Genomic DNA, 59,028 nt, shown 5'->3' on the forward strand with positions numbered 1-59,028 from the left:
TCACTGCAATGTGTGACATACTTAGTTGAATAAAACAAGTGTTACCTTTTAGAAAAAAAATCTCTGAATATTGCTTGTAATATAGAATTCGAGAAATAAATTCTCGTAGGAAAAAAAGGACTCACTGCATAATTAATTCATAAAAGATATTGGAATCCTTAAAAATGAATCGTGCCCTTAAAGTGACCAGTTGAAAAAGTCACAATTTGCTATATCTGTACAGATTGTTTGATTGCAAATTAAAGGGACACTTCAATAGTTTGTACTTGTAATCCAACATGGACGTCGCACTTATTGTCAAATGTTACATGATTATCAATTTTTCCAAATTATAGATAAAAACCGATGCTGTAATGAAATGTATTGTTTTGAAAATGTGTGTCACCAAAAAAATAACCAAAAAAATTATGTATGAAAAGGTTGGTAACGGTTCCACAATTTCAAATAGATAACCAAAAAATCAGACTCGTGTTGGTATAGCAATAAAAAAAAACAGTAATGTAAAATTTGCTGTAAATGAAATTTAAACTGCTTACTTCCATGTAACACAAGGACAAAAAAAAATAAAATCAATTATGGATTTTACTTTCTGTGACGAACTGAAGCTACGCCAATTCAAACGATAGAGTTAAAATATATACACACAGATGTGTTTTTCTTCTTTAGAATTAAAAAAAAATTCTTCAGGTACATGAGTTATCATTCTATACAATCCAAAAAAAATCTTACCAGTCATCTATGAAAACGTTTACCGACAAAAAAACAGGGGGGGGGGGGGGTTTAAGAAAAAAAATAAACCAAGAAACAAAAAAAAAAAAAACCCAAAAAACCACCACACTCACTTGTGGAAACGGAAGACCTTAATGATTTAATATGGGGTTAACAGTTCTTTCTTAACAAGCGTTGCATGCAAAATCTATTCTGCACCATGAAGAAAAATATTGATTAAAACGGATTAAACAAAATCAAATCACGAATATGGAAATAATGTTTTCTCGATATACATTGTATACCAGTGGCCTTAATTAATTTCATGCGTAGAGAATTATTTTGAACAAAAATTAAAAGTAAAAGACAACCCAGCGAGGTAGAAAGAAAACTTTTACATTCTTCTAGAGATATAATGTAAAACAACTTTGCCAGCGACATAAAACTTCCATCCGTTCTTACTCTTTCTGACGGTGAAATTGCGTCTGATTCCAAATATGGCTATCTTATGGATGTCTCTGCTCTTATCATACATTTTTGTCTCAAGTGATGCTAGCTATTTCAATGGTCGACCAGGAAATGACGAATTTGCAATTTTTGCAGATATAGCACCTTCCGAATCTTGTTCTGCAATAGGACAAATTGACACCTTGCTACAGTGTTTTAAAGAATGTCTAGGGGCGTTTCGTACTTTTTACATGTTTTCTAGAGATTCCGTGACGCTATCGTGTTTATGTTGTAAGGACCCTCCAAGTTTTTCACTTCCGGGAAACGCATGGAACACCTATATACCACGTCAGTTAATACAGTGCTGTTTTCGTGAAAATTGACAAAACAATCCTACCCTCTCCTATATCCTGCATCTTATCCTGCAAAAAAAGTTATATCCTTCCCTACCCGATCCCATACCGTCATCATTTAGGAATAAGAATGAAATAAAACGAAATTTAAGAATACAATTATTTTCTTAACAAACTCTTGACTAAGTAATGATCTAACTATGTACTAGTTTAAACATAAAATCAACAATCTTTAGAATGAGGTATTTTATTTACCTGTCCATCGGTGATATTAACTTGCACGCGGAGTGTAGCCAATTACGTCAACAAACAGGTAAGGGAGCAAAGTTTTGTTTCTATTAGATAAATGCAAAACAATGGTTAAAAAGGAGATTAAGAACTTTTATCTAGTGTTTAACCGAACATTTTTATTTTTATTTTCATTCCATATAAATTTCATTTTTTAATATCTACGGAGATTATCGGTAATCGGCAAATTGGCTTGCAGATAATCTGAATGTAAACAAGGCTCTGGAAATAAATACCATGTCTTACAAATTATTAAAAAGTCATATTTCTTATCATATCATTTAAAACTATGACCTTTGATCTCTTTAGTTTATTTTCGGACATTATTCGTCTGTGTGATCGGAGATCTCTGAAATTATATAAAACATGAAAAGTACACACAAACAACGTCTGTTTTTTGTTTTTGTCAAATTGTTGGTCGATTAAATTCTTAGGTTTTTATACTGTTGAAGTTTGTAAATACAGCAGTAGAACTTTATCAATGCAGTAATTATACGCTGTAACCTAAAAGTGTACAGTACGCCATAAGTCTATATTCACGCTGTTTCCGAATCGACAAAAATGTAGCGTGCATCAATTTTCCTTACTGCTTTGCAAATATACAACAATTGTATTAATTCTTAAATGTCTTACTTTGGTTTACAAATAAAATTCTGTTGTAAATATATTTGTATCCTATCCTATCCTATTTTATCCTTGCCAACTTTCATAATAACAGCACTGTACATATGAATCAAATGCATAATATTAAATAATATTTTCATCTTTTAACACTCAGTGTAATAATATTCTTCTTGTGTCAAGAATAATTGCGTTAAATCTGAATAAAGGCGGCGTTTTGTTTTTTGTTTTTTGTTTTTGTTTTTGTTTTGGTTTTAATATCAATTTAAAGAAATCAAAGATAAAAAACAGGAATTTTTTTTTGGCTGCACAAATAAGATTATTTGTAAAATTGATAGGATTAACTTAATAATATTTCTGAAAATTTTTGTTATACATTTTTAGATATATATAATAAACGTAGATAACTTATTTCAGCACCGTGCCCACAAAGCTATTATGAGTACGTATACGGGCATTTGGACATTTGTCTCCGTTTTGTCTCGGATCCGCAGAAGTATCCAATGGCAACATCCACCTGCCAGCAAGACGGCGGGGATCTTATAAAAATTGATTCTCAGAGAAAGTTCGAAATTTTTCAGCAGTTTGTTGGTAGGTTCGCCAAGAATATGTTAAATATTTGTCTGTGCAACAAAATATTTCTTTTTTGATTTACATGCATCATTGTAAACATATGCTGTGTGTCTAAGAGACAAATTAGTAAAGACAAATATTTATGCTAAAGAAAATACAAAATATAGAGAAAACCATGACATACTTGTCAAACAATTATTTTAAAGATGTTTTATCGAATTACATGAAATAAATGTATTCAAAAATTTGTTTTCCATTCACATATTTTGTATTTACAGCCAATACAACAAATGCGACAATTGAGATTTGGGTGCAGGGTATCCGAATAAACTATGCTTGGTTCTATCATGACGGAACACCGATGAAGTTCACCTGTTTGGTGAGCGAGAGTAATCATACATCCGAAACAAGAATGCGCTCTGTGAGTGAGAAGAACTTCGGATGCTTTGATATTACTCCATGGGGGCCGAAAATGTTCGTTTGTGAAATATATAGAGTATTTAATGGGTTTTAGACTTTTCATCTTGGAAAAAAAACTCATGCTAAATGCTTTTAAAAAGTATTATTACGTCTTGTGCTTAAAAAAGGGACTGACAAATCTTTAGCTAATTGCAAATTTGCTGTGATAAGAACCTTGATTACTAGTGAGCATCCTTTTTAGGTAACCTGGGTAAAATCAGGTGACCTATTGCTTTCTGTTTTCGTCCGTGGTCGTAGTGCGTCGTGCTACGTGCATTAAAATTTTTACATTTTTTAATCAATCTTCTTGAAAACTGCTGGGCCAATTACCATTTTTAATGCGAGACATCTCTATGGTAAGAGGAAACTAAATTGTGAGATTCATGACTCTACCACCCCTGGAGCACCACATGCGGGGTCAAATATGCCCCCAAAAGCCAATTTTTTCAAAAATCTTCTACTATACTCCCACACATGTGAGGAAAAAACTAAATGCATGGCTACATGTATAATGTCCATGAAGTTCTCTACCTATATTGTGAAATTCAAGAGGGTCCGGGGCTTAGGCCCTATGGCTGGGCTAATATAGCCGTATAGTGAACATGTATTAAATCTTAGAAAATATTCCTCTTTTTCCCACACATGTGGGGAAAAACTGAATGCATAGTAAAAATGTCAACGGACTCTTCTACTTAAATACCCAGACAGGAAAGGGGGGGGGGGCAAGATGGCTATATAGTGTTAATGTATGTAATGTTAAAAACTATTCTTCTCTACTATCATACATCTATCAGAAAATTTGACCTTATTTATTATGTTAACCAGCAACTAAAAATAAAATTGCAAATTTTATGTCCCGTGGAGTATGGGTTTTGATTCTAGGGTAGGGCCAATATGGATGTTTATATATCATTTAAAGGAAGTGAACATGAAAAAAAAAATTGTTGCTTGATAAATTTTAAAAGCCTTTTGAAACTTAAAAAAAAGGTCTGTTACCTTTTTGTTTATTTCTATCAAGAGATTTTATCAATTTAACACTCTCAGTGAAAGGTTTATGGAGGTAATTCATTATTTCCCAGCATGCATCTGTTCTCTGACGTAGATAAGCCACATTGCTGCTGGTGACTGGGTCAATGTTAGAACTAGGCCAGTGTTTATGTACAGAGTTGATAAAAGTTACGAAGAAAAAATATGCCTTGATGTGAGGAAAAAATTTGTGTACTGTCATGAGATGACAAGGATTTAGTACATTTTTTTTATAAATGAACCTCAGATAACTATTTATGATTTGTACAAAAAAAGAATATAGATAATTTAATTTGTGAAATATAAAACCATCACATTCCAGATGTTTGTACGGAGATGCATGTGGCAGTCAGTGTTTACATAAATAAAATGCTGTTTTAGATTTCAATTTAAATTAAAATAAAATTGTAATTTCATTTTCTTTGTGGGGTTTCTTACCGTTACTTTTTACTTAAATGCCCTGGAAATTTTTCTGATTTGTTTTTTTTTTATACATAAGATCTTGATGATATGTACGCCGGTTCTGTTTATCCTGTCAGAAGAATGACAGGATTAAGACACTTTTTAAAAGTCAGGATGCTGTGCAATGCACCTTGTGTGCTCATTTATGTAGCACACATAATGTTCAAACTCATAAACAAGAAATTCCCGAGTGCAAGAAAAAATAGGTCACAATAACACTGATCCACGGACATTCCATTCTAGTTACATGTCACATTAACTGCTGGTGGGAATGCATCATTCTGAGATCCAAAATCTTCCTCCATATACACTGTTTAAAATGACAACTCTTTACATTCCTTTCAAGTTTCCATTCACATTTTGATGATGGCATTTTATCTCTGTTACTAAACGTGTGTAAAAATGCAATGTGTCTCACTGACGGCAGCATCAGTGCTGCCCTCTCTTAGATGCTTAGAGATAACCCAGCAGGGAGGTAATGATTTTAACAATATGGCAGCGCTCATGGATTGCAAGAATTAGTTATTCTAAGTGGTATATTTTTTTAATGAGGAAAGCTCTGTCTAAACGGTTTTCAGATATCCTTATACACATCAAGCAGACAAATTTGAGCCCTTGATAATTTTGTCATGTTCACTTCCTTTAACCGCTATATGATTATTCTATATAACTCGTGATATGATTGGTCTAGAGAGCTCGTGTCAGGGCGAACAATACGTCGTATCAACCGGGAAATAAATATCTGTTCCCATCTTTTCGGAAATCTCTGGATTTTTCATTCCAAAGGTACGAAAAAGCCAATATGACATGCGTTGTTGACAAATATGATTAAATCAAAATCATTTAAGCATTTAAATTTCCTTAATGCCAGAAAAACCAATTTTACTACATTTGATGAGAATTTATGAAACTAGAGAGAGACAATAAGAAAAAAATTCCAAGCAATCACGACGTTATTGCTTTTGAGAAGTCGAAAATTATTATAATTCGACGTATTTTGTATAATCACTTGCTGTTCAGTTTAATAAAACTTTTTCTGCATGAATGTTTGAGAAATATTAAGAAGATTTATTCCCCCAGAAAATCATAATTCTATAAATGAAAAAAATGACAATAAGAAACCGTCAATCATCTCAAAAATCAATAAAACGAAATACAAATTCAAAGCAGAGCAACATGGACCTCGAAACAGATAGAGGTAGGATCAGGTGCCAAGGATAATATGATTTTTCTTAAGGTAAAAAATCTTCATATTACCCTCACCACTATGCAAGAAATGTATCATGTTAATGCATGTAATGTTTAGAAAATTCTACTCACATACACCTGTTTGGAAAACTGAATTTTCATAATTTTTTAGAAGCCCTCACACAATACTATTAATCTCATGTCCCCGGAGGTAAAGGTCTGACTCTATGGAGGGACCAAAATAATCATATTGTGTTAATGCATTTAATGTTTTTAAAAAATTGTCTTTCTTTCGCTGATACTGAATAAAAACTGTCTCCAATTGTAGGGATTTGAATCTAGGGAGGGGCCAAAACACCCATATAGTCTATAGGATAGGGGTTCTTTCAGTGTGTCATATAGTGTTAATGTATATATTTTTAAATAATATCTACTGACACAGAATAAAAACTGATTACATTTAGAAAAAAAAACATAAGTTGTTTACCTACATGTAAGGTAAAGGGTATTACTAAGAGGGGTATAATACATTTGTCTAATTACTTTTTTCTGCTCAGCGATCTCAATGAGAGAAATGAGTATATTCACATAATTATTTTAAAAAAAGAGAAAGAATGAAGCTCTCTATCAAAGATAAGATATTGTGAAACCATTTGAAAAGAGTTCAAGGGGTAGTTAATTGAGTTATATACACTTGCTTGTTCATAAATTTGGTAATTAATCATTGAATATGTAATCAAGAAGTTCAGTTCAATTCAGTTTATTTATTCGCTCAAAAGCATTTCAAACATATGGTACATGAGGACAAAAATAACATCAAAATATACATATAAATTGGTCAGAGGTAAACATATATAAATATAAGGGTTATAGAGTTAGGAAAAGTTATACAAAATGAAACTCATGGAGGACAGACTACCTCGTATATCTTTGTTATAAGTATACACACTTATCTCAATAATTTCATGTTACCTGTTGTCATAAGATACGAAAATTTTAGCACATTTGGTCTAGCCAAAACTTTTTTGTCGATAAACTTGTGATACTGCATCACATTCTTAAATATAATGAAATTCATCGGCTATACGTTTTGTGTTACAGAGAGGACGAAGTCTTTCATTTAATGGGATACCCTCCCATCTTCCCAGTTCAACTGGTAGATGGTGATTTGAAGTAGGAAATTTACCAAGAATTTTTCTGAATTCTCAGGGGTAAAATATCTAAATATTGTTCATATCCAAAATTTGTTTTAAAAATTTTATATATAACTCCTGTTGATGAATTATTTATATCAGCACGCCACTTTTGAATAAATTGATCTTGTAATCTCTGCTTAACTGCCGTTGAAACACATTTTTGCTAAACAATATGTAAAAACTGACAATGCCAAACATTTGGATAAACCACATGAGTTAAAAATATGACAAATACAATCAATCCAAGGGTTAGTACTGGTTGTATTTTCAGTCTGATTTAACAAGTGCCAGTATAATATATTTGTAATGCTAGTATTAGTACTAGAAATTAATTTACACCAGCATGATACCATTCTAGTAAATACAACTATAAATAAAGAAAAACGACCTGTTTCTCCGTAAACCCTATAGTTTGGAGTACTGCTTTTTAAACATAAAATGTGCTTTAAAAACTTTAAGTGAACACGTTCAGTACTATCAAGTTTTTCAAAACCCCATACTTCGCAACCATATAACAATACAGGTACAACCAAGAAGCAGTACATGAACATGGTTTTGGTATAAATGCAAGATGGTGAAAAGTGAACATTAGATCTGGAATTGAATTTTTTTTTGTTTAAATGCCAACAGGGATAGTTTATGTCTGCCTTTAAGGATGGAAGATGGAGGTTGCTTTAAATAAAACATGTATACTAGCAACCTTGTATTAGGTTTACTATGAAAACATATATACATAAAACCTATCTTGAAAGTCAACATATATGGGAGAATTATTACTATATATATATATATATATATATATATATATATATATATATATATATATATATATATATATATATATATATATATATATATATATATATATATATATATTACTCCAGAATGAAACTTAATTATACATGTATGCATATATGAGACTCCTCGACATGTTTGTGTATGGTCAATGGTACCAAGTTGACCATTAAGGCTTATTGACCTCTTGTGAACTCTTCAGATCATTAGGCTGACACTAGACCTCCTCTCCGTTGCTGAAAAGATGTCAGGTTCAAGCATGATTAAGACAAAAGAACCATAATTTTATACTTAGTGCTATAAAAAAATATGTGTTTTCTGCGTTTTAGCACTTTGAATTTTTTTTAATTACTAAAATAAAAAAAAAAAAAACAACTATCTACAAGTGTTTTAAATATGGCTAAACAATCATTTCCATCAATATCGAAAGGATTGAAGACACCGTTTAGTTAAAGTATGAAAAATGACCATATTGGCTAAGAACGTGTTTGAATAACAGTTGAGTTAATCAAAGTTTTTTGATTTTAAGTTAAACATAAAATGATTGGAGAAAAGACAAATTAAACACTAAACTCGATATGTTTTGTACATAAAATGTATATTAACAACTTCATTATCGATAATAAATATAAGAATTGTTTTTTGATACAAACCCTTGCTTTTGATAACTTCATCATCATTATCTAATTTGATGTTGTTCATACTAGTAGTATAGTTTTTGGTTAAAAATCACATTAAGGATCACAATATTGTATTTAGAGTAACGTCACGTCCCTCCCCTTTTCTAAATGCTGAAATTGAGGTTGATTATTCTGAAGTAAATAATCTTACAACGTTACTCATACCAATAATATCGAGAACATAAAAATTATTATATATTATTATATCTTACCTTCTGCTAAATTGTAAAGAAATGGTTGGCTAAGGACAGTCAAGTAAAGATAATGCACATGTAACTGGGTCTTGATGCAGATGAAATAAAAACACAAAGTCGATTTTATAGGGTTCGATTTTTTATTTTTTTTTTTGGATAAATTGAAGGAAAATGGTAATTGCGGGAATCAACCTTGAACAACACATACATAAAACATATAAGCACACAACAAAGACAATGCATCCATACACAGTCCATATGAAATATGACTCCCTTTGAGATTTGTGGCGTCATTTATAGAGTATTACGACGGCACCATTTTGTACCAAACTTTGTAAACTTGTAACTTTGGTATAAATAGTTAATTTTGTATTGCAAAATTCATTATTTGTCATTTATACAAAGGCAGTCAGTAAAGTATGATTGCTCCGTTCTGGCCCTTAGGTCACCCACAAACCATGTTAATAATGATATACATGTACTTGCGTATGGTTTTAAAAAATGAAATATTGAGAAATGATTTGTTTTTGTTCTTTCGTCCCATTGATATTAAACATTGATCAAATTATTTCACTTAATTAGATCTTAGTTTAAGATAAATAAACACCAATCGTTCACATCTTGATATTAATGGTATGGCTTATTTATCGGTTTAAATCGATCTGAGAGAACTTGGTGAGGCGGAATAAGATCAACGACTCCACAATATGCTATACCAAGTAATCATATACAGAAAACCAAACAATTAGTTTGTTTACTAACAACAACTTAAGCAATTTGAGCTGCAAATTTTTGCTGATTTTTTTTTTTGTGTAACGAAAATGGTTTTTCAACTAAGATGACACAAATATTATGGCTTTTAAGTTCTCTTAGCCATTTTTTTTGTTGGAAAACCTTTAAAGAAGCCTTAATTGAAGCAATATTGAATTATTGTCGTCCTGTACAAAAATTAATCTGCTATATATTCCTTGGAAGAGAAATCTTATTTGTCATAAAAAATTAATTGCATGCAAACTTATCATAATAGCAGGTTTTTGCAGCAAAATAAAGTTCTAAATAAATACAGCTCATATTGCTTCAAACAGAGAACGTTTCATTTTTAACAATATGATATATAGACCAAATTTATCACAATTATAACAAACAAAACAAACAAAAACAACTTAAGAGATATTTTGATCACAGATAATCTTTCATATTTTAACAACATAATAAAAAAGAAAATATCACATTTAATGCTATTTTATTAGCTTAAGTTTTAAACCACCATTGTAGTTTTTAAGTACTTAAATTTTGCAAGCAGGTGCTATAATTTAGTATTGTCACACCTACGCGCAAAAGCGTGTGATGAAATTTTAATGAAAGTTTCACCGTGCGAGGGTTGCGTAGGATGCAGTGATCTTTAAGATGGTCTTATAGAATTTTATTGCTGAAAGTTTGCAAATCTGCATAACGGAATTTCAATATGTTTAAACGTAATGGACAAACATGGTGTTTCTCAGAGCACAATGGTATAGGTATTTTTTTCTGGTCATATAAGAGGATTTTAATGTGTTCTAAGCTGTTAGCTTTTCATACATTTCTGTTTGGTATTTATTCAAAATAGGAATACTAATTTGCAATATTAAAGGGCATTAGTTCATTCGCTGTTTTGTTACTGGTGCTAACTCCTCGACATACAACATTGACAGCCAATTTATCTGTTTTAATTTTTAACAGCCTTTTGTAATACTTCCTAGGTGAATTGTTTGGTCCTTGAGGATATTTAATGTCCAAACAAATAGACGATATGTCGAACAATAGTGAGGGCATTCAGCTTTTGATGAGTTTAGGTTCGGAGTTTGCGAAGGCGAAATTTAACTCTGACCGCGCATTGAAGGTCCAAGATATATATGGATCTTGGGGAATGACGTACTCCTTCCAAGTTGGGATATACTTATGGCCACTACCATTTCTGTTTACAGTACTTATGTTTGTCATTTTCAAACGAAAGAAACTTTTAGGAGTCACACAGAAGTTTATTCTGTCGATAATGATGCTGAATATGTGCTATGCGTTGACCTCGGCTGTTCGTGATACAGTTTTAAACCTATTTGAAATGAATTATGGGTTCCTGGATTATCGTGTATGTAATGGGGTTTTCATATCGTTACGTATACAAATGATTATCCATGCAACATCGTTGTGGATGAAGACGTTAATGTCTCTGCATCATATGTTGTTGATAGGGTTTCCATTCAAAGTTAGACAATGTAACCTATCCGTCCCCTTTTACAGTTTTCTGTTTTTTCACGTTAGTGGTTTGTCTGTGTTTTTACTTTCAACCATTCCTAGACTCGAACCGGTAGCCTTGATCCAAGACTTCCAACAGGGAAAACCTTTGAAAAGGATCGATGGTTGTGTAGGATACGCGACAGAAGTGATTGCTTATCTTGAAGGGTCAGATGATAGTATATATCAGTATGTTATTATTCTGTATACTCAGGTTATTCCTTTCTGTGTACATTTGGTTATAATCGTAGTTCTCATTGCACTCTTGGCTAAGAACGTTCGGTCCCTCTCGCTGTTAACCAATAAAAGCTCACTTAAGCAGGTTAAATACGTTGTGTTAATGAAGGTAAACATTGGTCTTGGGCTTTCCTTTGTACTACAGGAACTTCCACTAACTTTCATTTTCTTGTATCAGTTTGCATATCATTATACTGAATGGGGAAACTTTATAAAGTTCCAGAGTGTGGCTACTTCAGTGTTATCGATTTCTTACAGCATTGGAAAACCCGTAAATTTCCTCATATACTCTAGTTTAAGCTCCTCATTTCGGCAAGAGTTGAAACATCTTTTATCAGCCATTTTTAAAAACCACAAAATTAAAACCCAAAAGAGTTGAACCAGATTATCTTTGAACATTGGTATATAGCGCAAACATCTTCTTACTTTAACGCCATTGAATCATTAAATATGTTTAAATGTCAATGAAAATACCTCTGATCTTATATTTAGTCCGTCAGGCTTATTTTATTTTGGATTTCGTTTGTTTGGTCAGGTAATTGTGCTGTTTTTTATCGTTAATTTCGTAAGTAATCCCCATCACTTTATAGAATACGGTCGTTTTAGATTTTTTACACATATGCAAACAGAACATCCGACGAACTGAGGATCGGATAGCAACCCAAATAAGCAAATTTTGAGATTAAAAAGGTATATTGAGTTAACAAAAAACAAATTATTTGAGAATTTATTTTAATGCAATAGACTTTTAAAAATAGCAGTGAAAAACAAAGACATGTAAAAAGAAATTGAAAGAGACAACTTCACCAATAATGAAAATGAAGCCTCATAGTAATTTCAATTGAACAAGTTTTCAACAGGAGGGCTTACCTTTACTTAAAAAAAAATTGTATTGAACCTACATATGTGTTTTTAGTATATGCTGAATGATTAGTTTTTACATTTGTATACCATATTTCGTGTTGTATATTGAATGTATAATAAATGCAAAGATTTAAGCAAATGTTCTTCTTATAACTTATTGAAAAAAAATCCAATAAATCGATTATCACTAAATAAAAGCAGTCAGACCATGGCTACTCTAAATTTAAACGGCTGTGACTAGGTGAAGCTAGATTTACATATCTTTCTGTATGTCTTTCTGGTAGTCTGTCTTTCTGGCGTTCGCCTGGTCTATCTATCTATCTATCTATCTATCTATCTATCTATCTATCTATCTATCTATCTATCTATCTATCTATCTATCTATCTATCTATCTATCTATCTATCTATCTATCGTTATTGATTCGGCTCTCGTCTATTCATTCATCTATATTAGATATGTTTTTGTGTATATTACTCATATTCAATTTTTATTATACTAGCTGATAGCCCACACAAGCGCGGGAATTAACACTTTACACATTATGATATAATGGTCAATATCTTGAATCATTTTTTTGTTCATTTTTGTATATACTTTGTCCAATTTTTTCCTTAATCTTAAACATAGAAATAAAAACACTCGACCTTAAACTACGTTGTTTGATATTTAGAGGAGAGCGCAGGGATGAAAAATCTAAAATGAAATCGATAATATACACATGTACGTGGCCTTAATCCTGTTTGTTGCAGATGACTGAAACTTTTTATCGTTTATGTATTTATGTAAAACCAATGAATGGGTATTAAGTCTCTCTCTCTTTCTCTGTATATCTCCTTCTCCGTCTCTTTTTCTCTCTCTCTTTCGCTCTCTCTCTCTCTCTCTCTCTCTCTCTCTCTCTCTCTCTCTCTCTCTCTCTCTCTCTCTCTCTCTCTCTCTCAATTTGGTTCTTTAGGTCAATTTCTAAATATTATTTCTGTTACTGTCCCAAATAAGAATTTCAGACTTTTGGAAAAAAAAATTTAGAAGCGGCATTCCCATTAAATTTCCCCCTTGTACGCATGCATAATTCATTCACATAGACGTAGAATACAATTATCTTTTTACAAATACCAAAGGTTTATATCTAAGGTTTAGAACCAATCTGTCGTTGTAAAAAGCAGTATGAAATTAAAACACGCTAGGTTATGCATTATTATTCATTTGCATGTACATATTTTAAACCAAACTTGTCAGATTCGAAGTATCTGCCCGAAGGTAACTTGCCCTACACTTTCCGCCATGATGTCAATTGGTCAACCCGTTTCTGGGCACCCTATTCTAAAAAGTTCCTTCCAGTAATACTGTTACAATCTATCTATTAACTTTTTGAATTAATCAAATTCCGATCCAAGGTATCTGCCCCCAGTGCACGATGCACTCTTTGTACACTTTTCGTTCATTTGTCAATCCGCGTTCTTGGTTACCCCGTTCTGGAAAGTTCTATCTCACTTTTTCGCCAGGGAGCTAATGAGTATTAAAACTAAAATCACCTACTAAAGAAAGGAATTGACTCATTTTACATGCTTTTATTCAACATTTGTCAAATTTTAACTTTTATGTACTTTCTAAATAGGCCTGCAGTAAATATATTTATTCTTTACGTGTTTATTTAATATTATTTCATAGCAAATATATATTTTGAATGAGACTTTTCGTGACTTGGATCCACTACAGCGTGTCCACAACCTTACTCTTAGTTTTGCAATTTCGGGCTTGTTTATCGAAACTGAAAGAAGGTTTTTGATTACTTTCATGATAATAGCTAATGAGTTAAAATTCAATTATATCTTACGGACGTCATCACACGTTTGTTGAAATACCAAAAGTGTAAAATGTCCGATCAAAAGTGTCTGCCCGCCCGTTCTATACATCAAAACTAAAATCGCGTATTTAAGAAAAGAATTGACTTATTTCAATTATTCAATGTTTGTCAAATGTTAAGATCTATGTGCACTACAAGTAAGTTCCCAATAGATACATTCACTCTTAACGTAAACATTCAATATTATTTCATTGCAAGCGTATATTTTGAGGCAATCTCAGAGTGACTTGGATCCGCCAAAGCGCATTTATCACCTTACTCTTAATTTTGCTATTTCGGGATTGTTTATCGATCATGAAAATAGGTTTTTAATTAAATTTATCATAATTACTTATTGGATATAATTTAATTATAGCCTATAGTCCTCTTAACATGTGTCAAAATATCAAATGTAAAAGCAGTTACTCTCGTGCAAGCATTTTGTAATTTTTTTGTTTGCTTTTTTTGTTTTTGTTTTTGTTCTTTTTTTTTGCAAAATGCCTTAATTTATAATAAATTAGGATTTAGGATGAAAGTATTTATTCAGTGGCATCAAAGATGTTGAATAAAGTTATAATCATGATGACTTTTAGTTTTCCTAAAAGTTGTGAATTTCAATCCTAAAGTGAGGTTCAAAATCTTGCACTTTATAACAAATGTCGGTAAATCTTGTTCTTGTGCGATACAGATACAGCTATTCTAATATGATTAAGGGTTTATGTCGAGTTTTACCAAGCTTAAATTCTAAATCGTTATACATGTACATGTATAAGAATTGTTTAAATTTTATCTTACAAGTTCTCGTATTTAATACTCTCACTCTATTTATCACGTTATCAAACACGATATGTTTAATATGCGAAAACTTTTCACAGAAAGGTAGCTGCATTAATTTTACAACTCTTGGTATATAAGAATTAAAACAAATACGAAATGCAACAAACAAAGTGATTGCTAATTAGAAAAAAAGGTTTTTAAAGCAAAAAAGTTGAATATGTTTTTGTTTTTTTATCTGAATACTCGCAATATGAGGTAGTTTAAAAGCTTTGATCTATGCGATGCTGTCAATTTCTTCATGATCATTTTCTGATTTTAATCGTAAATTTAAATTGTTTACTTATTTAGACTTAAATTGTCTATCATTTAGATATATTTGCTTTTTATATTAGATGGATCTATACCCCACCGATTTTAGATAGTATATTTTGTATAACATAGTTTTTATTCGATGATTGTCATGAATTTGTTAAGAATCTTCATAAAATATATTTTACAAATACATTATTGGAATATATTCAGAGATCATAAGGCTAAGTGAACAACTTAATCATCAGATCTTCCGATAGCAATTGTTCAAATATAATGTATAATGCAATAAAGAACAATTCCATAAAATTTACCTTTAAAAGTTGGGTATTTTGTTTATTTTATTTGGAAATCTTCCAAAGGAGATTTGGGCAATCCACTGTCGGATCCTTTTATACAATTACACAAATACTACATCGATGGTTGTTAAGCTATATTTTAAGTATGTTAAGTAACATGCAACTTCTTATAACAAGTTTTCTGGCTTGTTTTGATATGTAACAATTATTTTTTTTTATTTCAAATTTTTTAATTTTTTCTAAAGTCAATAATTAGTCGTGAGATATGATGGGTATCGTTTAGATAGATATAATTAAAGGCCGAGGTTTTGAACCGATCGGCTTACCTTAGGTAAGTTTAGTTCAGGGTTGAAAACTCTCAAAAAAATGCGCAAATTCACATGGAGAAATATATCAATAATACGGCGGTGTGGAAGGGCCAGACAAAAAAAAATGTTATTTGTTCGGACGAATAAGGATTTGTTAGGACGATGAAGCTAATTGTTCGCAAAAATAACTTATTTGTTCGGACGAATTAGGATTTGTTCGACGAATTACGATTTGTTTGGACGAATTAGCGTTTTATTCGGACAAATAAGTTATTTGTTCGAACAAATTACGATTTGTTCGGACAAATTACGATTTATTCTGACGGATTAGCTATTTGTTCGGACGAATAAGCAATTTGTTCGGACGAATAAGCAATTTGTTCGGACGAATAAGCAATTTGTTCGGACCAGTTAGTAATACCGTATAACGGGTAATTTTTACTGCTGTGATTTTTTACGAATTTGTCATAAAATAGGGTAATTTGAAATTTTACGCGTAATTTTTTTTACGAATTGGACATGTCCGTGAAAATCAAAATCATCTGTGGTAAAAGGGGGAAAATTTCACCGTGACTTTGTTACAGTTAACACACATACAAATCAGAAAATCGTTTTTCTGTTAACGATTCCTTATATTTATGATTTGTTTATACATTTACCTTTATTTCATATGTGATATACACTTTACTTATTCCTATTTATCTGGGTATCATCATTGATGTACACCATGTGCTCGTCTCAGTTCGATTTACCGGGAAAAAAAGAAAGACAACTCCATTTCAATTATTTTCTCTCTCTTTTTCTTTCTTTCTCAACCAAAAAAGACATCTAGGTACTAACGTGGCATTATACGTAGTTTTAAAAAAATACTCAAGACTGAATAGACAGATCTGAACTGTTATCACCAAGTGACCAAAAACGCTCAAATATACGTACATGTACAGCCGTCAGGGACTGGGCTGAAGGTCATGAACATTACTCTCATACGTACGATGTAGAAAATTTACGTGCGGTGTATTTTTACTTCTGTGAAAATTTACGCGGTTTATTTTTACGGATTTGTAAAACTCGTAAAAATTAGTAAATTAGCAGCACGTAAAAAATACCCGTTATACGGTTTTTGCTGTCAGCAAAATCTTGGATTTTGGTGATGATTATATTAAGAAAATTTTACCAAAGACAACCAATAATTTCTGGGTTGATGATTTAAAATCACGGTTGTAACTTCTGGCATCATATATTGGTAACTTGCAATATTCTTACAAGGTTACTTTATCTCCTGTAAGATACAATGCTAAGATAACGGTTGGTAAGAACAGTTTTGTTTAATAAAATACTGGTAGGAAAAGGGTGTAAAAACTGCTGATGATTTCCCAGATCATAATGGGAATTTTCTACAAAAGATATGTTTGAAAATGAATCTAACATTAAGCATGAATGTGCAATGCAATATAATAGCACCATAAGTGCCATTGCAAAGTTTTTAAGACTTTCTTGTTTCACTAAAGAGCTGATCTGTTATACTATTATTCCAATTATACTGATGTATTATGAGCCATTGTTCCTTTATAAAAATGTACCAATATTAATTATAAAAATATTAACATTAAAGAACTTCTATTGTCAAAGAGGACTCTGAAATGTCACTTAATGCACTTGGTTATTAAAGGGAAAAAACCTAAGAAAGATGTTTTTAAACTACGTTTTCATTTGGCCAAAGATGCTGCTGCTCAATGGTTCCAGTATAGGATTTTACTCAGAGTTCTCCTAGTTAAACTTTATCTGAAGAAGATAAAAGCTATTGATAATGATGATTGCACATTCTGTGGGAATTCTGCTGAAACTATTAAGCATATTCTCATTTTTTGTTCCCAATCATTAGCTATGTGGAATCAGTATAGTACTCAAATGTATAATACTACTTTAGAAAGAATCGGTTTAAAAATATCAAATGCTATTTTTGGAGATTGTCCTCTTCTAGACACAAACAGTGTTGTGAATTTCCTTATTTTTTATGGAAAATTATACATTTTTTACTGTTCTAAACAAAACAAACTTCCATTTTTATCTGGTTAAAAAGGGAAATATGATTTTAAAAAATGTTTTTCTTTTAAATTCTGAAATGAATATATTTGACAAAAAATGGTGTTTGTGGAAAAATATTTGTATACTTTTTTTTCCCTGTATGCCTGTATGCTGTTTGAATCAACTATATTCCTCATGTTATTTATTGTATATTCCTGAGATTGTTTAAGTGTGTGTATGAATGTCTATGTGAAAAATTATAAATTGCAAATAAAAAAAATAGTTATGATTGTATATATAACTGATTTTTTGATGCGTAATTTACAATACTATCTGATCTAGCAATAATAAGATCATGGTAAAAGGGGAGAGGGTGTGTGATGAAGCCATCCTCCTCTTCCTTGAATGTGGTTTTTCCTTCAAAAGATTGCACCTAAATGTTATACTGTACATGTACTTGTAATGATATAACAAAGATGTTGAAACAGGGGCGGCAGAGGCGGTACCCGCCCCGATAATTTTGCCACAAAATGAATTCGAAAAATTAAGACTAAATTGAAATCTTATAACGGCGATCTGCATTCAATGGAGCGGCGAGGATAACAGCAAATTTTGTTCAATGGGGTAGCAAAGTGTTAACTTTATTGTTTACACGGTCAAACGTGGGGTAAATATGCGCGTTTCTGGCGTGTTTTGACAATCGGCAGTGCGTTAATTATATTAGGTTTGACATTAAAAAAAAACTGTTCTTCAGCTTTGATGATCAATTTAAAGTTGTAAGCTAGAAACAACCAATCTCATATATTTTATGAACTATAAAAAATATATATTTGAGCACCCAATTCACGGAAATCCATTTAAAGATTTTTGAACGTCTTTGAAGTTCAACAGAGATTAATAAGTTGAATCAAATTTACATGGACCTAATTGGTACTTTGATGCTATACATGCAACACTGTAAGCCAATAAAACAAGTTCGCTGATAAAAAATAGTTGATGTCTTTGATAATGTATATATTTTATTTTTAACAGTATGTTTGGTTTTAAGCGAATGAATACACTTGCTCAGAGGAACATGCGATAGTTAATGTTAGGCCTAAATACTCAATTGGTGTATGAAATATACATTTCATTTTTTTGCGTGAAATCAACACATTTACACATTGCAATTGAATAAAATTCAATTTCTCCAAAGCAGCTTTATTAAAAAAATCCCCAAAAAACTACAGCGTTCAGAATTGTCATATACAAAATCAATGCTTTTAACGAAAAAGTAATTGCTTAGATATTTTAAGACTTAACATGTTCGATATTTCAGCAACTTCAACTATGTTGGAAATAAGCGTTATGTAATTATGTTTTGAGTTTTAGGATTTTATGTTAAAATATTGTTCAAATGATGTAAACTGTTATTTTTATCTGTTTAAATTAATGAGATTGATATTGTAATCAACTGCAATTTGTTTTATATATCTACCAAAATTTTTTAAAATTTATCTAAATTTTTTTAATGATTATAAGTTTTGAGCATAACAATCCACCCCACTTGGCTTTGTTTGATAAATGGCTTTCATACAAACATCACCTTAAATATAAAGATATCAAGGGTCTTTCCTTTTTTCCTCCAAATGTAATAGCGGAATTTATGGTCATTGGGCTAGAATGAGAAAGGAACACAAAGAATGGTTTACAGTGGCAGTATAAAAATTTAATATCTTATGTTAATATCACAATCTTTACACTTAAATATTGAGATATCATTAGTTTTTACAGATTAACTTGATTGATTAGTCTCTTTTTTTCGCAAGTTGTATTTCAAAACGGTCAAAACCGATTCTGATCAATAGCTTCAAAATAGACAGTTATAAAACCAACAAGAACCAGTTCGTTCCATTTTGATGATCATTTGAAGCCTCCAGCAACCTAAAAAAAATCACAAACTGCTCGACATGTTAATGTTAAACTCAAATTCGAGTAAGAAACAACTTGGCTATTTCATTTATCTAGCGTACTATGGTACATTTTCAATAGTTTTTTTTTTACATTTACCTTCATTAAATCTTCTGTTATGATTAATTAAATAAAATGGTTTGTAGAAAGATGTTAATATAAACAAATAATCTAATTCTGGTTGTAACGCGCTTTCTGATTGGCTAAAAAATAATTCTATATCGTATAAAGAATGTTGCCTACGTCATAGTAAGACTAACGTCAAAAACGTATGAATTTTGTATAATTTTACGTCATTTTAAGGGTCAACAAACCGTTTTTATCTACAATGAAGAGCAAAAAAAATTATATTTTAAGCAATGAGTTCAATATTTATTAGTTGTATATGATATAAAATGGTTTGAAACAGTTTACGCTTTTTTATAAACCGCGTCTTAGTTTATAAAGCGTAAACTGCCCAAAACCATTTTATATCGTATAAAACAAATAAATATTGAATTCATTCCTTTAATAAATGTTTTATTTGCATGATTATTAAGGGCTTTTAATGTAGCAATCTTTGCAGAAAAAAGATACCTAATATACATACACGGATTATGTTGATTTTTATTTTCATTTTGCAATGCTCCTACCATTATTACCCGCAGGAATTGTTAAAGAAAGCATTTGTTAACATAAACTATGCATTTTTTGTGAGCATACAAAACTTAAGCTAAATCTTGTAAGTAACGCAGCTCCGCACTTTCATAATATTTCGTTAACTACCCTCAAACTTCATTACATGTAATAATTTTACAAAATGTACACTATCTGAATACATTAACCACCCCTTCTTTGCGCTACAAATTATAATTATATGATTTCACATTTAAATGATAGCAGTGTTTTTTGAACAACAAATTGCGTTGACCCTTCATTTTTGGTACAGGTGCAGAATTATATAAATTTTTGCGTCTGCTTGTTATACTGAAGTTGATCGATTAAACAACTGGGTTATTGGTTGAGGGCGGCTAAAAATTCATATAAGTGACGAAACAGCGAGTTTATTTTTGTCACAACATACAGTACAAACATAGTGATGTATAGAATTTACAATGTTCATAAATGTATATAAAAAACAAAAACCACATCTTTAATTCTTTTGAATAAAATATGTATAATGCACGTATAATGTATTACTTGATGCATCGACAAAAATACCAATAAAGATTAATTAATGACATATCTTGATACAAAACATTTTGTTTCTTTTTAACTTTACAAAGTTTGCTTTCCCTAACTACATATAGCGGTTTGTAATAATTTATTCTTTTATTTATATCATAACAATGTGATGGAAGATCGAAATGAAAAATAAAAAAAGTAATTTTGCTCAATATGAAATTTGTTACAAACATGCAAATATAAGTCTTAATTTTGGTACATCCAAGATGTTCTTGTTGTAATGGTAGTGCAAATGTTGACGAAATATGTCTTTTAAACAGTCCCTGATATCATTGTTATAAGTGTTCATACAATTGCGAGCAAATGATCTATACAAATACAAAAAAGTATGTAAGCAGAAATGATTGTCTCTATGATAGATACTGAAATTTTTCTGAAAGCAAAATACGGAAACAAAATCAACAACAAAAGACAAACCGTTTACATAACAGCATAAATGGGCTCATAACTGATAAGTTACTGTAACATTTGCCGCTCCCTATGTTTTTCTTCATTTCTTCTGACTTTGCGTCTGGATGTTCTTGACACAACTTCACACCTAAACAAGCTTTTAAATTTCATCAAAATACTTCCCATTTCCTGCTTAAATGACGAACTGAGACTTGAATAAATCAGGAGATTAACAGGTTTACCAACGCTGTATGAAATGGAAAGTATAGAAGTGACCACTCCATGGAATACTGAAAGGTTTTCAATATTAGTGTTTTCCCCCTCATGATATGCGAACTGAAGAAAAAGCAGTATATTGAAAGGAAGTTCCTGTAGTACGAATGAGAAACAAACACCGATGTTGATTTTCATAAGCATAACGTATTTGATACGTTTGACCGTAGCGTTATTTGTCAAAACCGAGAGAGACCGAATGTTTTTATGTAACATGATAACCAGCCCTACTGATATCATCAGATGTAAGCAAAAAGGGATGATCTGGCTGTATAGTATTATGACAAACGTGATTATCAGTGATTCAGAGTAAAGCGAATAATCTCCAAATATTTCCTTTGTATGTACAATGCATCCTTCTATCTTCTTGAGAGGATAGCCTGCTCTAAACTCCTGTACCAATGTGATAGGCTGGAAATCTGGAGCGATGAGGAACAGGACAAGAGTACAGCAAATTAATATATGAGCAAAAATAAATGAGTAAAAGTAGGGGGATAAATTGCACATTCTGACCTTTAGCGGATAGGATATAAGTAGTAGATGGTGAAATGCCATTAGGGTGTTTAGCCAGACCGACGTCGCATGTAATATCATTTGCAGACGCAAAGAATAGATGACCCAGGAGCAAACGTGGAATTCCAAAAAACCATAATTCAAATGCTTAACTTTTAATATCGTATCTCTTATAACGGACGTCGATGAAAAGCAAATGTCCAACATCATAATTGATATGATGAATTTTTGGGTGACACCCAAAAGTTTCCTCCGTTTGAAAATGACAAACATGATAAGTGTGACCAGAAGAGGCATAGGCAACAGATAAACGCTAACCTCAAAAACGAATGCCATCCCCCATTTCCCATAGATGTCTTCGACTTTTAGCGCACGGTCACTGTCGAAATTCCCCTGGAGCAAATCCAAAAAAATATTTCTCAGAAGTTGTTCACTCACATTTCTGTTCTGCATATCGAGTTTTTTTTAAATGTTAGAGGTATGTATGCGATATCTCGTACGCAGTTTTTCCTTACTTAACTAGTAGTTGTTATATAATTTGAAACCCAAATCACTGCTTTCTTCTTTTTTTCTTGTTTCAGAGATGAGAGACGTTATAAACACATGAGTCAGTTATAAAATATATATAGTATGCTTTTGCATTAAATGTGTTATAAATACATGCAGTTATAAACAAAACAAATATCTTATTGTAAGCTGTAACATACATACATTCAAGTTTCATTTTATCGCTAGTTCTTCAAAAATTCTCACAATCATTGGCACTAATCTGTTCAAACTAGTGTTTAAAGTCTAATTGTATAAGCTTGAATGCAGATAGAAACAAGCGTATAAATGCAAACCTCATTCTAATGACGTACATGATGTTTACGAAAATATAAAGATTTTATGCATATCTAAATCCATCAGCGTGAAATGGTTTTCAAATGTAAATAGTTAGACTCATTTATTTTATTTTGCAATATTCGTGACAGAAGAAGTAAAGCTCGTGCGCATTCAACGTACAAATTTGATAAAAATTGGAGTCTAAGATACACTATAAAGCAAACTCTACTGTTGCTTTGACAGCTCTTTGACTAAGTAGATGGATGTAACACAGAATCCAAGAATATATAAAATTTAATCCGATTGCTTTTTATTCTGCTGAAATGAATTTGTGTAAAATGCGTCTTATTAACAAATGAGAAGGCAGTTTAAACACTCTGAAAATAAAATCTAAGGGTAAACGTACGCTGATTTCAAAAGAGTTTAGCAAAGTTCACATGGGTTTTATATTATTGGTGTTGTTTTTTGCCGGAAATAATCTTGATCTGACGAATCTACAACGAGTCTTGTTAGTTCTACCTCCACACAGGTACTCGCCGTAGAAGCTTTACTTTCTAGCTATAGGAAAGTATAATTTTTTGCATTATTATCAAGCATGAATTGAGAACACATGTTTTTCTTTGGTAAGTCGCATTTACTCCTGCATTAATATTAGCCAATGTCTGATAATTTGAATATTATCAAACTCGTGGTTAAGGTTGGCCTATTATAAAACATAGATCTGTTTATTCCTACATTGAGGTCATACAAATAATTGTGTTAAACAAGTGTCAATGTTCAGACTGTTAATACTATATCGATTATATTACTTAATGAGTTATGTTATAAAGAAACACGCCATGGTTTGGGTAACATTTTGTGATTTTTTTTTTATTTTTTTTTTTTTTGCAATTTATTTGAAAATGGCAAATGTAAAATGTAGAATGCTAATGCATGTGTGTTTTTCTATTGTTTAAATATTGTGACAGTGTTTTCACACTCTACGAGGAGGTAATAAACAACATCTTCTTTTGTTTGTTACTACACATTTTCGTAACTGTTTCCTAGGTTAAATATAATACATTCCTACTTGGATGCTAATTGAAAGCCATTTTTCAACTGTATGCAATTTGACACCTTTTTAAATACGTAAATACCATGGCAAACAATTGACAATGTTTAAAACTTAGATGTTTTCAATGTGTTTAAAAAAATGATTCAAATTATTTAAAATCAAAAATTAAAAAGTTATTTCATTTTTTGTAACGTGGAAATAACGTCTTATAATAATATAATAAAAGGTCGTGATGGTCTTGCAATGTTAAAAACTGGTGTTTTTTCTTGATTATTGCATGGTTATACTTTAGGAGGGATCGTTTAGAATGATATGTTAAACATTTACCTGTAATAAAACTTAAACAGGTTGAAGTTTTGCCATTAGGGTAACTGAATTGTGACTAAATGATAACAAAAGGATGCCTAATAGTAATGCTCTTCCATTCAGTAAAGTGTCCGGCTGTTTCCTTTCAGTTGACTGAATGGAAGAACTTAATTGCGTGTAAAAATATCACTGTTTTACATTGATAAAAAGACTGATATTGTAAAAGTAAATTCCACTTTAATCAATTTAAGCTTTAAAAAATCAATATATAACAATGAAAAATATCTCAAAGGATTTTTTTTTCTAAACTTAATCGTGCAACTCCAAACTAAAAATACAATATAATACTTGGCTTGAATTAGGATAATATAGAGACCAAACACAGTCAAAATCAGTTGAAAACCGAGGGTTTTCTTGAACCATTCACTTTTTTCTGACATGTGAGTGGTAACGTCATCTTGCTGGAATTTGACTTCATTGTCATGAGTATACCACTTGCTCAGAGAATAAAAAAAAATAAACATTGTGCTTCTTCTTTTATATGTAAGATCTATCGGTAAACAAAACACTGAATGCAATATCAATGGTATTGAATAGAATGTCTTTAGATCCAGGTTTGAAAAAAAGAAAAAGAATAGATAGACGACAGTTTATTACGTGTTAAAACATGCAAGTTACGTTGCAGAAGCATTTTTGCTAGATTTGAACTGTTTTTTTTTATTTCCAAATAAATTTTCCACACAGATTTGATTTTAAAAACTACAACATTTAACTACAGATATCTTAACTTTACTTACCTTGGATTATCCTTTACAAACAATTATCAGCCTCATAAAATTGTACAGGCTGTTAACGTGTAAAAATTGAAACTATCATTCTGCAAGTAAATATACCATAGTATTACTTAATTTTCTGAGATCGTTAAGCGTGTTTTAAGAAAATGTTTAAGACAGTTTAAGCTACAATATTAGTAGTGCATTGCCTGAAAAATTTAATGGTCATATTTAATCTTATCGGGTGAACATAAGGTTATTATGTCCAAGAATAGCGAAAGTTTTTAATTCGCTGAAAATTGGAACTTCTTAACACTTATAGAACTTAAGGTTTCAGGTTGTCCATCAATATTGGGTTTTTTTTCAGACCAGGAGCTACACATGTTATTTGCATTTTACATTCTTCGAAAATAACCCAGTTTTAAAAAAATAAATTTTTCAGTCATGACAATTACATTTAAATTTTGATTTTTTTTTTTAAGTTTTCTTTTTTCTATATTTAAAAGGCTACTACTACAAAAAATGATGTAAACAAAATAGTCAATCATGAAATAAAGCAAGCAACAATTACGTGCCTTGTCTGTTTTTTTAATTTGATAAAGTTGTTTACAATTAAAAAATGGTTGTATTTGAGACTATTGATATTACTTAAAACAATGTGTCAGCAATAATCAATTGTCGTTAAATGTTACTAATTAGATACAACACAGATAAAAACCAATGAAGTTATGGTGTGCATAGAATGCAATAAAGGCAAGGATACATATTTAGAATTTATATCAAAGGTTGACTAGGTGTATTACTAATTGAATACATTAGTCAAGATAGAGATCTATGTCAAAAGAAATACCGTTAAGTTTGTAAAACGCCCAAAACAAAGGTAATTGCCATCAACATCTTTTTAATATATACACAAATGTTTCAAACTGACTTGCTTACTGCTATGAGTCACGTATTTATATTTAACTAAAACAGGCTTCAGGTCGGTCGCGGGTTTAATATTTTGCGCCATCTGCGCAGGATATTGTGCAATACTCTAGCAAAACGCAAATGTAAGGTAAAATGTTCAAATAAACAGGCTATCATGTAAAGTTTGTATTAAAAAATACCTATCATAAAATTATTCTTAATAGAATGAATCAATATGATAATGTTAAGATGTATTTAATTATTCCTCCGCTTATTCAAAATCGAGGTTATCCCTATCGAAGTCAACGCCTTACGATGACGTCAATTGACTAACAATTGACAAAAAATAAACGTCGTGCATTTTTTATTGCAGCGGCAATAATTAAAATCAAAAATATAATTTGCGAAATAGAAACATATGCGCGATACTTACATGTTATGTGTGAGTGGATATTTTTGAATCTTTTACAAATAAAATGAAAAATCATCGTTAAAATAGTTTTATTCTATACAATTATCTATGCAAGATGGCTGGACATCACGTTTATATGAACAAACTATGAGGGGATATAGCTTAAAAGTACAGTCAATTTTGTTTTAATTTGACAAAATGTTAACTGATACGTTATCCCTGGGTCGCTGAATATTAAAAGAAATAGCATGTTTGTTTTTTTTTTCATATGAAATTGAAAATGAAAACCCACTTTTTCTATATAATCCTATTCAAAATGTCGGGGATGATTCGGATATAGGACCAAATTTGAGAGCGGCAAACAGATAAACTATCCGGTCAATTTACTTTATATTTTGCACATAGTTTACACAGAAGTTGACCTTTCACTGAAACAAGAATAAGAATAAATCTTTCATGTATGTTTAAAACATTCTGCCCCGACCCCTTAATTTGATAATCTGTACATCCATAAAAAACTCATTTTGATCTATAGTCTACCTGGTTTTATATTCCCGCATGTATATCGTATAACGAATCCCTTTGTTTGTGTTTATATTTAGGATTATGGGACCAAAATACAATGATTGTTACGTATTTCCCCTGCACATATGGTCTAAAATGAAATTGAAAACCAAATGTGTAATTTATAGTTGTGTTCATTGAAGTCATTCATTCGGTGAAACCCCGTCGTTTAAAGAGGTTGTCTAATAAAAAGTTACTAAAGAGTTACTTAAAAGATAAGCATAAGTAGCCTTAATACATTATAATATCACATAACATATTCATAGTGCAACGATATCAGCATATTATTACGAAGGCTGGGTGGTCAACTGATTAACCATTAGATCCATCTAAAATAAAAGGCATGATTTGTTAAATCATAAGATCTGCCCTACTTTTAAGGAATGATTTGCTAAATCATAAGATCTGCCCTACTTTTAACGAATGATTTGTTAAATCATAAGATCTGCCCTAGTTTTAAGGAATGATTTGTTAAATCATAAGATCCGCCCTACTTTTTAGGCATGGTTTGTATCAGCTATAATTTTGTAACGACAAAAAGTCAATATATTTTAGTGTAAACTCGTTTGTTTTAAGGAAATTAACATTGTCTAAAAATGGCAATTCATATCTGAAGCAGGTAATATGAGTTTAAGAATTTATTGGTGAACAAACTAGGCAAAGGTGATGAAAATTTTACGAGGACTGACAAGATACTCAAAATATCCAAAATTAGAATTATTTTCACAAATAAACCGATTTTATCAAAGATTTCAAACTTTTGTCTTTAGTATAAATTTAGTCAAAAGCAGAATATTTCGCACAACAAGAGAACATTTAAACTACAACATTTTTTTCATTTTATCAATTCTATTTATTTATAATTACGAGGGTCAATCAAAAAATACGAAGACTTTTGTAATAGCTATGTTACTTAACGTCATATCATTACTAAATTTGGTAGACATAATTTAACAACAGTTTCAAACAATTTGCAAGAAAAAAAGTTAATAAATACCTTTATTTCTAAGAATTATTTAGAATCTAATCCTGCAAAAATGAGGTCACGGCGCACGGTCAAAATTTGTGTTATGTCAACAATAAACCATATAATGTTGAAAGTAATATCTCTATAAATTGGGCTTAAAATCAAATAATATTGAAACCTTAAATTAAGTTTTGTCTCGGTATTCTATGTTCCAAATAAAGACGGGATATATTATTTTGTCGAACAAATATTAGTAACTAATGACAGATAGTCCTCTTTAGAATTGACTAAAAACATCGACGTCGCCGGACGTCACGGCGCAACGAGAGGTACAAACAAAATGGATTTAACCCAGGAAAAAGCCGACACAAGCTGTGAAAATGCTCAATGGTGCAAAAAAATAAGTCAACAATTATTTGCAAGTTTGTGTTTAACTGTAAAAAAATTTATGGGAGTCGTGGTAATTGTATTTTGAATATAAAACAGTCCGAAAGAGAGTAGAATATCTGTAATATTTGTTAAAAAAATAAGTAACGTCAACCGACGTTCAGGATTATCGTTACAGTAAACCAAGAGATAGACTGTTAGAAAATGAAAACTTTGAAGAACTAACTTATGATTCTCGAACAAATGTGTGCAAATAAGATGTTAAGTGGTTCAGTGCAATTTTAAATTGTAAGAAGAGAGGCACAAGAGACTAAGCGTGATATAAAGATGGGGTTTACCTACAAACTGTGTGTGTTTAATATTGACGTCATGTTTTGAACGTTACCGTGCGCCGTGGTGACAAAACATGTTGTTTTTAAAAAGGGGTATCAAAAATACTGTTTCATCAAATGGACTAAAACTTCGCACATCAATAACATAAGTGTTGGTGCACAGATTAATCTGATAGTGTTGACTTTAATGAAAAATATATGATGGACAGCCACATTGTCTTCGTATTTTTTGATTGACCCTCGTATTATTATCTTTATTATTAATATTTTAATTTATTTGCTTTTCAGATGAAGCTCGTTTGCGTTATATTTCTCTGCTTTATCTCGCTTAGCGCTGGATCAATAGAATAAAAGTGAGATGTTTTTAAAATTAGTATATTCAGTAATTGACACAACTGATGTTTCCTAAATAACCTTTATTTAGGGCCCCATTCTGTGTTTTTGAGACGTTTGATGTTTGATGTAATATGTTTTATTATATTCATGTATATTGTAAACTCAAAAACACGAAAAAGTAGACTTTGTTCTAATGGAGAACGTCATAGTCTTACCGCAAAAACAGAAAGTAATCCAGTAATTTTTTTTTTTTAAATATTGACTACTTTTTAATCGTTGTATTAACTGTGCTTCGATAAAATATCTAAATGATAAAACAGAACTTAAAGATGCAATATTCAATACAAACATATCAGAATATCATTATACCATTAAGAGATATTTATAATGATATCAATGAAGAATTTTTTTTTCTACTCAGATGAGAATAGGAGGAATCCCAGGTGCTGGCTTTTGGGAGGAACCAGTACCTAATTCTATGAACTTCCATAAACCTCTTTTATGGTAAGTAATTTCAATAAACGTAGTCCTTTAATATTACCCCTCGATTTCAACTTATGTTTATTCTTAATCTTTCAATTTATAAATTTCATTGTCTTTTCACGAACTACATATTAGAAAGTAATGTTGTGGTTCTGTTAACACTGTAAAGTACGGTTATACGTTTTCATATTTTCTTTTTGTTTTATAACAGGCGACTGCCATTCTCAAAAAAGCGTATAATTTGAAAGACCTGGATCACCAGCGTCAATGAAATAATGGTGACTATAGATAGAAATTAAAAAAAAGTTAGCTTTCACTGCTCACGCACAACTGAAAAAATACGTGTCTTATATGTGCCAAAGATCAGAATGATTAAACAAAATGCAATGATATAACAGTTTTACCGCAGGGTAATATGTAAATCACGATGTAAAAAAAAAATCAAAAACAATATAATGCTGTCATAAGATTTTAATCCCCCACCAGAGTGTTTGGCCCTAAATAGCAGTCTATTGGACCTATTTCAAATAAAGAGAAGCCTACGTATAATTTCAGGCACAATTAAAAAACTATATATAACATAGTGAAATCCCTCCACATCGAATCCAGACAAGATTGTTAAGTACAATTTTGTTGAAGTTGATTTCATCATCGATCTTGACAAAAATGATCTTACAAAAAGCACGTGTAATTTAAGTAATAGAAAAGAGTTTATTTTATATTTACTGTAAATTCCTTATATTACGCGAGTACTTAATTCCGCGATCCTGCTGGTTTCTACCAAATCGCGAGAATATAAAATCGCGAACGTTGAACTTTTCTCCTTATTTCTTATAGTTTTCAACTCTCAGAAAATAATGGCGAGATTTTAAAATCCGCGAAGGATGCTTCTCGCGATTTTACGCGGATATTAATTCCTCGCGTTTATTAGGAATTTACAGTATTTTATGAGTATGTCATGGAACATAATGGTTGAATTTTTACAAACGTTTTCTTTTGAACATCGCATAATTTGAAATGTACATGATACAGGGCTAAAGGCTGACTCAATAAACAGCATAGAACAATGTAAAAAAAAAAATAAGCAAAGTAACTGAGAGAATAAACAAAACAATTAAATTTAAACTTTAACTTTTAATGCAAATTTCAACAATGTAAGATTAGCAGGATTTTTGGCATGTAAAATAATTACTGATAGTTATTTTCAGAAATGCATCAATCATAAATCAATAGATCGTTTGCAGTTACATATACCAGAAGTTTATGTATAGTTAAACATTTGTTTACACAAGAGACACAATCAACTGAATCAGTTTGTCACTAGATTATCAAATAAACAATGATGCTTATATACCTGTTACCTGATTATACTTGTTTATTACATTAGCAGAGAGATAACTCTATGATAGGAATAACACTTTGTATCTAATTTACGCAGATTTATTTTCCACAAGTTGGAAATCGTCACGAACAAAGCCGAATTAAGGCAGACGCGGAAAAAAGGATATACTCTACAGAAATGATTTTTCCGAACACAATGAAAATCTGGTATTGTTTCACTTTAGCAGTGAATATATCCCGACGATCTTTGCACAATTATTTAGTAAATCCATCCTTGCACAATGCATTGCAATTATCATCATTCATATGGTTAAGATAATATAACGAATAAAAGTAACTCTATACAAGTAACTTTTTTTCTGGAGACCCTTTAAATGATTCTCTGAGCCCGCCTTCAGCTGTCCGCGAGAGTGAATCAAATTCAATTTCAAGACGTCAAATGTGGTCAAAAGAAGCTATCATAAAATTGATAGAATTGCACACTAAATATGAGAAGCTTTTTGTCAAACCTAGTATATGTATTGAAAAGAAATTCCTATGGAAAGATATGGCTAAACATATCAAAACTTGATGCATTTTTCTCTGTCAGTGGTGACCGACGTGAGCAGAAATGGAAGAACATCACTAAAGAATATACAGATACTACTGATCATCACAATAAATCAGGAAATGGTCATAAGGAATTCCCATTTTACAATTAACTTAACGAAGCATACGGGAATCGCCCGAACGTTAAACATTTGTGTCTCAGAATTTATCATAGTACAAAGTATTTACCAAAATGATATTTCGAAAGACAACGATTTCGTTAATGCAAGCAGTGGGGGTTATCGTTTACAATCTATAACTGGCAAACGAAAAAAAATTAAGTGGGTGAGGGAGAAAGAGAAAAAAAACTGCATCATTCATAGGAAACATATTCATGTTCTCGGAAAATATGCACACAGATATATAGGAAGAAGGTCAAAAAAGAAGTTTTAGGTCAACTGAAGCTGCAATACGTACAACAAATGAAAACTTGGGATACCAAAATCATGTTAATGACGAGGCTAATGGACAGATTGACAGAGAAGAAATAATTCTGATATATAAGATGTGCATTATTTGACAAATTATTACGAATTCAATTGAACAAGAAAAATTAAATATGAGTAACAAAAACCCATTTATGTTTCAAAATGGGGGTTAAATACATTTTTTAATTACTAAAAAATGTATTGCCACCTTGAGTCATTTTTATTCGTTTATGATAACCCGTTCCAGAAGAGAGAATGTATGCTGTTTTACCATTGTGTAGCTTTTTGTGTGCTTGTCTATAAAACAATATGCCTGGCACTATGTATGGCAAGTGGTTGAAATTTTAACGCACTGTTTATCTAAACAATCCCATATGAGAGGATTCATATTCGAAAAAAATTCAATGTCAACTTACCTAGTGATTAATTGACTGTATATTTTGTACATTTATATAAGAGTTCCTAAAAGTTACTACTCCTGAGCATTGCACTGATATTTTATGCCTAATCATAAATGGTTTTTATTTAAATTGTACATTTTTTAGGAATTCATTTATAAGTTTGATGCAATTCTTCCTTATAGAAAAATGGAAGAAGTTTGTGAAGATATATCCTTATTAAATACAATATATGTAACAAAACTGTAGAAATGACCAATACGACATATTCCATTATAATTGTCAGTTTTTGTCATTGCTTTGTGTTGTGAATTCATTGAGAGATCTGCACTAAACATTTTATTCTAATACAAATTGTAATGACAAGTTCACACCTTTATTATTTTCATTCATTTAGAAAAGCAGAAAATTAATGGTTTCTCTCTAACAATAAACTGAAAGTCGTTTATTTCTTCTTCATCCCTTTCACCTTCTGGAATGTATATATATAGAGGTAGGATCAAGTGCCTAGGAGGAGTGAGCATCCTCTGCTGTCCGGTTTCTCTATTGACATACGAGTAGACCTATGGATATAATTATTTTTCTCAGCTGCATTCAAATTCTCATAATCTTCATATGTTGTTAACAGCCATTATTGCAACGCAGAATATCTAAGTATATGGATATTGCCAGGGACATAATTTGAATTTCCAAGCACCTGGTCTGGCAAAATAAACAATAAGAAAATGCATTTGTGCATACTACATAATATAATTTAGTGGAATCCTTGACAATATACGTAAATTCCATGAGCTTCTGTTAGAGAGCGAACTAGAATGTTAGACCTATCAATATGGCACCCAGGACTCATGGAAACCCTTTCAATTGTTGAAACTCATTGATAGTCATTTGTACTCGATGACCAGTTGGCCATTTAATTTGAAGTGGCATTGATTCAAAACCGATAACGGATGAAATGCTATTAATAGGGTGCAATACTGTCGCCCCAAATATATCTACAATTCATCGTAGGGTTATACATGTATGTGTAGCAAAATATTTCACATACATCACCAACTAGTTTTCAACATACATCTTCATGCAAGCAAGAATCTGATCACTATATGCCAAATAAGGTGCTAACTTGATAACAAGGGACTCAAAAATGTGTCTCTTTATCCGATACCTGTCCGGGAAGTCTCTGACATCATCCATTTTTTACATGGACAATATCAAATCTGCATAACTAGTGATGCGAGCTTTCTACAATCGTCTTTTTTAAATAAGAAATGTTGAACTGGACATATGTGCCATATGTATGGACATTAATGCAAATGCACATCAGTTTAAATATCTTCTTCTTCAGATCCCCGTACAAATCAAGTTGGTGTGTTAGTGCTATGCTAGCCATTTTTTTTCTGAACTAACTTTCCATATAGTTCTAAACCTTTAAACCATCTAACTGGTGTTTAACTGAAATGAAACTATTTTCAAGCCATAAACCTAACTGAGAATAGTTTTTAATCTATTAATTCTAAGTTTGTATTCTAACCCTCTCGTCAAACACCGTTAGGCTTTTTCACTAAAATGTTAAATATTATACTTGATTTTACTGTTACATCGTTTGGTCGTATCTCGCAATTATTCAATTCTTTTTGTAAGGCTTGTTCTGATTAGCTAAAAATTATTGTATATTGTATATTTTGCATAACGTCAAACACTTATCAATCCGCCTTTGAATTTTTTACAATTTGACGTCATTTTAAGGGTCAAAAGACCTTTTTATCTACAACGCTGATGGCAAAAATAATAAATAATAAGCATTAACTGTCCTAAACCATTTAATGTCGTATAAAACAATTTTTATATTGAATTATTGCTTTAAGCGAATTGTATACCAGCCAAAGGGAGTCCACGTGGTATCTATTGTTGTGTTTGTCTTTCAATACGAAGGACTAAATACGATTTAAGTCAAACTTAGCCACCAAGATAAACATCATTATTTCACTGTAATTGTTTGGTTTTTTTTTTAGATATAAACGTGTCATATATGGGGCTTCTTATAGGAACATTTTTTAAACAGTGTTCAATGCTGTTAACTGGAAATTTATCCCTCTTTTATTAAGGTTAGACGTGGGCAAATAAACAAAGCAAAGACTATGTAATTTTATTTAGGCGATTTTTTACACACATAATTTAATCTACTTGTGCAGTTAGAGTCGTTCCAACACTTATATTTTGGCCAGTACATAACGCAGTGTTCGTCTTTATGTAAACCGTTGTTAGGTTCCGTACTTCCCCAGTTTGTATAAAGAGGCTCTTTTGCGTCAGACATTGCAATGAACTGCCCTTCGTTCTGGAGATCATTAAATCCTAGCCATACACCTTCGTCATATTCTGTAATTAAATAAAAAAAATGATGTTAGGATTTATCCTCCAAAACTTGTTTCCATCTCAAAAAATGATATATTGTAAATGTATAATATTCTTTACACGTGATCTCCCTATAAATACATAATGAAACGTTTTCAGTTTTGGTTTGCGGTACACGTTGACCATATTGTTTAGTGCTTTTTTTTTCAAACTTGTTTATCGGTCAATGGATTACCACTGGGTTAAGAGGTGTGTGATTGTCAGTGAATATCCTGGGTAACAATAGCTCAGTGGTTAAGCCTCTGGTAAATATCACATTAATAAATTATAACATTCTGTGTAATTTACTATCCTAAAAGTTATGCGACAATTTTTTTCCGCCAATTCTACTGGCTGAAAGTACATCAATTAAAATTCGTCTTTTTTCGATATTATAGAGTGTCCGATAAAAAAATGGTATATCATGATTTGGCAACATTAACTAAAATATGAATCGCAAAGAAAAAATGAAAATAACAATTATCTAAATCGCACACATAGCCAACATCACGTCCTATATCTTAGGCCAATATCAATCAAAATAGGTCCTCTACATATAACCTACAATGAAGTATATATTGTAATATTTACATTTTCCAGTGTCTTCGCCTGTGATAACACTACGTATCGATTTTGTACTATATAACTCATAATGACGCCAAATTGAGGCGCCAGCGGGGTTTGCTTATTTATATTTAAATATTTATTCGGACCATTGCTTAAAATTATATAAATATAAGTAATAAGGAATCATTCTTTGAATATTATGAGGTGATAATTTCGGTCGTGGCGTGATCAAATCTATCATAAAGCGCTTCGGGCTTTATTGGATTTGATCACGCCCCGACCGAAATTATCACCTCATAATACTCAAAGAATGATTCCTTATTTACATGACGTCTTAGAATGCTATACCTCTGACACGAATGTGCAAGGCTATCCATTCCTCTTCCCATTTGCTGCGTATTTCCACAAGACTGCCTCCAAGATTGATACAATTCAACTTCAATGAAATACGTTGATATTTAAGATAAATTAAAAAAACGCGTGTAATTGTTGCGGGTTATTATTTTGATTAAAACTAAGTTTGTAAAACGTGGAACTGTTTGATTTTATCGACATAATCTTTTAGAATAATCAAAATGCCAACGAATAACAATGTCCGCTCAAGAGCATTCTAACTTTTATTGAAATGTTGATAGAATTAAATCATTTATGAAGAAATGGACATTTGTTCAATAAAAAGAATTAAGAAGTGTGATTTAAAACATTCAACAGGTAAAATGATTTTGATAATATTACATTCTTATATGTACTTGATTTAACGATTTAAAGAGGTTAAATCAAACTGACAAAACAAATGTTTACACACTTACCACGGCGTCTTTGAATGTTGTTTTACTGTTGCGAGAATAATAATAGCAGTTCTTCTGAAACGGCACCCAGCCGTTTTCGCACTTTATTGCTAAAATCAAAATAAAACAGTAAGTATCCTACTTCATCACAGACATTTAAAACTCTGGTTATAAAATTACACATATTGAAATCCAAGTTGTAGAGACAACTGTTAACAGCTACCTTATAACATGCGTAATACTTTTTTCTAAACCATTAAAATGATGTTTCAACTGTAAAGGGCATTCTGTTTATCAAACTTTTTGAGGGAAGGCACGCACACGAAGTTAAAGCAAGAAAAGCTCTCCTTTTTATCGAATTTTTTTCATAATTTGTATTATTCGTTTAAGGTTTTGCCTATAGGTCTATCAGTTGGGTCAAGTTAATGAGATATGTACATGTAGTATTTGGAGTTGACTTGATTTCAGTGTTTTGTCTCTATCATGTTATCAATGATCACAGTTTAATTTGAAAATACGTTTTGTGATGTTTTTAAGTGTAATAAGTAACTTCTGGTTTCATGACATTTATCACGTTAGCTATTGAACTATTCTATTAAATGGTGATTGAAGGAGAAACTAATGCATTTTACCTGTTTCAGTGCTATAGCTGCCATCTATATTAGCGCTTACACCCACCTATAACGAAGAAATACACGTGCTAGTTAACAATATTAGAATTATAGTTTTTAAACCATGAAATACTTAACACTCTTAACTTCAAATCATAAAGATATTGCAAGCTTCCCCCCCCCCCCAGCATCTTGTGTAAATTTGTTAATAAATTAAAATGACAACTTACAATCACCAGCATCAATAGTCCACAAACCAAAACTGTTTGCTCCATGGTGAGTTTAAAGGCTCTGTTGGTTGCATCAGATTGCTGCCTTTTTATAATTGCCACTTCTACTGTTTTCTCTTAATTATCACGCATAAGCCTCTCAGCGTGTAAACTATGGTCACGAAATTAATACATCAATCAGATTCGTGAAAATACAACACATGTTCCCGACAGTGCACTTAAAATTGGCCTTTACTGCACAATAAAACAGGTTTACTTCATCAAACACATTTGCTAAAATGCATGTAAATATGTTTTTATTCTTTGGTCAAGCTTTGCTCTGTCGTTCTTTACGAAAACCAGTCTGGCTATAACAAACGCTTTCCTGTATCTTGTATATGTCTTTATATCATAGTAACAGACCTGATACGTATTCTTTTTTTCAAGGACTACCAAGAGATACATTTATTTACAAGAGACGTTGATTTATACAAATTCATGAATAAAATGTGACCGTACATCTCATCGAATTTTACACAGCCAATTTATTTCTTCAAAATTCTCATTCTCTTTTTTTTTAATACTCAACAATTCCGCCGCACACTGTTCATGGTAAATATTTGGTTGATTTTTAAGTACAAGTTCATATAAAAATCATGCAGTAGGTGAAAAGTCCAACCGTGTAGATTTATTTCATATTATACATACAGGTTTGTTAGGAGTATAACCAATATCAGAATTATGAACTTACTTCAAGAATTCCTTGGTAAAGGTGAACATTGCAACAACTTTCAAATCTCAAAGAGAGATACATATTTTTTTTTACATTTTCGAAACTGTTTTTAAATAGATATTTAGTAATGATCTCATTTTTCCTCTATTGAATTACCAGCTAGCAAATAAACCGTATCCATTCAAAACTTATATCTTCCAACTATACTTCGTTTTAATTATATTGGAAATAATAGACAAACCATAGGGAAGTGTATGCCATGAATCTCAAACTTGACAAATTCTGGAAACCATAGCAACCAAAAACTTGATTTTATTGAATTATTTTTATTGCTATATTTTTACAAATTTTGAAAAGGGTTAGTTTTTTTACTGCATGTGGAAACACACGCATCCATGAAAAATAATCTCTACGAATTAGAAGAAAAACCCAAATCCACGAAAATTGGTCACCACAAATTTGTATGATTCCACAGTGTCCAATAGGGAATAGTAGTCTCCGGGTTAAAACATATCGGGTGAGAATACTCTGTCGGAGCAAAATAACTTAGACTCGTTTTATGTGTTGGACAGTTCATTTGAAAAAAAATCATAAAATATATAACATGACATTTATTTTAAAGCAGTTTTTAAATTGTACGAGTGATGTTTGTTTAGAACAGTTTATTTCTAAGAGAGAGAGAGAGAAAGAGAGAGAGAGAGAGAGAGAGAGAGAGAGAGAGATTGCAAACTATTACAAAAAGAGAGAGTAAGTGAGAGGATAGAGTGGGAGGAGAGATCAACTTTTTTATATATGCCTTAAATTGTATATGCATGTACACAATGTTTTTTCAAGGTTGCAAAGTGGATCTGTTGTTTTTCCACGAGGGGTTAATGTGTAAGTTTGGATGTTGTTAGTTTCTTAACGTAAATGTCCGTTTACTAAATGAGTTTCAAAAGCAATATTGATCTAATACAGTGGATCAATACACTTTAGACTTGCATATTTAATTTTGTTTTTTTACTTTTTTTATCAAGCCATGTGTGATAAACCATATTGAAAGATGATTTACTTTTTAATAAAAATTGTATTAAAAACATATACATAGACCAATGATGAGACAAAAATTAGTGATTTTCAAACGTTGAAATACTACTTTTACTCTCTAATTCTAAGACACATTGTTGTTTTGGTCATTATCTTTAATCAGTTATGTTAGTGTTGAAACCTAATAAATCTGTTACATATATGTTTTTCGGAGTGTCAGGTTCATTGTTATATATTTGCAACTCCATTGTTCTTTCCCACTTTAAGTCCATACGGTGGAACTGCAATTATTTTTCTATAATTGCAATTGCTCTGTCTGTATACTATGACGTCATAAAGGTATGACGTCATACTTTTCCATGACTTTATAAAATTTAAGCCACTATACGATACATCATGTGTTTTCTCCAACCCTTAAAATTGATGCATTTAATTAAAACCTGTCTTATAAGATCATTTTAAAGGAATTACTGTTATAACATATCATTGATTCAAATCATTAACAAATCTATGTGAATTAAAAAGAATGTTTATTTTTTATGCAATAGCGAATTGCCAAGGTCTAGGCTAATACAGGGTATTTGCGAGTGGTAAAATGCAGCTATCGCGTATCATGGAATATGCCAACAGAGCAATTGCTATTCATAACAGCATGTTTACTAAATAACGTTGTTTATTTCTTAAATGCATGAATAGTCTTTATGTTAAATACTATAGCATTGAATGATTCATTTTTGACGTCGTCGTGTCAATAACTGCCGTCAGGTGAGCAGACAAATTGAATAACGCGCGTTAGCGCGTTATGATAATTTGTCTGCTCACCTGACGGCAGTTATTGACACGACGACGTCAAAAATGAATCATTTAATGCTTATATTTACATTCCCTTACTGAAGAAATCAATTGTTTACTTAAATAAATCGATATAAAGTGCAGATCACGGAGGGGGTGAATAAGTAACAGCAGGAACAGCTGTTTTGTAAAACCGGTTTAAACTGGTTTTCACATAGACTGTAGAGATGAGATCGACGAGCATGAAAATATAATCCATGATAAATAACTCTTGAAATGGTGCTTTAAACAATAAAGTCAACTTTTTTGTTGAATAATTATAAAACATGGTGTTTTTACAACATTCATGAAATACATTTTTTAACAAATAACATAGAAATCACTGTTTGAGAACTACTTATGTAGATTACTCATAAATTCATACGCAGTGAATAGGTGTTGCATTTAGAGGCATTTAAACGTCACGGAATTTAATGGAAAAACACAGTAGAATGTAAATATATGTAAATATTCACTTAGATAATCTCGACTTAAAAATATCATAATTTGTGTTTTACCCACATGTATCAGTTTCGTTAAATTTGGAAGCAGTAATATATGCTTGTGTTTAGGAAGATTTAGTGGTCAGCAATTTAACCATATTTTTGTAATATTTTATAATAAAAATTGTAAAGATATAAACATTATTTGGGTAAAAAACAAATCTATATACCTATCCTCTTTTCTACTTTATTTTAATGTCGAGCCCTTCTTTAAAGAAGATTTATACACTTTAAAAATGGACACGACCGTCGAGCTCTTTAAGCATATGTAACAGCACAGTATACAACTGATTATCGATTCATTTTAAACTCAACGCTCCTTTGAAAAGACGAAAACATCACATTTTATTTATTTTGTTTATTTCTGCTAAATCAAATTTTAGACATATAACAAGGTATTGATTTTCTTTTGTTCATTGTAAAAAGGGGAGGCTATTTATAGAGAGGTTGAATGTTTGTAATCTCTGTTGAGATTAAACTCTGTATGCCAGGCGCTTTCTATAAAGCGTAGAGCGTGCGCCAGTGTCTTGATATGTTCATTACCCACTCCTAATGATTTTTTTTTTGTTATTTAACAATTCAATTGAAAATTACACAAATTTAAAAATTGTCATTCTTCTTTTATTTACAGCTTGGTTTTTCGTTAGTTTTTCTAAACACATAATCCGTTTTATACAAAAAAATCTAACTTCAAACCCCCCTCAGAAAAGAAGTCAAAAAATCCTTATTTGAATTGTACAAAAATTCAACGCAACTGCATGGTACTATTTTTAGATCGGTTTGTATCAGCAGGTGAACTCAGTTAAGTTGACCTTTCTGTTAAAAATAAATTACATCTTTATCCACAAAATTCTTAAAATGACTCCCACGGTACCAGTACGGTATTTTCAATATCAAAAATCATAAAATAACTCGAAACCTACAAGTCACGAAACGTTTCTGTTTTTGTTTTAGTCAGACTAAATAAACCTATTCAATTGTAGATAATTTTTTTTAACAACATATGGTCTTAAATAAGGTTAAAGCCCGATATAAGTGAACGCTTTGTAATGATTTTATTTATTGTTTTCTTCGAAACCGGTCTTCTGAGTTGACTCTACCGTGGTTGAACACATCATGATTAAAAAGGTAAGATTTTATATAATTGTGCAAAAAAATATTTCTTTACATCAATTTTCATTCGTTTAAAAATATGCTTGAAATTAAAAATACTATCCATTTTCGATTTTTTGATGATATTTCTGTCGCTATTCTTAACAGAAATATCCATGCAGGTCAAATAAATACAAATGTATTTAACGTATGAGGAGATAACCTTTTCAACGTTATCAGCACTGTAGCTTGACAAATCCAAATTAAAGTAGTTTTGTTTTCTTGGCCATGCAATGAAACCTAGAAATAGAGGTTGCGTATCAAATGAATGAAACAAGACATCGTTTATTCTAAAGGAGAAATATTCTGGTTGGGTACAAACCTAAAAATATCATATCAATGACAAATGATGAACATAGTAACTCAGGACAAAATGATACTTTTTCAGGGGAAAAGCCAAATGATATATTCAACAAAGAAATTAAAGTAGAGATTTCTTTTTTTCAAATTAGCATTTTTTGGCATTAACATCACTGTGTTGGACATGTTATTTAGCAAATAATGTCAATCACTTAATTTACCGCGAACATGCGCGATGAGGATTTTTTTTTTTCTTTCTCACTAGTTCTTATAAAAAGGCATCAAAATCTTAATGCAAATAATCTTTTTATCTGAACATGATTTATGCTGCAATGCTTTTTGAAAAGTATTATACCATACTGTTTGCCAATGTTCTCAATTAACAAAATCCTGTTTTCCATGAAAATAAGTCTTAATTTTTTTTATATTATGTTAAGATTTAAACGTACGTGTCGATATATTTAGGTTCACATCCATATTAATTTTATCTAGAGGCAAGCACAATCTTAAACTTTTTAATTGTTTTCTATACAAACAGATTATAAAACGCAGTGAATACGTCCCCATGAACATGTACGTATTTTTTTCAGATGAAAATAATTACCATGCTGCTTGTTGTTGCCGTCTTCCTTGACTTTGGAGATACAGCTGTATTGGTTTTTTTTCTATACTTGCCATTAAATGTTTAATTTAATCTGACCAGATTCAATATTAATGTCTATCACTATTTGATAGATGTATTCGCCGTCTGAAACACTAAAAAAAAACAACAAATGGTTAATGTAAACAGTAGCTTTAAAGAAATGATATATGTCTTTATTGATTTTTATTTGTTTTGCATTTCATTTGACCTTTTTGTGTTTCGATTAATTATCTAACTTTAAACGACACTTAAATTATTGTTTTCAAGGAACTGAAAGTCTAACAATGATATATAACAAAGCCTTAATAGCCATTTTTAAATTAACTTTTATATTACTCCTGTTAGTTAAATGATGCATGTTTTAAGATAATTTCTGTCAATAATTACATGCATTCATATTTTAATGTGTATATGTCTTCATTTGTGAAAAGCGAAGAACTAGTAACCCTTTAATTAAAATAATATGGACGCTTAAACCTCTTGTTAAATAAATGCTAAAATGTGTAAACGTTATTTTACAGACACCTAGGCCCGGGATGTATACACAATGGTCCCGATCAGCGTCATTTGTTTCCGCTTCAAAGTTAATACAGTAAATTGTTATATTCAGTAGTATATTCTCACTATAAAACTCTATATAGACGAATAGTCAATAATTGTAATATATGCTCGTCCGAAAAATATTGACCGGTCAGTATTTTTTGGATATTGACCGGTTAGGAATAATATTTACAAAACATTCCCTCTATTTCAAATAATCGCCTCTGATTTGTTGATTCGTAAACAATGACGTAAAAAACTCTTTGCGACTCCAAAACAAAGTGACGTCATAATAGACAGTCAGTCAAGGCAAGTAAACAACGGACGCGCAATGCGACGGTTTGCTATCATAACGGATATAAGGATTTGCGAATTACTGTGAAGTAAAGTCAGGTAGAACATATGTATGTTAACTCTTACGGTCGGCGGAATATCACCGGTGACCGTTTAATGCTGAGGATATATTGGAAATAAACGTTATACATAATTGAATTCGTGTATTCTTTGTTGAGCTGAGAAAATTACGGCGATCTGTTTTCAATTAATTTTTTTAATGTTGGTTTGTTTCTTCATATAACAAAAGACATGTTGACTGTGTTTTCAGGCAACATTGATTATATTAGCCCCCTTGGGACGAAGATATTGCCCTCCGTTGGCGTCGGGCAATATTTCGTCCCTCGGGGGCTAATATAATCAATGTTGCCCTCAACCCCAGTCAATATTTGTATAATGTATTTCTTCCTTGATCATTGTATATAGATCTCTTTTTTCACTTTTGTATTTTGATATAAGACAATGTTTTTTTCTTTAAACTCATTTCATCTTTTAAAATATATTTCTTAACAAAACATTATAACTAAAAGTTCTGAATACTTATATATAACTGCAGATACCTAAACTCTTGAATACATGCATTTTTGAGGTTACATTATTTTAAATATTTCTAGGAAGAATTTAAACCTTAAGAAAAGTGAAGCCTTTGGAAGAAAGGAAACATCATTGATCAGAAGAATCTTCCCAAAAGATGTTTTGATAAAATAAAACAAAAACTAGAAAAACATATCTGTATTTGAGTTATCTATATTTTGTTGCACCCACAATTAATAAATATATGTCTTTTTTGAAATTGTATATATATATACAAAATTTTTTTAATTGGACATCATGTATGTCTTCGTTTGACCGTTTTATTGTATTTTCTAGGTACTCTTTCTTAATTTTTTCGAAGGAAACTATCAATCAATCAATTTAAAGTTAAAACATTTGACTTCTTTCAAACCAACAACTTAATAACAATAGCTGAGAATACGTTTTAACGATCTTAGAAATAACTGATATTATTGAAACTTTGATACTGTTGATTGTATTTAAACAAACACAATAAAATCAATACAGAACAAGATATTGCAGGGTTTAATTGGTTAGGTCATAATTAACCCCCCCCCAAAAAAAAAAAAACAAAAAAATAAAATAAAAAAATAAATAAAAAATAAATGTCCCTTAATGGTTCTGTTTGATGTAAAGTGCATAAAAAAGTATTCATAAAATTGAAAGAAAAAACAAACATATTTTTGTCTTGAATTGATTGACTTGAATATATAATCTAACAATACAGATACTAGTATTTGCAAAACTTGAAGAAGAAGAAGAAGAAGAAGAAGAAGAAAAAGAAGAAGAAGAAGCAATGAATGTAAAGTGCAACATGTCAAACTAAAGTATTATAAACTATCGTGCTGAAAATATTTTACAACATATTAAAATTGAATTTGCGTGTATTTCTCTTTATCAAAAAGTTAAACAAATGTAAGAAATTGAATTATAGATTTCTTAATTTGTTGTCCATTGTAGTAAATATGATTTTGTGTCATGTTAAAATGACGCAATTTTTCATTTTAATTGTTTCTGCTGACGTGCTCAACGTTAGAACTGTAGCATTCCCGGTACGTATACTATTCGTAATATATTTGATCAAAGCTAATTAACCATTTAAAAAATATATTATTAGAGTCAGATACTCTTTGCACAAAAAAAGAAAACAAAATGCCATTCATGATCAGAATATACGAAACTTCCACAAATGGTTAGAATGTCAATTTATTTCTAATACGTTTATCAAAGAAAATTTAACGAAGAACGATTTTAAAAGAAAAAAAACCATGTTACACAGTACGTGCATAACTTAACAGAAATACTTAATTTATCTATTTTAGTTTTTTTTATTTTACCCAAGCAACAAGATATCGGTGTTTATACAAGCTTTGATTTCAAATGTAAGATTATTAAAAATAATTGCACATTGATCAATATAAACAAGTATGTTTACTATTATTTTTATACGTTATCTGTTTAATTGATAAGGCAGAAAAAGTTACATTACAAATTCATATACGTCGCAACTGGTGAATTTAAGCATTAAACTTATAATCGAAATGTCAAAGAAATCATGCGGTGATAAATCTCATCAGAGGAAGAATATATAACATAATTAATAAGGCTCACGTTATAATATTTTTTTTATTTAAATTCTATATAGAGAACATTGTTATCATAAAACCTCGGTAAATAATGTTTATTATCTGCAATTTAACCAAGATAGCAACTACACGTGTACTGTTTTGATGCTTTTGTTTTGGGTTTTTTTTTTCTACATTTAATTGATTATAACCTCCTTATAAATTATTTCGTAATATAGTTTTCAATATTCTTACTTAACATTTCCTTAACTCAAAACAGTGACAGGCAGTAAAAAGGAGTATCCAAACACAAATTAAAGGTGTATTTATTGCTTAAATAGGAACTTATGTTTTATGAATTTATCTGGATCTTTAATTTTGTAACAAATCGCTACATACAAAAGTCGTAGGCATTGAGTACTTAGTTTGAATAAATTTGATAAATGCTAAATAAAAAAGAGTGTTGGCGATATAAGATTTAATTCTGATGCCAGCATTTTGATAATGGTATATACATACGCTAAAATAAGTTATAAGTTAAAAAAGTTGGTTTGCCTTTTATTTAAAAAATCTATTTTTTCCATACATATACTGTTTGATGATACTTTTCTTATATGTTAAACGGCTGGAAAACGATTTACACTTCTATGTTACATACTTGTATTTATTTCAGATGAAGGTCATCACTCTGCTTTTAGTATGTTATATGCTATTCAGCGCTGGAAATGCAGAGGACACGGTGAGTTTTTGTATTCTGCATACTTCTAATAGTGAACCCAGCAATGCTGCAATGCATTTCAATAATTTAGACTGTATTGTATGAAGTTTGATTGTCTTATTCAACTTTGTAATTATATTATCTCTTCTGGTTTTAGAGAAGTAGCGATTACAAGCATTTCATACCCAAAGGGCAATAACTCTGTAATTTCTAGGAGTTTTTTGATACAGGACCATTTGGTACATGTAGCATAACTTTAAAGGACCGATTACATAAAGTAGAAATTGTTTGGAAAACCCTGATAACAAAAATTTCACATCAAGGAAGAAGAAGAAAAAGTAGAACATAAAAAATAGGAGGTCTTTCGCCTGAAATGTGGACAAACCTAAATATGGTATCTTTATTTAAATCACTACTTTGTACTTTACATAAAGTAAATATTTTTTTATTATTCTGCAGGAACGCTTGATACATGGAACAGGGAGACGAATGTCCGATTTATTTGAAAGGAAAACATTTGATGTAATTTTATTTTGCTTCTTTATGAAAAAGGGATGTATTAATAATTTTCGGTTCAATATAGGTTTTATTTTGTCAATTTCTAATCCTCAATAGTTTTATCTGAAGTTAAATTAATGAAGGGTTGTGATGAATCAGTAACAAATAAAATATTAATAGCATATCAAGCAAATATAATCACCAATGTAAACATGGAACCTTTAATAGTCCAATAGGTAAAAAAAAAAACAACGGTGAAATTAAGTTTACAACATACCTTTTCTGTAACGATAGGGTGAGACATAAACATTTTGTTTAATGTTTTATTTGGTAGTCAATTCATATGTAAGTAATAAAAAATATATTAGTTTATTACCCAAAAGCGAACCTTAGTATCAGCAAAACGTTTCATCATTCCGATATGATCTAATTATTGTTGTAGCGCCTCATTACAATACAATCCGTGTGTTTACCGAATTTGCTTGACTTACGTTACTTTATTTCGTACACCATAGTTAAAAAATAATTTATTAAATAAACCTATGGTTGTTCAGCCCGTCATCATTAATGATAATCTAACTATGTTCATAATTTCAATCAAGGTGATTTTTTTTTAGGAACCAAGGGCAGTAAAAAACTATTCAGAAAAGAATGTTTGGTTATGGCGGCGGAATTGGATAAAAAGACGTTTATGCAAAACGAATGACAAATTAAAAATAATATATTGTTCAATACGAATTAACCAGCGTAAAATAAAACCAACAGCTCTTATGCAAAATTAGACATCGATGCAAAACCAACAGTTAGCCTTTAAATTTTTTACCGTTTTGGGGAATGTCTCAATGAATTAGGGCGTTCGTTAAAGATAAAACCTACCATGAAAAGAAATGTAACAAGAAATGAAATATTTAGATTAACTTATTTGATAAACATTTTTATCATTATCGCTACCGTATTTATTGTTTACATAATAGGTAGTAATATTTTTGAAATGAAGCAAGTACGACTTGACCACCCCAACCTCCTAAATAAAGAAAAAAAATACAACCTATCAATATAAATCGTAATTTAAATTTCCAAGCTTCATGTAAACAGCTCACTAAACTTGCTTAAGTAGTCAAGGATTAAATAACAAGAACTGACTAAACCAAATATTCATGTCAAACAAACTTTGTGAGATTTAATTCACCGTTCTTTTGTTGTTGTTTTAACTCACCAGATCGAATCGAAGGCTCAAATGTACCTTTTCCATAGTTGTTGTTGTCATTTTTATGTCCTCTTAAACCGTTCACAAATCTTCTCCAGATATAAAGTGTCAATTCAAACTAAACTTAACACAAAACTCTTGTAGGAGATTCTTTGAGGTTTATTCAAATGAAGAGTCTGGCTCCTTTGTGTTTTACAGACACAAATGTCATGGATTCCATTTTTACATTATGAACGATCTTTTAACTTTCATTTTTTTATATTAATTTCTGATTATTATCAAATTATATCTTATTAATCCTATATTATAATATTTTGAGTAATGTCATTTACACAAAGTCGGTAAGATATAATCTTTTCATAGTCATGTGGTGACTGGATACGGGATGATTCCTGGCTAGTTCATTTCTGGATCAAGTTTACAAGCTGATGGCATTATCGTTTATTTTTTGACGTCTTCCCCAACTTTGGAAATGCAGTTGTACGTTTATTTTTTCATCCTTGCCATTTTATGATTAAATTAATCAGATTAAACTAAATATGAATGTCTATCAAACTGTTCAAGGTTTATTCACCGTCTGAAACGCTTTTAAATAAAAATAACTGGTTAATGTAAACACTGGTTTTATTTAGATAATAGCTTCATTATATATCATTGTCAAACTTTCATATTTATCTTTTTTTGATTTTGTTTTTGTTTTTTTCATTTTGCCTTTTTGTGCTTTTATCAATAATCTAATCTTAAACAACACTTTTGAAATTATTTTTAAGAAACTGAAAGTTTAACAATGATATATAATGAAGCTTTTATAGCCAATTATGAATGAACACTTATTTTACTCCTATCACCGTTGACGATCTTTGTCTTAGTTTGTATGAAGTGTTCTGTACTTAAAAACGTTACTTTAAATAACTACGAACATTCATATTTCCTTTCGTGTATTTCTCTAAAGCAAAGAACCAAATACCCAATAAAAAATTACAGATGCTACAACCACTTGTTAAATATATATTAACACAGGATGAATGACCATCTTTAAGTCCTCCTTAAAGATAGCTTAAAGGTGTTTAAAGGTAGCTTAAAGACGATCTTTAAGCCACCTTTAAGCTACCTTTAAGCTATAAGTATTGCTTAAAGGTGGCTTAAAGAAAGCGTAAAGATGGCTTAAAGGCAGCTTAAAGACTATCTTTAAGCCACCTTTAAGCCCCCTTTAAGGACAACTTATAGGTCCTTAATGTCCAAACTTCTTTAAGCCACCTTTAAGCCACCTTTAAGCTACCTTTAAGCCACCTTTAAGCCATTAAAAAAAATTTAATTCAATATTGTGCTTAATTTCCAACAAAATGTATTAACTTTATGAAAGAAAAGGTATTAAAACGGTTTTTGTTCTAGAAAGAAAAATGAAGAAAAAAAACACAAAAAAAACCGGCCACGGCCAGAATTGAACCCGGGACCCTTGGTTTACTAGCATCACAACACATCCTCTGCGCCACGGCAACTTACATATATATGAGCGTTTTTATATCCTATATAGCAGTGGATATTGATTCACTGTATTGAAATGTGTTTACTTGAAAAGATTTTGACAAACCATTCAGTTTGTAACAATCAATTATATCTAATTTATAAATTACATGCATGCATGTATTTAGAATGAAATACGGAACTTGGTCTTCAGTGAACAAAAATATATTATACCTAAATGGAAACCGTTAGGTTCACTATAGTAGGCTATCTTAGTTAATAAATTTAAACTGAGTAGATATACGTTCATCTAATTTATAGCTATAAAAATGTAAGAAAGAAAATGAAATCATTTCTTTTATTAAATGCATTGATACTATTAGGGTATTTGTTCAATTTCCCGCAATTTCCCGGTTTTCATGATCGCGGCGCCGTTCCAATATGTTTAAATATTTACATGTAATTGTATGTACATGTTCATGATTTTTAAACTATCAATTCTATAACAAACAAAATTACCAATTACCGGTGACGTATTTACTGCATGTGGCAATTGCAAATGACTTGTACATACAATTGTATGATGTGCCAGGCCGGGTATATTTGACATATTTACCCTTATACATATATTTAAATAATCAACCCCTATTTATGATCACCGGTACATTAATTAGCCTCAAGATTTTACTCTTACATACATGTATCGTTAATTTGTAGACGTAACATCTTTGAAACCCAGAGCTAGGAAATAATACTTTGAAAATGAATTACAAATGTAAATTAACTTTTATTCACTAGACTTATCGTATACTCGTACATACTAAGATTCAACGCCTTTAGAAACCCTGACGTGCACCTGGGCACACAACACACCTGTTGTGTATATCTTGTATATTCTGTGTTAGTTCCAGGGGTTTTCTTAAGTTGGACAAACAATAGACTTTAATTAGATATACACAAACATGCACCTGGGCACACGACACAACTGCTGTGTATATCTTGTATATTCTGTGTTAGTTCCAGGGGTTTTCTTAAGTTGGACAAACAATAGACTCTAATTAGATATACACAAACGAACAAAACTATGTCTAGACAAACAAAGCAGTAATATCCTGCCCGATATAACAAAGGCAGTTGAGAGTCTTTTCATCTTTAACATGTATCTAGCAGATCTAGAGTTAGAAATAATGAAAATTGAAAAAAAAATACAAACCTTAAACCGATTAACAAATTAAATCATGCATTTTTGGTTCATTATCTTTATTTTGTTTAATAACCGGATGAACTGAGAGAGAGAGAGAGAGAGAGAGAGAGAGAGAGAGAGAGATTTTTTTTACCGATTAATTTATACATGTAATAGGAAACAAACATACTTTAATTAGTTTTATGCACATATTAAGATACAGAGACTGCGCTCATACCTACAATAATATTGAAACCCCCCAAAAATTATAAAGAATTTTATAACGGCAATCTGTGTCCATCAGAGCGGTGCTGATGATAGCGATCTGTGTTTAATGGAGCGACGATTAAAACCGCCTGCATGCTGGAACACCCCCCCCCCCTTCCTTGGAAATTATATTATCACTCGGATGACCCCCTCCCATCTCTATAAAAGAGCTTTTGCATTTAATATATGATTTTATTGTTCAGCTTGATCAATATTGACTTAAAGGCCACTTAAAGACAGTGTAAAGGCAGTGTAAAGAGAGCGTAAATGCCACTTAAAGATGCTTAAAGGTGGCTTAAAGGTGGCTTAAAGGTAGCTTAAAGAAGTTTGGACATTAAGGACCTATAAGCACTTGCTTAAAGGTGACTTAAAGGCGGCTTAAAGGTTGTATAGCCTTTAAGCTCCTTTAAGTCACCTTTAAGCCACCTTTAAGGACTTGCTTAAAGATGGTTTTTCGCCCTGTGTAAAATGTTCAACGTTCAGTAAGATTTCTTTTATACAGACACTAATGCCCGGGATAAAAATGTCATAGTCCGGATCAGCGTCACTTTTTTCGATTCAAAATTAATGCATTCACATCTTTTTCTTCCTATATTGTTGTACATACTTTTCTATTTTCAACTTTGCATTTTTTGGAATAAAGAAAATGATCTTAAAACTCAATTTTACTTTTTGTTTCTGAACAAATAATTATGACCAAACGCTGTATATACTTGTGGATACCAAACCTCTGAAGTACCTGCATCATATAACGTTACGCAGTTTAAGATATTTCTAGGAAAAATCTAAACACTATAAAGCTAAGACCTTTGGAAAAGAAAAAAAAATCATGGATCAGGACTATCTTCCCAAAATACGTTTTGATTAAAAAAAAAATAGAGCAATATATATATTTGAATTATTTATATCTTTGTACTCACAATTTACGAATAAGAAAAATAACTAGACACGATCTCGTTGCGAGCAACGAGGAGGTCTTCCGTGCGATTTTTTGAAGGTTATATGACCTTGACTTTGATATTTGACCCTTTATCTCCTTATTAGGGCAACAAAAAAAAATTGATGGTTGAATTTTATTAGGAACATCATTCTCAGCATGTTATTCTATATTGATTTTCAAAATAATGTTTTTTAAAATATTTGTTCTGTTTGAGGTATGTTATCAAAGTTTGGTACTTCTGGCCCCTTAAAACCCATTAAAACCCCTTAATACGGAACACATGATAAAATAATTATAATATGTTGTTAAATAAATGTGAGATGAACATTTTTGCTTCCTAAACATTTAACAAAACATTTTTCAGTGAAGTGCTATGGAAGAAAGACTTTAGAGCCCTTTTGGTCCCTAAATTGAGGGGCCAGCCCCTTTTTCTTGGCATCATACGAAAGTTCTTTTGATATTAAACATATTTTGTTCAACAAGTGTTTAGAAATTCTTTGCCGTTTTTGAGCTATCTGGGATATGACGTTTTAGGGGCCGACCCCTAATCTCCTTATTGGGGCCAGATAACGAAAATTTTATGATTGAATATTGTTTTAAACATCATTCTAATCATCTTTTATTCTATATTGCTTTTCAAAATATTTGTCCTTTTTGAGATATATTCGATCGAAGTTTTGGACTTTTGGCCCCTTAAAACCCCTAATTACGTAACGCATAATAAAAATTTTATAATGTATAGTTTAATTAGTAAAGGATGAACATTTTTGCTTCTTAAACATATAAAAAAATATTTCTCAGTAAAGTGCTATGGAAGACAGACTTTAGAGCCCTTTTGGCCCCTAAATTGAAGGGCCAGCCCTTTTTTCTTGGCATCATACGAAAGTTCTTTTGATATTAAACATATTTTGTACAACAAGTGTTTAGAAATTCTTTGCCGTTTTTGAGCTATCTGGGATATGATATTTAAGGGGCCGACCCCTAATCTCCTTATTGGGGCCAGATAACGAAAATTTTATGATTGAATATTGTTTAAAACATCATTCTAAGCATCTTTTATTCTATATTGCTTTTTAAAATATTTGTCCTTTTTGAGATATATTCGATCGAAATTTTGGACATTTGGCCCCTTAAAACCCCTAATTACGTAACGCATAATGAAATTTTTATAAAGTATAGTTTTATTAGTAAAAGATGAACATTTTTGCTTCTTAAACATATAACAAAACATTTTTCAGTAAAGTGCTATAGAAGAAAGACGTAAGAGCCCTTTTGGCCCCTAAATTGAAGGGCCAGCCCCTTTTTCTTGGCATCATACGAAAGTTCTTTTGATATTAAACATATTTTGTTCAACAAGTGTTTAGAAATTCTTTGCCGTTTAAGAGCTATCTGGGAAAGGACATTTTAGGGGCCGACCCCTAATCTCCTTATTGGGGCCAGATAACGAAAATTCTATGATTGAATATTGTTTTAAACATCATTCTAAGCATCTTTTATTCTATATTGCTTTTCAAAATATTTCTCCTTTTTGAGATATATTCGATCGAAGTTTTGGATTTTTGGCCCCTTAAAACCCCTAATTACGTAACGCATAATAAAAAATTTATAATGTATAGTTTTATTAGTAAAAGATGAACATTTTTGTTTCTTACACATATTACAAAATATTTCTTAGTAAAGTGCTATGGGAGAAAGATTTTAGAGCCCTTTTGGCCCCTTATTTAAGAGACCAGCCCCTTTTTTGTTATCAAAATCCTGTAAATAGAAATTTTATTTGCTCTATATGTTATGGTAAAATATTTTCAGGAAAGGAGATAAAGAACGAAAACCATTAAAAATTACATCGTTTTTTTAAACTCGATTTTCGGGTCCAGGCGAGCTTCGACGCCTTTGAAGCCAGACAACCACAAATGCCTTTAAACACATCTACAATCTTTTGTCTACAATCCCTGAAAATTTAAATTCAATATCTTTTTTCGTTTAGGAGGAGATAGCAGGACAAAATGACCCTCTAAAAATCACTAAAACGTCAATATCTCCCGAACGGAAATGACGTCATTGAAATAAAAAATTATATATAAGGTTTTTATCAATATCTACTAGATCTGAAATTTTCACGAAAATCGGTCAAGTCGTTTTCAAAAAATCGCTTGTACAAAAAAGCGTAAGAAAAAAAAATAAAAGGGAAAAAGAAACAAAGCAATAACAATAAGGTCTTCCGTTGGAAACGGAAGACCTTAATTAAAAATCTATTAAAAAAATGAATCGAAACTTATTTTAATTATTTGTCGTCGTTTTAACTTTTTATTGTATTGTCTAGGTATTCATTTTCTATCCTTTTGAAGGATATCAATCAATCAATATAAGGTGAAAACATTTGACCTTATCCAACAACCTTACGGCAATAACTGATAATAAATTTTAACGCTGTTAAATATAACTGATACCACTGAAATGTCTATACTGTTGATTGTATTTAAACAAATATAATAAAATCATTTTAGTTCAAGACATCGCAGGATATAGCTGGTTAAATCATAATTTTATAACAACAAGAAAATATATATCCTTATTGGTTCGGTTTGATGTAAAATGCATAAAGTTAATAAAAAAAAAAACAGCACGCATTTATGTAAGTAGTTAAAGTAAGAACACAATTTGTATCCAAAATTTTTTTGTCTTGAATTGGTAGAATTGTATATCTACAAAGCAACAGTATAGATAATAGTATATATTTCCAGCACCAAAAACAGCAAAGTCCTTAAGTTACAAGGCTTTGTCGTCAGAGTCAGTGAATTCTTTACACTAGTTTAATGACAACCAGAATGGGACGATAGATAATTCAGCTTAGTAAACAAAAAGCGTATTAGAGAATTATATAAAAATGATCTCCACTAGTTTACAATCTCTCTCTCTCTCTATCTCTCTCTCTCTCTCTCTCTCTCTCTCTCTCTCTCTCTCTCTCTCTCTCTTTCATCGGTTTACACTTTTAAGAACTTGAAATTCAATTCATGGAAATAAAAGACATTCTTAGCCCATGATTTGTTTTGAAAAAATTGTGCATTAATTTTGCATAAATGACACACAGCAAGGTTGATGCAACGTATATCGTTTGTTTTTTGCCTGCGCATTGCAAACATAATGAATAACAATGCTTTTCTTGAATACATTTTCCGATTTATAAAAATGATCAGTTTATGTTGTTATATTTCAGATTGTACCTCCCTAAATTAGCATAGGATGGAAAGGCGTTTATCGTAGGGGTCACAAAACAGTTATAATCGGTCTTCTAAGTCAGACATTTACGCTATCTATGATTTTACTTAAAACGCAAAATCAGCTGATCAGTTTCCATTCTTCGCGTGCAATGTATCTTCCCAAAAGTTATTTTGATTTGTGATGTCTACCTACGTCCAAAAGAAAACCCAACATATTTTGATATTTTTATTGATGAAGCAATAATGCTGATTGACACATTTGTAACATATCCCTTTTAGATTTGACGCTTGTTTTTTCAGTTTTTGCTGTTTAGGTTTTTGAAGCATATCAGATTTAAATCAAATAGTGAGGCACTATCTTAAATTTGCAGTGTAGCAGAAGATGCCTATTGTTAGAATGACCTATAGTTTCACAAAAAACACACAGTAAGCTTAATTTGGCTGCACGAGACAGCATGTACTGACTTCAATAATCTAAAAAAAACTTAAAACAAATACATCACGACAATTCTCTTCAATTATGTTTTTGATTTAGAAGATTCGATTAAAAATATATACCAGATTTTCTCTTCATGATATGTGGTCTAAAATAAATCCAAATCTTTATAATTGTACATTTTGTATTTTGAAAAAAAAATGACAATAACAAACCGTCAACCATTTCAAAAATCCATAAAACGAAATACAAATTCAAAGCAGAGCAACACAGACCTCCAAATAGATAGAGGTAGGATCAGGTGCCAATGAGGAGTAAGCATCCTTTGCTGACCGTGTGCTCTTTGTCGTAATCGGGGGGAAAACAGAAAAGTCCGTCGACAATTAGGTGGTTAATTGTGGTCTAACAATAAGTATGAAAAACGTCACTCAGCATGCAACCCAGTGACAGATTGTGGTTGCTGACAAGGTCATTGTATCGACAATAGAACTTACGAAAAGATGACTTCAGTTGAGACTGTTGATAGTCCTGTTTTATCAACTTGTTTGTCAGTAGCTTGTCTAGCCTTAGAAAATGTTCATACGAAGAACATGCCCTTGCGTATCAAATTAAATGAGAGATAAAAACACCATATGCAGGTGATGAAGGTATATTGCTACATAAGTAATCAAAAATGACTATAGAAAACATTTTGTTGTTAGATTACCATCAATGTCCATTTCCAGTAAAATATCTAAATATGAAACAGGTGACGCAGACTCTGTGGTATCCTTTATTTCAAGTTTACTGGGATATATCGAGTCGACGTAAAAATGGAAATAACAATTGTTAATTGTTAATACGTCGTTGATATACCTGACTGCTGAATTATTGAAGGCCACAGCGAGTGATTTATTTTTTTCACGTACAAATTTTTGAATAAATTCTGCTTCATAGGAATACACAAATAGATCTGCTAACAATGGGGCACAATTGTTACCCATGGGAATTCCAACAGAATTCTTGGAAGACATGATTTCCAAAAAAAACTACATAGATGTTGTCTATCAGAAACTCAACCATCTTTTTACAGTCAACTTCAGAGTACTTATCTGTGCAATCAGAATGGTTTTTTAATAAAGTAAATTTTTAGATTTCCAAAGAAAGGTAAGAATTTTTAGGATTTCCATTTTTATTGAAGAAACAACTGTCGATGATATCAAAACGCCTAGATTTTAATTTGTCATGAAGAATGGTTGTATAAATAGTTGAAAATCTGACGTTTTGATTCCGTTGATTTTGGTAACATTTTGTGACCTCAAAGTTTCTAATAATTCTTTAGAGTTGTTTAGTATCCACATCTGATACCTACCATTGTGGATTATATTGTTGTACAATACTCTTGAAGTTTCTCATTCACTGCTGTAAGAGTTTTAGCAAGGGGTAAAGAAAGAGGCTTGGTAGAACATTTACTGGAACCTGTTATATATCTCTATTTTTAAAGACTTTTGTGATGCTTCGGAAACCAGTTTCCTGCTTGGAAAGGCTGCTATGGGTGTAAATAGGATTGTCATGTGTAGAATCGAAACCTTGTTCGTTGAAAATGCAATTTATACAATGTGCCTTACTTGCCTTATCAGCAGGGACCAGCACATACTGATCGTGCAATTGATGTAGTTCTTTTCTCACTTTTGCTTTATTGAAAACAGAAGGATAGATGCATGGTTATGTAAAAAAGTATAACTAACCATGTAACTCAATAAAAAAACCGATATTAATATAGAATATCTCATGATTTGCGATGACCTGTTATAATTGTCATTCAAAGAGTTGAGCGTTTTCTATCCCCAAGCCTTGGCGTGGGATAGAAAAAAGCAACGAGTTGAATAATAATCATTTAATTATCATTAATAATAAATCTTATTAACTAAGAAGTACGAATATCTTAGAATCAGATAGTTGTTACTGATTAAACAGTATAAAAAACTAATAAAATGAAATAAATGTATACTCGGTTCATAAAAACTTAAGTTAAACCTTTTTTAAATGTTACTCTAAGCAATTTGGCATAACCAACACCTACTCAAATGTTGCAACTCCAAGAAATCGTACAAATGCTAAATTATATAAACAATCATAACGATATGCATACATAGGTGCTTAAATTTATATTGAAAAAAAAACACGATTTAGTTGACCGTCAGAGGAAAGGAAAGAACCTGATATAATTTCCATGTGTAATCTGGATTTTATTCTAACTTTCAATGAGATAAGATATCGCATAATATTTTATTGAAACAAAACACACTTGTAAACTTAGAAACGATCAATGAAAATGTTTTATAAATAAAAAAATGAAAAAATACCCTTATAAATGATTTATATAGTCCTCTTCTCAGCTATTTTATCTCATCTTCACACACCTCAATGAAGCCAGTATGTATTGAACAATCGTTTTAATAATCGTTTAATAATCGTTAAACTTAAAAATAAACTCTGTCATGATTGAAGAAGATAAATTGAGAAAAGATATCTCAATATTCATTCTAATTTTATTCCAAAGAGGGTATGAATTGCCTGTACGAAGATGGAATCTAAGTAGGTCAATGATTAACATACTAGTACTGTAAAAGTGGTTATTTACGCTAAGTACGCGTTTCCTATGGTCAAAATATACGCGTGGACATTAAATACGCGTTTACGTGATTTAACCACTCTAAATTGTTTAATATTTTACCATACGCGCGGGGGTATTTTACGCGGTTTTAAGCTTACCTCGTAACTAGTAAAAATTCCCACTAAGCGTAAATAACCACTTTTACAGTATGCAAATAAGATAAGAAGAAATCGTATAATCTTTGAATAAATGAATACACACTTTTTTAAATTCCAACCCATCAAATAAAAATATTTTATAAATAAAGAATTACTTCTATCAGCAAATTAGCGAATCGTTATTTGACATCTGACGACATGATTATGCTACTCTTCAAACAATTTTCACACAACAACACGTATTTTGGACAATGCTTTATACCATGACCTAGGAGGGATTTTTACATTTTAACTTTCTATGTCATAAATACAAGACAGAGTACATACGCAGAATAGTTGTTGATACTATTTTCATTAGCAGGCAACATTATTTGGTTTATTGTCATATGAACAAGATCAAAATACTTAAATTGCGTAATAAACACTACTGCAAAGTATGTGTCCAAATTTATTCATCTCCATGAAGAGTTGTAGGGCGGAGGCTGAATCATAACTGTATTATGAGTATTCGTAACCATGTCATTATCAAAAGCAGGTGCTGTTGGTGTTCTTTGTATTCGTTCATGTTCCATTCTACCTTTACCGGTATCAGGATAGGCAAAAGTAGAGGATCTGTCGGTCCTACAAGTTGTGTTGTCATTATGCGTTGAACTGTACTCATGTAGAATGCGGAAGTATTCACCATTAGCACTCTGTAACACTATTGTACCAGGGGTAAGCTCGTGAGCGAAAATGGGATTCCCCGGGAAAGGTTGAGGACCTTTACTCGTGTGTTCATCGTCATCATCGCATGCACACATTTTTGTAATTAAATACAGAACAAGAACCAGTACTATAGCTCCAAATACAATCATAAGGATTCCGTAAAAGGTTTCATTCTTTATTCTGCTGAAATAGAAATCATGTTTTTAATTCTTAAAAGAAAACATACTTTATTTTACAACTGTTTTCTGTCAAGATACAGTTGTAATTAAATAAATTAAAACCTATAAAAATGGAAAGCAAAAAACAAAATCATACTCTTTAGGAAGTGTCATGATTTACCATAAAGAGGATGGTTTTTGAAAGTAAGAATCGAAATTTGGTGGCCAAGTATAATCACAGATTTTCTTCATACTTGACAATTTGATAGACTTTGGTGAGTAAAAAAGCCTAACACCATTTGTTTGTTGCTATGTGGTCCCGTTACCATGGTAACCGACGGTAAAGTTGTAAAAATGG

At 31.0% G+C, this 59,028-nt stretch overlaps 3 protein-coding genes across 4 annotated transcripts in view; 1 reads left to right on the forward strand and 2 right to left on the reverse strand.

The window, feature by feature from the left end:
* Nucleotides 1-1,182: 1,182 nt before the first annotated feature.
* Nucleotides 1,183-3,874, forward strand: LOC128171149 (uncharacterized). Its single transcript, XM_052836884.1, has 3 exons — nucleotides 1,183-1,503; nucleotides 2,835-3,008; nucleotides 3,269-3,874. The coding sequence occupies exons 1-3, from the start codon at nucleotides 1,206-1,208 to the stop codon at nucleotides 3,502-3,504; spliced, it is 708 nt and encodes a 235-aa protein (XP_052692844.1). The 5' UTR covers nucleotides 1,183-1,205; the 3' UTR covers nucleotides 3,505-3,874.
* A 19,857-nt stretch (nucleotides 3,875-23,731) lies between these two features.
* LOC128174021 (perlucin-like protein) lies at nucleotides 23,732-37,007 on the reverse strand. Its single transcript, XM_052839668.1, has 7 exons — nucleotides 36,963-37,007; nucleotides 36,754-36,799; nucleotides 36,143-36,231; nucleotides 35,682-35,769; nucleotides 34,560-34,751; nucleotides 26,939-26,979; nucleotides 23,732-23,800 (listed from the first exon to the last, which is right to left on the reverse strand). The coding sequence occupies exons 1-7, from the start codon at nucleotides 37,005-37,007 to the stop codon at nucleotides 23,732-23,734; spliced, it is 570 nt and encodes a 189-aa protein (XP_052695628.1).
* Nucleotides 37,008-58,035: 21,028 nt separating this feature from the next.
* Nucleotides 58,036-59,028, reverse strand: part of LOC128173260 (uncharacterized) — a 3,775-nt gene continuing 2,782 nt past the window's right edge. Inside the window, exon 3 of one of the 2 annotated variants that reach the window (XM_052838976.1) lies at nucleotides 58,036-58,695. In XM_052838976.1, coding sequence (XP_052694936.1) covers nucleotides 58,260-58,695 — 436 coding nt within the window. In that variant the 3' untranslated portion in view covers nucleotides 58,036-58,259. The remainder of the gene's footprint in view (nucleotides 58,696-59,028) is intronic. The other variant, XM_052838977.1, reaches the window with a different exon arrangement.

This window comes from Crassostrea angulata, chromosome 2, assembly GCF_025612915.1.
Source record: "Crassostrea angulata isolate pt1a10 chromosome 2, ASM2561291v2, whole genome shotgun sequence".
NCBI classification, from domain to species: domain Eukaryota; kingdom Metazoa; phylum Mollusca; class Bivalvia; order Ostreida; family Ostreidae; genus Magallana; species Magallana angulata.

Bases quoted from the DNA above. Each gene is read 5' to 3' on its own strand.
- LOC128171149 (XM_052836884.1), top strand. From the start codon at position 1,206: ATGGCTATCTTATGGATGTCTCTGCTCTTATCATACATTTTTGTCTCA. The intron at 1,504-2,834 runs GTCAGTTAATAC...AACTTATTTCAG, and splicing joins ATGGAACACCTATATACCAC to CACCGTGCCCACAAAGCTAT. The intron at 3,009-3,268 runs GTAGGTTCGCCA...TTGTATTTACAG, and splicing joins AATTTTTCAGCAGTTTGTTG to CCAATACAACAAATGCGACA.
- LOC128174021 (XM_052839668.1), bottom strand. From the start codon at position 37,007: ATGGAGCAAACAGTTTTGGTTTGTGGACTATTGATGCTGGTGATT. The intron at 34,752-35,681 runs GTATAGCATTCT...ATTTAATTACAG, and splicing joins CTTGCACATTCGTGTCAGAG to AATATGACGAAGGTGTATGG. The intron at 23,801-26,938 runs GTAAATTGACCG...GTTTTATAATAG, and splicing joins AACTATGTGCAAAATATAAA to GCCAACCTTAACCACGAGTT.